This window comes from Salarias fasciatus, chromosome 20, assembly GCF_902148845.1.
Source record: "Salarias fasciatus chromosome 20, fSalaFa1.1, whole genome shotgun sequence".
Taxonomy (NCBI): domain Eukaryota; kingdom Metazoa; phylum Chordata; class Actinopteri; order Blenniiformes; family Blenniidae; genus Salarias; species Salarias fasciatus.
Genome location: NC_043764.1, coordinates 19,398,873 through 19,459,820, shown reverse-complemented (window position 1 = coordinate 19,459,820; position 60,948 = coordinate 19,398,873). Strand labels below are relative to the sequence as shown.

At 42.1% G+C, this 60,948-nt stretch overlaps 6 protein-coding genes across 10 annotated transcripts in view; 3 read left to right on the top strand and 3 right to left on the bottom strand.

Moving 5' to 3' along the window:
- Window positions 1-7,442: 7,442 nt before the first annotated feature.
- LOC115407528 (transcription initiation factor TFIID subunit 4) lies at window positions 7,443-17,828 on the bottom strand. Of its 2 annotated transcripts, none has more exons than XM_030117894.1 (16): window positions 17,573-17,828; window positions 16,743-17,447; window positions 15,372-15,526; window positions 14,558-14,677; window positions 12,966-13,112; window positions 12,731-12,853; window positions 12,500-12,589; window positions 12,103-12,327; window positions 11,854-11,989; window positions 11,095-11,212; window positions 10,345-10,514; window positions 10,125-10,255; window positions 9,918-10,043; window positions 9,623-9,679; window positions 9,404-9,523; window positions 7,443-9,295 (listed from the first exon to the last, which is right to left on the bottom strand). In XM_030117894.1, exons 1-16 carry the CDS (start codon window positions 17,826-17,828, stop codon window positions 9,128-9,130), a joined length of 2,847 nt encoding a protein of 948 aa, XP_029973754.1. In that variant the 3' UTR covers window positions 7,443-9,127. The 2 variants fall into 2 exon arrangements, with proteins under 2 accessions (XP_029973754.1, XP_029973755.1); XM_030117895.1 differs by having other exon boundaries at window positions 9,128-9,295; window positions 16,743-16,838.
- A 647-nt stretch (window positions 17,829-18,475) lies between these two features.
- On the top strand, window positions 18,476-20,612 carry lsm14b (LSM family member 14B). Its single transcript, XM_030119718.1, has 8 exons — window positions 18,476-18,610; window positions 18,737-18,894; window positions 18,968-19,097; window positions 19,202-19,345; window positions 19,501-19,587; window positions 19,668-19,823; window positions 20,241-20,373; window positions 20,465-20,612. Exons 1-8 carry the CDS (start codon window positions 18,490-18,492, stop codon window positions 20,610-20,612), a joined length of 1,077 nt encoding a protein of 358 aa, XP_029975578.1. The 5' UTR covers window positions 18,476-18,489.
- Window positions 20,613-21,613: 1,001 nt separating this feature from the next.
- Window positions 21,614-27,625, top strand: LOC115407540 (calcium-responsive transactivator-like). 3 transcript variants are annotated; one of them, XM_030117908.1, is made up of 11 exons: window positions 21,691-21,759; window positions 22,531-22,607; window positions 22,691-22,775; window positions 22,891-23,023; window positions 23,398-23,661; window positions 24,350-24,514; window positions 25,687-25,788; window positions 26,268-26,360; window positions 26,479-26,598; window positions 26,673-26,800; window positions 27,560-27,625. In XM_030117908.1, the coding sequence occupies exons 1-11, from the start codon at window positions 21,691-21,693 to the stop codon at window positions 27,584-27,586; spliced, it is 1,263 nt and encodes a 420-aa protein (XP_029973768.1). In that variant the 3' UTR covers window positions 27,587-27,625. The 3 variants fall into 3 exon arrangements, with proteins under 3 accessions (XP_029973769.1, XP_029973768.1, XP_029973770.1); XM_030117909.1 differs by lacking the exon at window positions 25,687-25,788 and having other exon boundaries at window positions 21,614-21,759; XM_030117910.1 differs by lacking the exons at window positions 21,691-21,759; window positions 22,531-22,607 and having other exon boundaries at window positions 22,695-22,775; window positions 22,867-23,023; window positions 27,560-27,586.
- A 2,177-nt stretch (window positions 27,626-29,802) lies between these two features.
- On the top strand, window positions 29,803-33,194 carry mtg2 (mitochondrial ribosome-associated GTPase 2). Its single transcript, XM_030117912.1, has 6 exons — window positions 29,803-30,226; window positions 30,998-31,145; window positions 31,735-31,850; window positions 31,939-32,157; window positions 32,253-32,391; window positions 32,636-33,194. Exons 1-6 carry the CDS (start codon window positions 30,008-30,010, stop codon window positions 33,019-33,021), a joined length of 1,227 nt encoding a protein of 408 aa, XP_029973772.1. The 5' UTR covers window positions 29,803-30,007; the 3' UTR covers window positions 33,022-33,194.
- A 5,202-nt stretch (window positions 33,195-38,396) lies between these two features.
- On the bottom strand, window positions 38,397-47,220 carry cdh26.2 (cadherin 26, tandem duplicate 2). The gene is made up of 18 exons (XM_030117897.1): window positions 47,126-47,220; window positions 43,916-44,032; window positions 43,658-43,804; window positions 43,344-43,488; window positions 43,067-43,239; window positions 42,825-42,956; window positions 42,559-42,741; window positions 41,616-41,935; window positions 41,381-41,523; window positions 41,071-41,295; window positions 40,742-40,969; window positions 40,436-40,551; window positions 40,211-40,285; window positions 40,035-40,109; window positions 39,357-39,455; window positions 39,211-39,276; window positions 39,075-39,119; window positions 38,397-38,971 (listed from the first exon to the last, which is right to left on the bottom strand). The coding sequence occupies exons 1-18, from the start codon at window positions 47,192-47,194 to the stop codon at window positions 38,750-38,752; spliced, it is 2,580 nt and encodes an 859-aa protein (XP_029973757.1). The 5' UTR covers window positions 47,195-47,220; the 3' UTR covers window positions 38,397-38,749.
- Window positions 47,221-60,330: 13,110 nt separating this feature from the next.
- Window positions 60,331-60,948, bottom strand: part of cdh26.1 (cadherin 26, tandem duplicate 1) — a 9,544-nt gene continuing 8,926 nt past the window's right edge. For both annotated transcript variants that reach the window (XM_030117899.1, XM_030117900.1), the window contains exon 19: window positions 60,331-60,948. This exon is cut by the window's right edge and continues 851 nt beyond it. The gene's annotated coding sequence lies outside the window, so the exon portion shown is untranslated.

Sequence of the window (60,948 nt, the reverse complement as noted above, 5' to 3'; positions counted from 1 at the left end):
GAAGAGCTTGTAATATAAGCCTCTTATACTGTCTGAAATGGGAATTAACAAGATGCATGGGAAGAGACTGTGATCTATGAACTGGGTGTTTGAATGTTAAATTACAGTTTAAATCTGAAACTTGTTTGATTTTTTTTATAATTTTGTTGCAGGTTTGATATGAGAGAGAACTTGTTATGGTCAGAGATATTGTTCGATTAGTTAATGACCTGTTCTAACGTGTCCAGTCGCAAGTCTTCTAGATTAATGCCAAAACAAACTCTTAGCTGCACTTCAGCTTTCAGTATTTGATGAGTTCAGTGTTTAATTCGACATCTCTTTCGTATCCGAGGCCAGTCGCGGAGAGCTTCCTAAGTTTGTTTGCATTCATTCAGTTTTATGATCCCCTGAAACACCTGCCTGCTGCAGATCTCAGTGTGAATGAACCAAAACAACGCTGCTGGATGATTAAATACGCCAAACTGTTGAGAGAGGAGTTTCCTGACGACACCCCAGTGACTGAGCTTTCCATTATGCACTATTATGTGATAATATCAAAATAATCGTGAGATGCGCAGCTTTAGGCGTGGAACTTTTGATTTCTTTCAAATGGCTTTTTAAAAAGTTATGTCTTCAGAGCTTAGACTAAACTTTTACCATTACTGAAGTCTTAACAATGAAAAATTTCTCTTTTCTTCAAACTCTTCATAATGAATGGGAGTTTCCTCCCGAACAATGCGGTGGTGTTTAAAATCGACCACCTGTTGAAGGTTATTAACCTGTACACTTCTGATCCTTAGGGATAATTTACAGCCAATTTTACAGCGAAAACTTTATAAATGGCTGTTAATATTCAGATTCCCCTGACTGGAGCTCACAAAGCCACAGCATGGGTTCCCTCTCTCAGTCAAGGTGCTGCAGGACGAACCATTGTTCGGGCTGATGTCAGGCGATGATGAGGTTCCCGCGCTTTTATCGTGATTACACTGTGCGGCGTGAATTTCAAACACAGGAAACAGCGTTTTACGGCTTCACTTAAAGACCTCGCCTCTTTTTCGCGGGAGAGCGTTTGAGAAAGTGGAGGCAGCGGAGTGGACAGGCTACCAGCGGAGTGTGTCTGTAATTGATGGACGCTTGGCGTGCGCTGTACGCCTGGCGATTTGTAGAATCTATAAAAAGAGATGTTGAGGTAATTATGTTTGTCATGATATATTGAAAGCAGGAATGGGCAACCTAATCAGAATGGCTGACAGCTGTAGCATGCAGATGCTATCAGGCCTCGTGTCCGGGATGATGAAATGAAAGCAGGTCATTTTAACAGGTAACAGCTGTTCCTGGCTAATTTGTTCAATTATGCGCGGAGAATGTAGGCGGAGGTTGATTCGTTGCCCCGAGGGACCTCCTCTCTCTTCTCCCTTTGCTTCTGGAGCGTGCCGAGTAACGGACGTCCGTATTCAACAGAAAGCAACACACTCGGTGTTTCTGTTCTTTTTCCACTGAGGTCAATTATTAATTGAAAATTCAATCTGAGCCACCAGTTGGGGTTTCGCTGAACATGAGCGGCGTCATATGTGTGAAACCACAGGATGATCAGGTCATGCAGGCGGTGTGTTTACTCAGAACCGGAATGTTACTGTTAGCGACGACGAGAGCTTTCGGTGGGTCCGGATTGATTTAATGCCACGAAGTTTGCCTCGCAGCATGGGCTCACGCTGACCTTCTGAAGAGAAATCTGATTTGGGAGCCCGCTTCCAGCCTCGCTGCCAAGTCACTGTGCGACCGTCAGTCCAGCAGTTCGAAGCCAGTAAAACTGCTTCAACCAGTCAATCGACAAGCAGCCGGTTCCAGCTTAATAACCGGAATAATTAGACAGAAGCAGAATTAAAAACAATCTCCTAAATAGCGTTTGTCAGAATATAATAATGAAAGATGCGAGCGCTGTTAAAAGTTAGATTGCTTTAATTGCTCTTGTACTTCTTCGATCAGCAGTGACCTGTGATTGGCTAGAATCTGCTGTAGGTGTATTTAATGTTTAATGCACAGCAGATATACCACTAATTAGTGCTGATAAATATGGCTGTTGTTTACTTCTCCTCTTTGAATTTAGCTCTGTGTTCCAAGATCTCTGAGAGATATCAGAGCGGCTTAAAAATAAATTTGCTTCCTACAAGCACATTGTGTTCTCTCTCTTGCGCACACACACACACACACACACACACACACACACACACACACACACACACACACAAAGAGAGAGAGAAGGAAAGAACTACATGTTGGAAACGGAGCAAACAGAGAAAGTATTTAAGAACTCAAATGTTTCTGATTCTAATCCCAAACCAAACCTTTCTGATCTGACAGCCAGGGAATGTCAAGACTGACTGGATTTATTCCCCCTGAATTATTAAAAGGAAAATGGAACTGGCATTTCAGATTCGGCGAGATAATATATAATCTTGACATCTATTGGTTTATAGATTTAACATACAAATTCAATCTGGAATGTTCTCAAACTTTTGCCTTTTTTTGAGGCATGTGTGTGTGTGTGTGTGTGTGTGTGTGGGGGGGGGGGGGGGGGGGTGGCAATATTCTCCCTCCTGCTCTGAACAAACACTGTGTTTCTATTTACATTGGACATGTTGGCTTATTGTATAACCTGGGTGCAGCTTGTGGAGGTGAAATAGGTGGGGACCAAAAATAGTATTTTATTAGAAGTGAATGTCAGCAGTGACTGCTGGTCACGGGTGCAGGGGGGGGTGAGGCCGTGTGACCTTCGATGAGAGGGAGTCAAGCTGTGTTCCTGGAGGGCCGCAGCCGCAGCCCTCTAAGAACGCAGTTTGACACCGGTGTGTTACTGAATTAAAAAAAAAAAAAGCATCAAGGCCACAGTGATATCGACCATTTACGAACCAAAATCTGCTGAAACTGAACTCTTTTAGGAAGCACATAAGACACATTCTTGGTGTTTCCAGAGATCCTGATAGTTCCAATTCATGAAAATTGCACAGAAATTCTCAGAATGTGAAGTGTCCCTGATTTAAGCTGGTCGCACACTGTAAATCAAATTAATTCAAATTTGAGTGAAAGTTAGCAGAACTGCCAAATCTGTAGAAACTCGCTGAAGGAAATCTATAAATATTGCATAACTGGGGAAAAAAAAGTGAGAAATGAAAATGTGCCCTAAAAATTGTTGCATTTCAGCACATGATGGGTTTTCATCATTGATCTCTTTGTGATGATGTTTATTCAGGTGCACATGACCATTATTCTGAGATTATCTGACATGCCCTTTATTGTAATGGGGTCTGCTGCAGACCGAAAGCATGCAGGGCACTGAGCCTGTGAGACCAGGATTAGAAACCCCTGCAAGCCGACTTCATTCACTTTAACAATATGAAAACATTTTCAAGGTGCTGACAAAAGCAGAGTTTCAAATCTGCCATTAGCGTGGATTAAAAAACAGCCAGGATCTGGTCTCATTAACTATCACACATCTGTTTTTTTTTTTCTTCTATTTAGCCAGAACACTGTTTTAATGCTTTAAAAGCCAAACCAGTTCACTTCTCCTCTGCAGGTCTCCTTCGGCGCTCGGAGCACAGTTCAAAATACAAAGCGATTGACAGTTGTAAGGCCAAAACCTTCAGTGTGCCTCCTGGAGTCTTCTGACAGGGAAATGTCAGATATATACTATAAAAAAATAAATAAATATTTTTTTTGTAGGAATTCTGGACTGTGGCAGAGTTTCTACTAAACAGGTTAGTGTATTGTTTTTATCTGAACTATCGCTGTGAGGGATGATCCATCTGCTCCAGTCCCCGTGGTTAATGTTACCAACCAACTGTTGGACAGCGGCACGCTGCACTGCTGCTTCCTATCATGCTCTGTAATAAAGCCATTGCTGTCTGACTGTCTGGGGAGAGAATAAAGTCCACAGTAAAATTTGTTCGGGAGGATTTTGTGTGATTGTGTATGATGAGTTTGATTCTGCATGTTGCCCTGTCGACGTGTCCTTGGGTAAAACCCAAGTTGCCTCCTGTGCTGTGCTTGCAAGGCAGCTGTCATTTTCTGTCCATTGTGAGATTAGTAAAGCACATTTATCGTTTAATCACAATATGCCATGAAAGGTGCTTTTCCACCATTGAGTTGCAACTTTAACATTTTAAAATCAGCATATTCGCGGACAGATACGGTGATAAAAATCACAAGACATTGTACTGGAAGATTACCTGCCGTGCACTGCTCAACCCAGTGCGATTTTCTGATGAAAATTACACTCTTCCAATCATTCTTTACCATATGATTGTATGCCGAAGTTCTTAAAGACACCCGGTGTACCGACACAGAGAAACACGTATATAAAGTCACATATAAGTGGCTGCGAATGGTTATTTCCAACAAATCAAAGAGCATAGAGATGAAACTCATACAACCTAGCAGGATTTGAACCACATGCAAGACTATGCAAGTGGTATTGTGGTTCAAAGGAGTCTCACTCACCCTCTTTTTAAAAATGTACGCTACACTTCCAGAATATTTCAAAATATGCGAAATATATTCACTCATCTCCGTAGTTGTCAGTCAAAGACATTATCCTGTGAGCAGCCAGCAGCCTCTCATTATGCAAAATCAAACAAGGCAGTGGAATTGAGTTTGGTGTCCCAGAGTAACATAAGCAAATATAGCCTGACAAGTCATACTGGAGAAGACTTAGAAGTGTGCCTGCGCCTGGATTTGAAGACAACGGTTTGGGCAACTAGAGGCATGAGATACCTTGTCTGCAGCGGGATCAGAGCAAACAACCTTCTGAGCCTCAAATCCACCAAATCTTAAAGAACCCGAGGAAGTGCTTTGGTGTGATCTTCACCGAGATGTCCATCTGTGTGTGTGTGAGTGTGTGTGTGTGTGTATGAGGATTCTCAGATCTTCCATGCAACAGAAATCAGAAAGTCAGAGCATGCATAAACTCATGCAGCACCTGGTCCCCTCTGAAGCGGAAGTCGGGTTTTCTGTTTTAATTGGTTATCTTTTTTTGAATTGTAACATATGGCTGTAAAAAAAAATGGACTCAGGTCAAACAAGCAACAAAGAGAAAAAAAAACTACAGTTTTTTTTACAGGTTTTGCAACAGTCAGGGATGTCAGCTGTAAAGCGGTGCAGCAGTGCCCTCCTGTGGCGCCTCTTCACCAAACACCTCAGGAACCACAACACCTGCTTTCTAACAAGGTGTGACTGATGGGAAACAGGTTTTACACACACAGTCATCTTGCTTTGAAACACTCACATTCACATCTTTGAACAGTTTACAGAAAACATGTTTATCTTTTCTCACTGTGGGAGGAAACCAGAGCGCCACACACACACACACAGGGAGAACATGCAAACTCTGCACAGAAACTCCCCTAAACCCGCCGAGCGTCTGGCTGCGAGGCGAAACTGTCACAGCAGGGCTGTAAATGAGAAACGATATCTGAGTTGGTAACCTTCGTAGGATGAACAGCTTCATCCACTCCATCCCACGATCCATAAATATGACTTTTACGGCCCTGGAGGGACTGAGTCATTTCTAACATGCTAAGATAAAGAGACCGGTGATTAAAGTCCCACTTTGTCATCGGGGCATAAAAATCAAGAGACAGAATAAATTCGTTGTGAGACATTTCTGGCTCTGGCTGTGAACCATAAACGCTCCTCAGCAGTTTCCACTCACCGCACCTCCGTTACTCCACAGATCTGTGTATTTATTTACCCTCAAATCTCTGAAACAGTCCCGTTAGGCCTCGCATTAACGCGTCCCTTCAAATGAGACACTTCTCCGTGTCATTCATGTTTCATGTGAGAGTCGGCCTCACTCATCCAGAGCGGCACCCAAGGTCAATGTGAAATCCAGGCTCTTTTTACTGCGTAGCTGCAGAGGTTACATCATGGTAATGTGCAGCGTGGGGACTGAAAGGGCTATAGCGGTAATTTTTATTTCAAAAAGATACTTTTTTATTCTGCCTCTTGTGAGGCCGGTGTGATGTAACACCACTTTCCTCCTTGAACCTCTGTAGTGGAGAAAGAAGTTAAACTCTGGAAATGTTCGTTAATATATTAAAAGCCCGTCAAAAAGATGAAGGTAGAACTGGATTCAAGACCGGAATGATTGCATTTGATACCAGAGTGTGTCATTTTCGTCAGTTTCAGTCTGAACCTGATCCAAGTGGCACCAGGAGGAATTAAAAACCTTATTTACCACGGACAAAACATCCTTTGAGAGTCTTTCAAGGTTAGAAGGAAATTAATTTTCTGTATTCCGTCTCATCCAGCTGCAACAGGCGTCTAATTATTTGATTTCTGAGGATGTGGCCTCGTCGTGCCGCCTTTACCGTGACGCTGAAAGGCAGAGAAAGACGGGATCTTTGCTTGAGAATGAATAGAACATTAGGTCAAACCCTCCTTAAGAGTGCGTGGGGGCCCTGGTTCAAATCCCGTCTGCGACAGGAAGAACAATGCCTTGCTGTTGTGACCCTAAGCAAATACATAAGAAAGAAGAGAGCAGCTGTATAAGCAACATATATGCATACAGTACTGTGTGTGTGTGTGTGCTAGTAGCAGAGCAAATTCGGTTGATTAGCTTTAACTGCAATCAAAAAGCCATTTTTAGAAATAGCTTTCATCAGAGCAGAGAAGGAGAAAAAAAAGTGAACAGTGGAATTTTTCCAATTTGTTGTGAAATTCAACCCTTTTTTTTTTCGCAACAACTCCTGCGGCTCCAAATATTTGTCCTTCAGAGTGTGGGAATAAAAGTGAGTGACGCTCGCTCTGTAATTTGAGGCCGTTTTGTTAAAGCATTTAGAAATGTCACTGCACTTCCCAAATCAAGCTCCGACGCTTTGAACAGCAGCATTGTGCAGAAAACAGGGAAACTTTCAGAAGCTGCTCGGCAGACAATAGGATGTGTGTTTCTCGCTGACAGTGAGACTAATGCGTCGACTTAAAGTCTGCTCAGAGCTGCGGATGAGGACGGCCGCCCAGTGGGACGCGGGCGCTCGTCAGGCAGCCTCACACAACAGCAGATGGGACCGAAAACATCTAAACACTTGAGAAGTGTGACTCAACCACGAGAGGAAAAAAAAAAATAAAAAAATAAAAAAAAAAAAAAACTTCCTTCCAAGCATAATTTTGCTGCTTCCCCTCGTTCTGAACTTTCGGGTGCATCGTGAAAATATTTGCTTCGAGCGCATCACGGCTCACGGCGCGAAAATATGTGGATGTTTGTGGATGTTACGTAACGAAGGCGAAAACAAAACTGAAAAGCTCAATAAAGAGAATCTCTTCTAATTAAACACCTGATATCAGACACTACAAAATTGTTTCTCCCATCATGGGAATATATAAACATTAAACACACCCTGGGGGAAAAAAAAAAGACACAAAAATAACTTTTTTTACAAGTAGAATACAATCGGCACAAGTATATTTCGTCAATCCTGGTTTTAATAGACTGTTCTCTCCCAGTCCTTTATAAAATAGCATTTCAAAACTTTTCTTAAATTCAGATATTCACATATAAACAAGAGACTGTGCAAAATATACAAGATATTGGCACAAAAAAAAGCACCATACTGTTGTCTCATTTGTCACACAGCTACACACATGTGAAGAATAAGACCAACGATAAATCTATAGAATGCAAACTTATGTACAGTAATAATAAATCTCACTGATAAACTTTTTTTTTTCTTTCAATGACAAAAATAGAGGCCAAATTAGCATTTTGCACTGAAATACAAAAGGTTACAAAGTAGGCATGTTCCGCTTGATTGAGTGGTTTTAGAAAAGCCATCTGTCAAAGTGCGGCCGCCGTCCCTCCGTTCTGCAGGAATGGAAAATGGCCGGACAGAGGAGAAAACGCCGTTCGCTGAAATGGCTGCAATCATTAACATTACTCAGGGTCAAATCCTCCAGACTGTGTTCAGAATTGAGAATGTAGAAAATTACTGTCAAGGTGGGAACGGCTCACAAAGCTCACGGCGGCTTCATTCCCAAACTTTAGTCGAGTCTGATTGAACTTCTCACGACTAAAACTCAAACCGTCACAGTAAAAAGTCATGTGGCATTACACACCAATTATTATCAAAACCAGACTTTTTTTTTTAAGTCGTCTAAATGCCCTTTATGCTTCACTACACGCTGGTGTAGTTGTGGACATGCATTTTCAATTTTTGTGATAAATTTGGCCTCAAAAGCTTATAAACATCACATTTTGGAAAAAAACAAAAACAAATCACTGTTGATTGATTCACCTGAAGTTCAGAACATAATATACGATTCTGAAGCAATTTTAACATAACCTGAAATAAAAAAAAAACATTTTCTTCCTCTTTCAGGGATTCGTGTAATCAAACTTAAATAGCACATGTACGTATAACATACCCAAGAAGTGGCAAATAAATAACTGCTTCTCCTTCATCAGCATCAAAACAGAAAAGAAATATATAAAGCGTAAACAAAAATACACTCATCCTTCAAACCTGATGAGACCGCTGAAGAAAGGATTCTTTTAATCAACACATTCTAATCGATATGGCTTAATCTGTTAAGAAGGCAACGCAGCAGATGACGTCTCGTCGAGATCAGTCTGGAAAATAATCCACAGGTGTATAAACATAAGATAAATTAAATTCTCTCTTAATTGCTTAAATAAACAAGTGTTTCCAAACACTTCGGGGATATTTTCTGCTACAACACAGATGTCACTGCAATGACACTTGATGGTTCTTATTTTTCTCTGCTCCCCAGATGTGAAGCGCAGCGCTCGGTTGAGGACATTCTCCTGTGTGCGGCGTGAGGCGGCGCGCCGGTGAAGCGTGGTTTGGTGCGGCTGGTCTCCGGAGAGCGAGCCGAGCTGAGAGGCGCGCCGATATCAGGGCCGAGTTCCAATGTTTTGCTGCGTAGCTGCGCTGGAAACTCAAAAGGCTTTTCGCCTGAAGAGGCTTTTAAAGGCCGACGTCTCTCCGGAGCCGCGACGCGTTTTCTTCCCACGTGCGGAGGTCTCGTAATTCAGCGGCGGGCGATCAAAGGGAGCGCCGCCAGGAAGGGTCGGAGCTGAGGGTCAGCTCCGCCGGCTTAATGCCACTAAGTGAGACTAGTCATTTCAATGCAGGCGCTATTTGAGGAAGCCTTTATAAAGCAGGTGTGAGTGACTGGTCCCTCGCTCGTTCTCCAGACAGAAGAGCAGGTCCCTGAGGTTGACTCGGGTGATTCGTTGCCGCATAAACTGTCTGGATCCGGCTCCGCCGGAGACTCCAGGCTGAGAGGGACCCGACCCGGAGCCCTTTGGGGAGGGTGACACAAACCCAGAAGAGCCGTTTAGATTTCTTTATTGAATTCTAAATTTAAACTGAGCACCGAGACCTTTGGCGATCGGTTGCTGATTACTCACCTCTGCACTCGCACCCTGGACAGGAGAGTCCATTTTCCTCTTCTTTCTGGGGCCGATGGCTGCCAGGGCGGTCAGGTTGGCTTCCCTCTGCCTGAGCTGAGCCAGCTCCTGCTGCTGCATCTGGAATACAAGCGGCGACACGCGGGTGAGTTTCACAAGTTCATGAAAAGGCCACATTAGGAAATCAATCGCAGAGTCGCTCATTTTAGCACACTTTACCTCTTTGGCCTTTTGCTTCAGTCGGAGCTGTTCGGGGTCTTCCTGCCGCGACCGAGACTGCGGTAATGTAAAGGACATTTAAATATTTCAGGACGGATATGTTCAATTCATTTAATCGGCTGTTTTATTCATCCATCGTTAGCATATTTGTTATCTTATGAGCGTCGGCGGCGGAGGAAATGTATATTAATGACACTGACCCAGGATCACTCCCACCACTTCGCTACGCAATTATGACAGTGTGCAGATCCTCTCCTGTCAGTGACACCACGCGTCCCGGTCTGAATATCGTTACCTTCGCAGCCTTCAAGAGGATCTCCCTCTCCTCTCCTTCCTTCCTCTGCTTTTCCACTTGATCCAGCTGCTCGAAGAACTTGAGCTGGGCGCGCACGTCGCTGACCTGCTCGTACCGCCCGTCCTCCTGACGGCGGCCAGAAGTGACGCGTTAACACCAGAGAGACAGAACGAAGCCAGATCTCAAACTCCTGCCGTCGATCATCACCTTGAAAGTGACGTTCTTCTGCTGAGCCACCAGTGACACCTTTCCCAGCAGGTTCTGCAGCCGCTGCTGCGTGGCGTGGGAGATGTAGTTGACGACGTCTGCGCCCAACTCGCTGACGCCAAACTTCTTACCTGTCAGAGCGGAGAGCGAACACGAGCAGAGAGGGTTTCAGAGAGTGCCGGACGGCGTTCCGCTCGGCGTCGGCTTGTGCGTCTCTCACCGATCTCCAGAGCGATCCGCGTGAGTGACGGGGCCGACAGGAAGGTCTCGTCTTTACACGATCGGGTCACCATGCCAACAAGCTCGGAGCCGGTTGCTAAGATACGGGCGCTCTCCTCCGACAGGTTGACTCCGGCCATGGAGGCCACGTCGTTGATGTCGTCGTCGTCTCTGGACGACATGAAAAAAGATCCAGGCGTAAACATGCAGTTTTGGATGATTTCCATTCCTGAGTGATTGCAAAACGTATGACTTCAAAACATTTATCATACTACAGTGATGAAAAAAATTACAAGAAAACATCAACTAACTGTAAAACAATACATAAAATATGTTTTTTTGTTTTGCTGTGGTTCATAGAAATGTATTAAAAAATAGAAAAGGAACAAAAGTAATCAGAGTAAAACTGTTTTATAAACACTCAATTAAAAAATGTAAACATCTGGTTTGTGACGTTTCCAGAAATCTAAAAAGGGCCACATTCAGCAACAGCTACACTATATGAGAAATGTCAACACTTCCAACTTCAATCCTAACTAACATTTGATATGTAACAAACAGTAAGCTGTAAAGTCTAATGACAGAAACTACCTGGTATAAATATTTTCTCTCATAAACAACATGATGTAGATTAGAAAGGATCTCACTCGATAAATAAGGAATATCTGCTTTTCAATTTCGATCAAAAAACTTTATGGTGATGAACCACAGTACCATAACTGAACAAAATGAATGAAACTGTGTGACGAACCTGAACGATCCTCCTCCAGCTTCATTCAGTTTGTGCTTCTGAGATGCAGCGAGAGAAGCTTGGTTGATCATTTGTACTCCTTTGACCCCTGGAGCCAACATCTGCTTCACCACTGGAACTACACAGAAAGCAAAGACAGGAATTTAAAATGCATTAATTTTATACCCGATAGGACCACAAGATGGCAGCAACGCCACGAGGCTCATGAAAAATGAAGCTCAACTGCAGACTGCCATCTGACTAGCTTTTGGATCTTTTCATGAATGTTCATTGGAAAACGCACTGCTGGTTCTGGTTTACTGTGATCCTACATGGCATCTGGAAGGTGAACATGGAACATTTATCTCAATATTCAGCACATTCAGACTATTCATGAAGAGTAAGGATATTTGTGCTTGGTGGATTATTTTTGCCATATCTGTAAAGGACATGTATTTGTTGGATGAGCAGCAAAGCTGACAATGTGAGTGAAAACAACAGAAACAACAGCTTTACTTTACCGTTATTAACTTTTATTTTAAACTTCTGTTTGTCAAAGTCAGCAGGTGTCGCTTTTTCCAACTTAATTCTGCTTAATGTTGCATTCTGAACTTGCACAACCTCAACTGTAATTTCTACTTGTTCTCATCAGGGCCGGTCAAGAGCAACCAGACGGATACATTTTGTCCACAGTCTGCAGGTACGACACCCAGATCCAGTATTATTCATTCCAGTGAATAGAACACACTGATTAAAGGCAAATATTTGTGGAGCACACACCTGTCTGCAGCTGTTTGACCACCGGCGACTGGCCCACCACGATTCGGCTGTGCGTCGGCCCCCTTATTGTTACCACGGGGGACTGAGCCAGCGTCCCCTGTGGCCTCACAAGGCCGCTCTGTTGCTGGGACACGATCTGAACAATCGAGAGAGTTACACAACTGAAGCACTTACATGTGAAGTTTATCGCTGTATATGTGACATAGAACACGTGTCAATGCAGGAAATGACTTCGAGCAGCAGCTTTACCAGGCTGGGTTTGCTGTGGGGCGTCTGTGTGAGGCTGATGACCGTGGCTTTGGTTGTGGCGGTGCTGGTGGCGGCGGAGACGGTGGTGGAGAGGGGAGGTCGCAGAACAACGGCGGTCAGGGCCGTGGAGGCCGCGGCAGACAGGGTGCTCGACTGAGGCTGCAGGCTGTCCTGGATGAAGGCCTCGGAGTCCGGGGTCATCTGGCGCAGGGCTGGGAGACTTCTCTGCAGCATGAAAGAAAAAAAAAAAACAAACTGTCAAGTAACAGTTAAATCTTTTTTAAAACCTTTGAAAGATCTCAATGAAGAAAGTATTTTTCTGAAGAGGGTCTGCTAAAACCATTTTTACAATATGTACAAGGACTGCATCTGGATGAATAACTGTTGGTTATTTCACCTTTAGAAAAGGTACGAGATATGGCTGTGGTGAAGACTTGAGCTCCTGGTATAACCTGCTGGTGAACTCCTCTGGCTCAATCTTTGCCTCCTGTTGAAATACGGAAAGACAATGGATCAGCCCCCAAAGATTAAACCGAGAGAGTAGACTGAATACTGAAAACGCTAAAAAGATGACAAGAGGGATCACATGTCAATGCATAAATAATAAAAAAAAGAAATAAACAAGTACCAGGAGGCTCTTGACCAGCTCCTTGACATTAGCCTTGGTCTCAGAGGACTGTTTTCCACTCGATGCCAGCTTGATCAGGGTGGAAAGAAAATTTCTGCACTTTTTCACATTCTCCAGCGTTTCCTGTGAACAAACACGTTAAACCAGCACCGACTTAGCTGGGAACCAAACACACGTTTCATTTTCCATGTGGTTACACAGACAAGTGTAAGAAAGAATTCCACTTTTCCCTTACAGCTGAAATGGGTGTGGGAGCGCCAGGGGCGCCGGGGGTCCCCGCCCTCTGCATCACTGCTGTGGCGGCGGCTCCAGGGTGGACTGTGGCGGGAGTTCCTACAGGCCGGCCCGCGGTCGAGGCAGTTCCTCCCAACACGATGGTGTTCTGTGAGTCAGAGAACACAGTAATGAGGTGAGACACAGGAACATGGCACTCAACCAATTTTCTATGAGGAAAAGAAAAAAGTTCGGTTTTAGTGATGTAGTGGTTAACAAGTTAGGCAAGATAAGTACAAATATTTTTTTAATTCTAACCTTTGGCTTTGTACCTTGTGCACTGACTTTGTTCCAGATTCATGGAAACGTCCGACTCTCCCACAGTGTACAGGAATCGTTATCATTAAAGGCTGTTAGTGGAGTACTCCACAATTTAGAGACAGCTTTATGAGCATACGGCGAACCTTTCACAATATTTGCTTCTGAGAAGCTCTTTCTCTAAAATGCTCTTTTTACAGCCAGTCGTGTCACTGACCTTTTATTGTAATTGGCAGCAAAATGCTTCTTTATTTGTTTATCTCATTAGTGCCTCTCACATTTACAGCTTTCCATCGCCCCTGTGCCACTCTGTCCTAAAACGTCTTGCATGAGACATCCGATATGTTCTCCCATTTTCTAGTGTAGATAAATTATAGATCTGTGAATTCTGAAAACGATCACATCCTGTATGAACTTCAAGCATCTTCACAACCTTTCTGGAACTGGAGCTGTACAATGATGATAAACACAGACCTGCCAAAACAGGCATACACTGAGGTTCAGTACACTGCGTTAACTTTCAAGGAAATTTCCATGGCAACCTGAATATTCATATTTTCAAGAACAATTAAACCCAGCAAGGTTTTCAAAATGAGCAAACAAGGCCAGCCAGTGGAAAAACAAAATGAAAAATGTGGTTCCCAACTTCCCTGACACAAAATTAGTTCCTGTCATGTCAATTATTCAATCAGCCATGATTACATGCAAACTGCAACTCAAATGTTTTTTTCTTTTTAAACCTGAGAGCGGTAGATCAGCCCCGTACACCTATATGAGGAACCTGTTATTGTTCTACCCCAACAATTACAGTGAAATGCATTGTTTAAATCTCTTTCTAAGAAACTGCGGCATAACTCTTTCGAGCAAATGTGCGACTGCATTCCCATGAGGAACGGCGATACGACGAAGAAAAATTAATTCTATGTGCCGCAGAGTCAACTCAAACACACGAGCTGAAGCCAAACCTTTGGTGACTAATTTTTGCTTGTGTCCTGGATAATCACATTATCTTCAGAGCACAGTGCTGGCAATTCTAACTGAAGCAAATGCATTTGAAGCAATGCCAGAAAGCGCTGAGTAAAGATTGAGACGGACTGTGAGGTTAGGGAATACAGAAAAATTTAGGGGAAAAATAAGGCTTATATTTAAATTAAAAGAAAAAATATTGAACCAATACCTTGTGCATTTGAAACTTTGAATTTTTTTACTCTACTTTAGCTAAAAATATTTAAATTGCAGCCTCAGCAGCCCCACATTGTTATTCACACACAGCATGGTGGTGTATGGCGTAGTGACCTGCAGAACAGGAGGCCTCTGGAGGGTGGTGGTGGCCGTCACAGTGGTCTGGACCGGAGAAGCTTGTTTGATGATGGTGGTGGGGGTCGCTGGACGAGCCAGCAGCGACGCTCCTGGGGCCTGCAAAGGCAAGAGAGGTGATGCTACACACTATGTATGGAACAGACAATGTGTGAGTTTGAACTACAAACCTAGACAGCTCTGCATTAGGTATGCATTCTTCACCTGTCTTCAAATTTTAAAAAAACAACAACAAATGTTTCTACACTTTTTAACCTCTGCAGAAGCCTAATGCCTCTGATGGGTCAGGTTCCATGCAAAGTCAAAGAAATTCTAAAAAAAAAAAAAACACTAGTAACAAAAATGTGTATCAGTGCATCTTTACAAAATGTGTCATGTGGGATTTCAGTCACTATGAAGAAAAGACAAAAACAAAGTAATAGAAACAGGAAAAACCTGTAAATATCAATTTCTTTTTCTAACCGATTATCTGTGTATCGCTGCATTATGTAATAACTGAGACCAAGTTTTTTCTGTGCAATGGGTTTTCAACTACACCAACTACACCTTACATCTTAATAAGCGACGGCAATTACAATAAAATATTCTTTCAAAGCTTGACATAAATATGATTGCTTCCATTTCAAAGTGTTTACCGAGTTCAGAAATGAACTACAAAAGCAAAAAAGCAATATCTGGAAATATAACATGAAGTGAAACAGTACTGCCTAGCTGATTCTTCAGTGTGTATTCCGACTGAGAAGTGTGTGTCAGTCACATTTTCACAGGATGACTGTGTGACGCAGACCTGTACCTGCAGAGAAGTGATCTGGACAGGTGGGGTGCTGGCGGGGGCGGCGGGTCGCGGAGTCATGGCGCTTTGTGATTGAGACTGAGCTTGCATCTGAGCCAGAGTCTGCTGGTGAATCATCAGCAGCTGTCCGCTCTCACTGCGGACCAGGACCATGCCTGCATGTGGCACACATCCACGGAGTAAACATGTTAAAGAGTTCATTATGCTGCCATCCGAACCGATTCACCTAAAGCATATAATGGAGTTTATCTGAAAGACTACGAATCCTTCAACAGTCAACTCAAGCTACTTTCAGCCACTCAGCTATGATTAATTCAAAAACTGACACATTAGATAAGATTGCATTGTGTGTTCAAAATAATTCTTTTATCTTACCACCAAAACTTCACCAGGTCAGTGTATTTTTAAGTAAAGGAGGATGGTTATATGATGAAGTGTGATGAATAGCTGAGGCTCCAGTTGTTATAACAAGCCGACAACAAAGTTGTACAAGTTAAAGATAGGTCATGAGTCACATTTAAACAGAGAAAACTTCTGAAAATCTGTTTGCTGTGGCTTATTTTTACCTTTGATAGGACTGCTCCACATACAACACAGTGCCCCATTTGTTAGTCTTCAATGATATAACTACGACAGTCTGCAAAAGTTTTACGCTGATGTGTGCCTTTGTGTCTTTGGGTTTTTTTTTTTTTTAATTGAATCAGTATTTGATCAACCTTTGCCTTGAAAACATCATCGGTTCTTCACAGGACACAAACATATCTTTTTAAAAAAAGACTATTTTTAAACAGAGCTGAGCTGCATGTTTCAGTACATCTGAGAAATTTAATGTGCAATGGCACCCAAAAAACAAATTTATCCTTCAAATGTCTTGAAGGTAAAGACATCTGCTTGTAATATCCTGGGCATGTCTAACCCTGTAGAAAAAAATCTTTTAAGACACACACTGCAAACTGGATACACAGTTAATAACAGTTATGGGAGAACAGAGTGTCACAAACGGGCTAAAGCCAGAGAAGCTGATAACAGAGCAATGCTACTTTCATCTACTTCAGCAAAAATAAGTTGTTGTGCAGCTCTGCAGTCAGAACCTTGTCCGCTCCTAATCTGTTGTCACACAATCAATTCACCTCTGTGCTTAAAACAACGACTCTCAATCTACAACAGAAAATAAACTGAAATGGATGCATGAAAAGCTGTGCGCCAATAATGATTTCGCATTAACCACTAACACACTGGGTTGCTTCAGTAACAAACCCTGAGGTCTGAGGTAAACGAAAACATTACAATCTGAATATTTACTGTAATTTATGCAATGACAGTGCTAAACAAACTGAACAAACAAGTTCTAAAACTTCACAAACAAGTTACCTGGAGGCAGCTGGATGTTCTGTATATTCCGTGCGTTTTGCTGAGGTTGGGCTACTCTGGGAGCCAAAACCTGTGCAGCAGCAGGTCTTATTCCCCCTGGAGGAGTGACAGCAGTTGTTGAAGGTACTGAAGTCCTTATAGTCTGCACAACTGTGGGACTCCTCACTGATGTCCCAGTCGTGACAGTCGAAGCCACCACATGTGCTCCAGCCTGTGTTATGTGTTTGGCAGAGTCCAACTTGTTGCCCGCCGTGCTGACAGTGGCGGGAGTCCCAGCGCTCGGAGAAGTGCTATTTTGCATAGGTGGCCTCACAAGCGTGACCGTTGGGACACTTTTTACAGTGGATGTCGAAGAGGTTTGAGCACTCGGAGTAGTCCGGATAATACTGCTGGGAGCTGCAGACACAGCTGCCCCGCTGCCTCTGCTCGCAGGACCGGGTCCGTTGTTAACGAGCGTGACGGCGGGCTGGGAGCCTCCGCTGTCAGCGGGTCCGCCTCCGGGGATGTGACACTTCATAACCACGGTGCTCCCATTCAAAGTTTGAATTCCAGCAACTGGAGGTTTCCCGGCAAGGGGTGTTTCAGTAACAACTCCACTCGCTGTCCCCGGCTTGGTTACACTCGGTTCCGCCGCCGACGTGACCCCATCTGCCCCATCCATGCTTGAACCGTGGGACCCCGAAATGTTACCGAGCCCCCCTGTCCCTACGGCAGTGGAAACACGTGAAAACTGGAGAACGTCGACGAACTATCCGATTTACTGCAGTTTCAGAAAACAACGTGACTACAATTAGCTGTTGTTAGCTAACTGGAGTGCGTAGCTATCTTACCTGCTTGTTGTGAAACTCTCACTTTGCTGCCCTGAACATTGAAACTGCTCCCTAAATCCGAGTTGCCGACGTGATTCGCCGCGGACTGCGGCTCGGTTGTTGCGTTACCGTGTCCCGCTCCTTTAAGCTCCGACTCCAGAGACCCGACCACCTCACTAACTACTTTTTGGTCCACATCTGTGTCGAGGTAAACATCCTCCAACAAATCGGAGCCCGCCGCCATCTTTACCCAGCGACGCTCGTCCGCGAGACGCATGCGCCGATTGGATGTACCTCGTGTGACGTAACCCCGGCGAGCGCTGTGATTGGCTACTCAGAGAAAATAAAGCCTGGGACTAATGGTTTCGAGCCGCAGTACACAGTGTCTGCCCGGTCCGGACGAACCGTGTGAGCAGCGACGATTCGCGCTCAGCTGGACCCGATGAGACCCCAGAATACTGAGCACTACCCTCTGTAACGAAGCACACGTCTCCAGCGTTCACTCCATCCAACCATCTTCTACACGGCTTTGTCCTGGAGCCAATCCCAGTCCACCACCTGCCAATCACAGGGAAGACACACACACACGAACACACCGGAAATCACACGCACTCACAAGAGGTAATTTAGGGTCACTAATTAACCTCACGTGCATATATCACAAACCCAGGGAACACAGAAAACAGAAAGGCGCAGTGTTCCCCACTGCCTTACCAGTTCGGATGGTTTACAGCAGGATAATCTGCTAATATACATACATTAGCTTTTCAGTGAGAATTTCAATTGAGATTATACATGACTTTTCTTCCCGGTTTAGCAGTTAACTGATTGTCAAAAAAATTGCACTTTAATCCGTGGGCGTGTTGTCAGGTCACCTGTCGACGTCTATAAGTTGTTTCCGGTTTCTGCGTGGATTTTGTGCAAAACGCTCTGCAGCTATGGCTTCATCCAAACCTTACATCGGTTGTAAAATAAGATTAATTTCAAAATCCCAAAATCGTTATGAGGGGATTTTGTATACAATTGATGCAAGAAGCTCCATTCTAGTGCTGGCTAAAGGTAAGTGGTTTTTAAATCCCCCTACTGGCTTTTCCAACTTGTTAACAGAGGAATGCAGGTGGTGATCCTGGAAGTAAAAGGTACAGGAAATGATGTTGTTGGATTAAAATATTGTCTTTAAACTAGTCATCTGCTTTGGAACTGAGGGAAGGCCCACTGAAAGACCAACACCACCCCGAGACATCATCTACGAGTTCATCACATTCAGGGGAAGTGACATTCAGGATATTGCACTGTCTGAATCTCCTCAACACGAACTGCTTCAAGATCCTGCTATCATCCAGGTAGAGGACAGCTGTAACCTGAAAGTAGATGAAGCTTGAGGGACGTGAGGAATAATTTTAGGATCTCTTTCAGTCATCAAGCGCTGGTTCCTCAGGCATCGACCCAGGCCTTGAATCACTGGGCCCAATGGGGATGTCTGCATGCAACCAGCTGGCTGCCAGCTCCCTGCTCAATCAACAATATGCTGCAGCTCTCGGCCTCGGTAAATCTATTCAGATTTAAACTGACTGTAAAACCATACCACTGTAATTTTAAGTTGACTCATGTGGTTGCATATATTACTTCATGTGTGGCTTGTCGTTCCAGGATTGCATGTTAGGAGGGGCCCCATGGTGGAGAAGGCTGTTCAAACTCTCCAACTGGAAAGACGTCAGCAGAGGAGATGTTTTACTGGGTCGCAGGAGGAGCAGATTGACAGGAGGAAGCCCCGGAGAAACAGAGGATCCACAGGTATGCACAGCTGCCATGATTAGAGGCAGTGAAATACTACCGCACAAACCATACAGTGAAACATTTTAGAACTTTGCGTTTGCAGAGTTCACAGAATTGTGCTTGTTTAACAGAAATTATGCAGAAGACAAATTGAGTGTTTTTTTTTTTTTAAGTGAGATTAGGCTCAGATGTGACCACTTCTCAGCAAGCAACTCGACAGGAGAATCAGGAAAACAGGCCACCAGCAAGAAGAAGACCGGGTAATTCAGAACCATAGAGGATTTCTCAGAAAGTGACAATTTCATAACTTAACAATAACTGCTTTCAAAAATAATTTTAGGAGCTCGAAGGCGCAGGAACCGTGGTAAAGGCCAGCTGGGGGTGACTAATGTTCCAGTCCCTGTTCTCAAGTTTGACACAGACTTTGATTTCGATTTGGCAAACGCTCAGTTTAAGGAGGTCGAGAAGGAGCTGCAGAACAGGATGATTCTAAAAGGTAGGTTGCCAGCTGAAGTGAATATCACATCTGCTTTTTTTTTTTTTTTTTTTTGTTAGTCTAGACCACTCAATCAGTTTACGTTGTTATTCATGCTTTGACAACAGACTTCTGAATCCTCTTGAATACTTCAAGTGGCTGAACAGCAGCAAGTCTGACTGTGAAATGGTTTAATTGTGCTTTTTAGTGCTGTCATATCTCTCTGAGAATGCCGGATGCTTCCATTTAAACAGGCCTGAGTAAGCAGCTGTCTTCCAGAATACACTTTCCCTGGCTCAGTATGAATGTTTCACTGTGGGATGTAGGAAGATGGAATGAGCACAGCAGCTGTGGATCTGCTATTTAAGACGTGTTCACCTGCCATGGCCATCTAGGTTGAATAACTCTGCTGTAGCTGGATAACGTTTCTGCTTACAGATGGAAACCATGAGGAGCAGTGTGAGAAGGAAGGATTGCAATTAGATGCACAGGATGAGCATTCTGGACCAAAATGGTACTATGACAAAGCAAAGTCTTTCTTTGACAACATTTCATCTAATAGTGCCCTCAGGTAGAGATTTCTCCCCTCTTTTACTCTCAAATGATTATTTCCAGTGAAGTAAAGCCTGAGATTCATGCCTCGTGTCGATCAATGCTTTCAGACTAACCTGGGCAGAGGAGAGGAAGCGCAATTTGGAGACTTTTGGTTTTTCTGGACGGTATCTGAGAAGCCAGAGCTTTAGAAGTGGATACACTCGAGGACGAGGCACAGCTTTGCCAGCTCAACAAATGGGGGCTGGAGAACTGTGAAGATCTGACCTCGATGCCAAGCCACCTGAGCAAACCCTACTTAAAAGATTGCTTCCTTATTTCCTTTTGTGTTGAGACGCAGTTGATCATGTATGTATTTTATTTTCTGTCCCTGTAGTGGTTTTCCTGTTCCCCGTATTGCCTGAGTTTTCTTTTCAGTGTGTTACTTTTAAATATGCATATTTACTTGAACAGGCATTTATAAAATGGGAGTTGTTTGGGTTGTTAACCTTTAAAGAGACACCAAAATTGACACGCTCATATTTTGTTGGGAGCGCTTGAGTGTGACATTTATTAAATGGATGTTGAACATGCAGTGAATTAAGTCCATCTATGTGGCATGCTTTATGGTGATTTACAGAAGCAACAAGTGAGAATGTGAAAGTTTATGTTGTATTATGTCTGAGACACTGACGTGTAAAATGTCTTTTGGTTAGAATGATTTATCAGAAAAGTATTGCAGGGGTGTGAAACTATGCCATTTTTCTTTTTGGTTTTGCCTTTAATTTTGTGGTGATAGAATGGAAGCTTGTAAATGTTGCTGATCCAGACTCTGGGGAAAGTTAAACGATGGGAAGATATAAAGTGCACAGTGTGGCAGAAATAAAAGATTTAAGAATCACACCTTTTTTGTAGACTTTTTTTCTTTCAGACGTTTAAAAGCAACATTATGGATGTATCATAGCTCCTTGCAGCTTTGCACAATGTGGACTGATTGGCTCTGTTGAATCAAAGGATGCCCCGTCTACAGTGAGGGCAGAGCAGCAGGCTACTCACTGTTCGGACGATACCAAAAAAACTGAGGGAGGGGGAGATTCCTCTTTGATGTAGCGTTATGTTCATCTGTCAATATTTAGAAGCAAACCATGAGTAAAATTCCCATAAAAACTTAGTTTTGTTTCTACTTAATCCGATAAATCAAGCTCGTTCTCATTTTTACGTCCTGCTGGCAGTGTTTTCGAATCGCAAAAACCCCCATTTCCCAGTAAATGGAGAAACTATGTAACCAAATAGAGGGCTGCGCTCAAGATAATAAATATTAGAATAAAAGAAGCGCTTTTATATCCCATATGAGAAAATGTCGGTGGCGTTTTCATCTGCGCGCCCCAGGAGTAAAGGAGAGGTGACACAGCAAATGATCCAGAAGGTAAAAACAATCTTGGAGCGTCGCGGCTCGTGCGTTTAAAAACATCCCCGTGTGGATGCGCGCGTGAGTCTGAGAGTGTGTGAGAGACATCTTTCCTCCGGCGCAGAGAAAGTACCCTGTGGTGATTATCAAACAAATGGCAACTGGTATTGGAACGTTACGGTCGGATGAAGGTGCGAACCAAACAAAGCCTTGACCGTGATGGAGGCGCGCGGTGTCTGGATGACACCTCCACGGGATGCGCGCGTCCCCGGGACGCTGTCAGTGCAGCTCATTCCTCATTTATACATCCAGACAATTAGATATGTAGCCTAGATTTTAGTTTGCGAAGATTTTTTTGGAAGGCTCGAGGCATCAGTTTGGGCAGAGGTTAGGCATTACACTTGTCTTCTGGAGGAATTGTTGTATTCACCCTTTCATATCCTGTCTTCCTTGCAACAACAAAAAAAAAGGCATTTCTGATCAGAAAAGGCTGTAAGAAGACGAGCAACGCGTCCTCATTTAACCCCTGACAACAGCTTTTGAATTTTGATTTTGCCATAGCTATCCCATCTTTTAGACAGACCCTTTGAAAAGATATTCTAAATGAAGACAGTGAAACTTAATTTGGTACGATTCTGGGAAACAAAACAGAACAAGTACGTGACCCACAAAAAACAAAAATGTTTATTTTTTTGAGAATTTAGGACAACAGTATCTTGGACTAGTGAATATTTTGCCATGTGCTGTGATTTGACATTCAATGAACATAAGTTGTTCTGTCTCCTAAAGATGCTGGATGAAAATCACCATTTAATACAATGTATAATGGATTACCAAAGTAAAGGCAAGACCGCTGAATGCACACAGTAAGACATCTTTATTTTCTAACTTTCTGATCAGTTCCTTCTCTTTATGACTATTGTTAAGCGTTGTCTCTTGTTTTTGACAGATATCAGCAAATCCTTCACAGAAATCTTGTGTATTTGGCCACAATAGCTGATTCGAATCAGAACATGCAGTCGCTACTTCCTGCTGTAAGTCTTTAAAACAAGTACGGTGTCCGCTTTCCGATCATGGGGAAATAAAAAATTTCAAACGTAAGTATAAAAGCCAAGCCAAAATAAGTCAATATGTCTCTTTAATTTTTAGCCTCCCACCTCTAATATGTCCATGGGTCCAGGAGGGATGGGCCAGAGTGGGGGGCATGTTCCAGGTAACCTCAATGACAACATGGCATCAGGATTGCCCTCGACATCAATGATCCAGAGTCAAATGAGCAATGGTGAGAGTACAAAACAAATGAATATTTTAGAGATAAATTATGTCCCACACAGATGCATCACTCCAGTTTGCCGTCTGTCTGTTCTTTTTGGGTTTTGGCTCTTGTTTGCTGCATGTCTGTCTGTAAATAGAAAACTGTTGTTTCTCCCAGTGCCTGTGATCCCATAGATGATAGAAAGTAAACTGTTTGGCAGCTATTTAGTAACTTTTGGCTTTCCTTTTATTTTTGATTGCCTTTCATTACTTTGCACCTCAATTAATTTGTGAACAGACATGCAAAGTTCCTGTGAAGATGAACTGAATGTGGTACCAAGTTTAACATGATATAGCACAGCTGGTGTGCCGGCTGCTCTGACTGTGCGTATGTGTCGTCAGGCCCCAGCCATGCCCCCATGCAGCAGCAGGCTGGTCAGGTGCAGTCGGCTATGCCCTCCTCGTCTCTCAGCCTGCCAGCAAGCAGCTATGGTAGCTCAGTCTCCGGCTACAGCCACCCTGCTCCCTCCTCCCAGGGAAGCATGGTCCAGGGCCCCGGGCCTGGTTATGGCTCTACCTCCTCTTCCTCCACCACGCCCTCATCCTCTTCTTCCTCCTCCTCCTCCTCCTCCTCCCGCAGCAACCTCAACATGCAGTCCAACCAAGGTGAGCCAGGTGTAGGGTAGCCTCCGACTAAACATGAAATGAACATAGGAAAACCCAGAGGACGCCATCATCATTTATGTAGGATATGATGCAAGATTTGGTATGAAAGAAATGTGAAGTGTTTGGGGAGAAATATATGCAGGGCTGATTTAGTTTTGACTCACTTTGGAATATTTTTACGACACACAAGTTTGATCTTGCTAAAAATGTCAGACTTTCACTTCCCTCCTGTGTAGCGATAAAAATAACCAAACACATTCAGTTCATCAGAGAGGTGTCCTGCCTCCTCCCTCCTCCCTCTTTCTGCAGGTTGTACTTGTCCTACTCTTTAACTGCTAACCCTGAGATGCAGCCCGTCTTCCCTTGGATGTTATTTTTAATAACCCTGTTTTTTTTATTGTCACTGGCTTTGTTTGCAATTAAATTCGAGAGCAGCATCCTGAATTCGTTTTTTTTTTTTTTTTTTTAATGATACCTCTGATTGCTACCAATCCCTTTTTGATTTTCTTTATGTCCAGACTGCCTTGGAGCTCTCTCCGTATTTATTTGTTTTGATTATGCATTGGTACTACTTTGAGATCTGAGTCTGCCGCATACGATGTTGAAATCCAACACGAAGATGAGCTTTTGCTTCCTCAGTATCCTAATCTATGAGATCTCTCGCCCAATAATCGCACCTCCTTCCCAGTCTCCATGATGCATCAGCAGTCTGCCACTCCGCACTACTCATCAGGCCAGGCTGGGGGTCAGCATTATCAGGGACAGCAGGCCATGGGTATGATGGGTCAGGGCAGTCAAGGAAACAGCATGATGTCTCAGAGGCCCATGGGATCGTACCGCTCTTCTCAGCAAGGTAGGTGGTATAACCTTTTCACGTTGGTTTGATCGCTATCAGTGAGATTGGGATAGGTGCATGCATGGATTTTTACTGGTGGAAAAGATCAGGAGGTTTTCAGATGTTTGGAGAGCGTCTCTGGAAACCAGCTTCCTGTTTTCACCAAAGCGCAGCAAATAATGTGAGATTATACAAACTGTGTAGCATGCAGAGTAATATTGAACATCTGGAAGTTTATGTCTGCTCATGAATTCCTGCAGCGCTCAAAAGACGAGATGCATATCAAACGTGTCACGTTCTGTTTCTGCCTCTGTAAATCACTGAACTTGTTATGTCAGTGTGTGCCTAATAATAGCTCTACGCTGTCCCGTCACGTCCTCCTGAAGAGTGTAGACCAGGCACGTAGGGACTTGGAAATATAAAAAAAACATGAGGTAATAATTTCAGGGCAGCAGGCCATGGTTGTAAGTCCTTATTCACCCTATTATCCTCGCACGGCTGGGTTTGTTTCCATTGAGAATCGTGTTATGGAATCGTCGTGCTCCAAGTTAAGCTGGGTGATTTGCTTAGCCGCATTTCCCTTATGGGTTTGTTGCTAGGAGTCTTTTATTAACTGTGGAGAGTTGATAAAAAGCGGCAGTAGAAACCATGTTTTCAAGGACTTGCTTTGCTTTTATTGCACAAGCAAGGGTGATCATGCGCTACAAGGTACGGTTCAGTTCTACAAGGAAGCACTGGGGAGCAGTTGAAGATGAGACTGTGCTCCTTGTTTCATCTTATGGAGAGCTTTTCGTTCTGCTTTTTGTCTGAAATGGAATCTGGAGTTTCTGCACACCAGCACCAAGCAGAGATCAGATTCTCCCTGATAGCTGTCTGTCTGTTGTTATAAATTACTCAAATAACAGCTTGATGTCATTTTTCATGGAATTATACTTCCCTCAGTCTGATTCGTGTTTCTAAAATTGGTCTTGGCCATGCAAATTGTCCTACATATTAATATTTTCAACCCATATACTAAAATATTTGCTAGTTGTCAAAATTATTTCAACATGAAAGAGTAAATTTGTCATATTAAGTTTCTCCTTTCAAATCAATGTAGAGTAGTCCTCTAAAGCCTCTTCAGGATCCAACCAGCACCGGATTGGTCCAAACCAGCTGTTTAACCAACCGTGGTGTCGCCTGTCTTGCAGGATCTGCACAGCAGTACATGGGACAAGACGAGTTCTACGGAGAGCAGTATGGACACACTCAGAGCTCCAGCGAGCCCATTAACCAGCAGTATTACCCAGATGGTAATCATGCACATTCAGAAACTTCATACACACAGCTCTCAAAACACACAACCCCCCCGCCCCGCCCACTCCAGGTCATGCCACAATAGTGCCCCCCCCCCCTCCTACAGGCAAGAGCCATATTTTGCTGCTGCAATCACTTCTCTTTTTGTAAGACAAGAGAAGAAAGAGACTTGGAAAAGTCTGATATTACATGTTCGATGCCAGTGTGTCTGTGTCCATACTGTCCCCTTTGGTGTGCCGAAATTTCAGATTTCTTAAAGGGCTGTCGCAGCGTGTTGATGAGAGGAAATGTAAACTTCCTCCAGGGTTTTCTTTTGTGTTGTTTTGTCTATAATTCATAAAAAGTGTATACTTTGTGTTCTTGTCATTGCATATATTTTTAAAGTTTGGACTCTGATCTGTGAATAATAATGTGTGTTACTGTGTTTTGCTGCAGAAGAGGAGTTTTTGCATGTGTTGAATCATGTTCTTCACAGGTCATGGGGACTATTCTTATCAACAGTCCTCTTATGGCGAGCAAGGCTATGACAGGTCATTTGATGAGACTTCACAGCATTACTATGAAGGAGGTACTCTTTTTTAAATCAGTATTTATTTGTGAGTTTATCACACAAACAATAACGTTTCATAATTAAATTAATTATATTATTTTAGTGGCTCACATGTGTTTCACTTGCACGGCTGCAGGTAATTCTCAGTACAGCCAACAACAGTCTCAGTATCAGCAGAGCTCCGGCCAGCAGCAGCCCTTCAGCCAGCAGCAGTATTCCTCCCAACAAGCCTACAGTGGGCAGCCGCAGGGATACGGTGAGAACAGCCCATGGTTTCTACGTTTTGATTAAAAAATAAACACAAACTTAGTAGTACTCTTTTGTCAACAGGTCCTGGACAGGGAGGATCGTCTCAGTATCAACAGTATCAACAGGGTCAAAGCCAACAGTATGGATCGTACCGCTCTTCCCAGGGAGGCCCTGGGGCGCAAACTCAGAGGCCATACGCCTACGAACAGGTATCTGAGTAATTCCCATTAAATTGAAAAAAAAAAAAACCAAAAAAACAACAAAATAAAGTAAACATTGATGTTATACATCATTTTATTAGGAAGACATACTTTTTATCTTGGTTTTGATATTTTTTTGTTGACAAAGCAAGTTCTTAATTGAAATGAATGATGGTCATTTACCTTTTAAGAAGAACGATGAATTGATACAGAGAATCAATTAGAAGTTATTTTGTACCAAAAAAATGTATTGAGCTGATTGTTGTAGGAATAATGCAGAACATAGATCCATTTAACTATTATGTAATGCTCCGTCAGTTTTGTGGATTTAAAAATTCTGTTTTAACATTTTTGCCATAAAATCCTGCAAGAATTCATTTTAGAGACATTTTCAAAATCCATTTCCTGGAACTGCTACATGCAGTTTGTGCTCTCTTGATTTGTTTTAAAATTGCCACCAACCAAACCTCCATCCTCCTGTTGTTTCTTTTTTTTTTTTTTTGGTTTAGTTTTTGCAAAGTAACAAAAAATTTCAGTTACATAAATTGAAAAAAATATTGAACGTTTGGTAGTTTTCAGTATTTTTTTAAATGATTTATGAAAGTATTTAGGAAAAATCCTTATAAGTAAAAAGCATAATGGTCAAAAAAGAAAACCTGATATGATTTTAATATTTGTTTGGAAAATAAAAACTAAAAAACTGGACAACTTAAACTCAATGTATGAAATCTCAGTCAGTTTTTCAGTTTATGTTGTTTTGCATTTCAGGGTCAGTATGGAAACTATCAGCAATAAGCCACCACACTGTTTTGCGAAGGAAACGAAGTGTCGGACTGGAGATTAGAAGTTCTGGCTGCATCAGATTTATCATCCTTCCATCAATCATCCTTGAAACTGATGGTGAATGATTCAGTCATTTGTTTTGCTCTGTACAGGATTGTAGCTGATAAACAGTACCTACCAATCATCTATGAAAACTCGGGTTGCTTTTAGACACATTATCAACAGATTAAATAGGCTACAAAAGAAGCTGTGGAGGTTTTAGATTAGCCTAGGTCACCTGAAAATATCTTTGTTTTTCTCTCTTGCTGTAGAAATTTATTTTTATTCTTTCTCCTACTTTTAGAGTTTATTTTGCTTTACAAGCTTTTTGATATTCACTGTGCTTTATTTTTTTGCACAGAGCAGGACCTTGCTTTGTGAGACTGCTATAAAAACAAATTAGCCTTGAAGCAAATGTACCCTGATATTTGCTTAATACACTCTATAGGTCCAGCTCTTGCTGTAATCCCTGGCGGTAACACTGTTATGTCCCATGATAGGGGTTATTAATTTTATGAAGGTGAAAATGTGGGGTGTTAAACCTTGCTGGATCAGCAGGTTTGTCTGTGTTAGTCAAACTGTGGTGTGTTGCTGTGTGGTCTAACATTATGTGTTCTCACTCTCAACATATGTCTTACTGCAGTCATAGACATAAAACGTAGCTGACTGGTCGAGAGTTAAACTGTATGTCATTGTTCATGGTAATCCTCCATTGTTTAAGTGTTTTGGACACTATATTTCCAGTGATATCACTCTGCACAGACAGAAATAGAGGCTATTGTTCAGAGTTTAAAGAAGTTCGACTCTTCGATGCCGTTCAGAAATGGTTTCTTTTATGTAAACATGCATTTGCCACTTTGTCTGCACTTTATTTTCCAGTGACACTGTCTGTACTGTCTGATATTTTGTACTGTTTGGTGATTCAGGCTGTTTTAAAACTAACAATACTCGAGGAAAAAAAAAGCCAAAGTAACACAGGAAGACAACAATAGCATGTCCTGCATCTCCACTTCAATATGTGCAATACATTCATGTTGGTGAACGCATACTTTATGCCAATATTCAGAGCTTCTCAACTTTAACTGCTAATATGATGGTTGTTTTATTTAAGGTTTTTCGACATTATTATAGGTCCCAGCTGACATGTAACATTTATGTGTTTATGTGACTTGTGGACAGATGATGAGAATGTATGTCAGTATGTCAACAGAAACATGAAGCATTCTGTTAAATAATTTCACATATCAAGCATTAGGAGGATAATTTTAAATAAGAGTATATGCACTTGTATCTATCTATCCATCTATCCAGATAAAACCTTCTGTCATTTCATAAGTCACTTTCTTTTCTTTCAGGCAGGTCAGTAATAAAGATGATGAGTATGAAGGGCGAAGGTAGCAGTAACCTATTGTAACACAATGTACCTCAGAAGGGTAAAATAACAAAATATTCACAGCCATTTTGCAGGGTTGATTCAGAATAGGATATTCATGGCTGTCAAACAGCTAAATAACTCAACACTGACAATCACAGGAGGCTTCTTTAAACTATAATGATCAGTGTCTCATTTACTGTGAACTGATGGCAACTGATTTGTGTGTGTGTGCGTGCATGCGTGCGTGTGTGCAATACTGTTCGCAGATTTGTTAAAGAATGAGAGTCAAGTTAAATGTGCATTATCCAAATATGAATGTTATCTATGTGAAACTGCATTGCCTGATTTTTTTCTGCTGTCTTTTGTTACGATTTGTTATATATATAGAACAAAATAAAATAAACAGATGCCACCTTTGGTGTGTCTTCATTTTGTCAAGACATTTTCCTAAATCGCATATTATCCTGTTATTTTCTCAAAACTGATGATGAGCTTGAAAGGTTATTAAAACTCAGAGCCAACATAGGAGCACAAATCAAGGGAAAATACATATCTCTGTAACTTTGGAACTTGGTAATGGGAGATGGGCGTTGGTTCGGGTTCCACAGCAGACAGGTCGCTCCTTAGCAAGACCTTTGACCCCCATCAGCTCTCCGACTCAATGCAGAAAAAGGAATTTTTCCAAGGAGATAAAAAAGGACTTGAGCTTTGTTACTTTCCTGTCCTTGTCCAGTAGGTGGCAGTAAAGGACCACATGGCAGCTGGGTTGAAATGTCCCTCCGCATTTTCCGTAGTCACACTGTACAGAGTGTAAACATGTCAGCGTGCAGTGGACCGGCGTCGTGCTATTTAAAATGCTAAAACTAACATACTATGTGTCTTTCGTGGATTAAAAATGATCAGTTTATGAGTTTAGTGTCACCCGCTGTCCAGGGGAGTTGAGTTTTGTCGCTGCTGGTCTCGACCAGCCGGGGTGACATTGAGCTGCCGCTGCCTGCTGGTTTCTGGCACTAAGCGGGATGTTTGCGGTGTTTAGAGTCTTTTCCCGGCGGGCTGACCTGCTGCCGAGGTGGGTTTTAGCAGACGAACTGCGGGGCTTGGGTCTCGGCTGGTCCTCGGTGTCGGCTCTGCGGGGAGGAGGAGGAGACGTGCGGGTCCGAGGGGTCAGCAGCTCCGCAGCGCTGTGCGCCAAAAACAGAGGAAACCCCAAGAAGACGGAGATGTCCGAGAAGAAGCTGGTAGGAGGTTTAATCCAGCCTGATATGACTCTGTTCAAGAAAGAATAAATGTCAGGATAAATCCTAAACCCCCAAACTGTAACCTAAATCATGGAGCATTCATTTGTCATTTTGTAATGTATTATTTTGTAGTTATCAAAATATCGTCTCCTTTTTTGTAGCTTTTTGTTATTTGTTAATTCCATCTATTATCATTATATCTACCCATTTAAAAGAAGTTATCAGAATAATCAGTTACTGAATACTGCAACTGTTGGTTGCTTAATGAAAAATATTAATAAGTAAGTGTAATAAAGAGCAGAGTAACAACGGCTAAAACAATTGCAGACTATATATTATTAAGATCAGTAAGGTCGTGCTGGAGGAGTTTGACTTGTCCTTATGGATCTCTGCAGCTGCTGCCGTGTCTTGTGATTTAAAAAACATTAAGAAATCTGGAATTGTAATGTGGATCAAGCTCTGTGAGGAGAACTCATCCACCCCAACTTTAAAAATATATATTTACTATAATTTATTGAGTATTTCAAAGGATTACCTGTTTTTATTTCTGTTCACTTCTTCAGTTTCTGATTTAATAAATGAACAAAACATATCTTTGTGTCCTAAACATAAACATTTAACAGTATATCAGAGTTAAATGTTTACATGTATATTACCTCCCTTCATAGGCAAGTCATCAACAGTAGGTCTATTCTGAAACTGTCATTCACTCCCATTGCTGCCTCAAACACTGGTTTATCACTGACGTGACTCTGTCTCTGTTGTCCACAGACCCGTCACTTTGTGGACCACCGGCGTGTGAAGCTGGTGGCCGGCTCGGGTGGAAAAGGGGCCTGCAGCTTTCACAGTGAGCCCAGGAAGGAGTGGGGCGGTCCAGACGGAGGGAATGGAGGTGACGGAGGGAGTGTCATTATCAAGGGTGAGAGGAGGATGGTCAACAGTTTTCATGAATTACTTGAACCCCTGATTTTGTTTTTTTGTTGTTGTTTTTAGGAGTGTTTTCCCAACTAAAATGAACCAATCTTGAGTATTTACTGTAATGTGAAAGTTTATCAGCAGCAGATCCCTTCGATTGGTTTCTGCTCTTTTTTGTGTAACAATGTACACAACACAGTTAATCGGGCAAAACTAAATATTTAAAAAACTTTAAACATAAATATCTTTAAGCCTCTGTTTCTGCCAAGAGGTTAACCACAATAAAAACATTAAGATGTTTCATCAACGTCTCACTTCTGTTATACAAAGATGCATAAATCGATAGTAGTGTCAGAAAGAAAAACAGCACCATCACACTGGATGTTCTCATTGTGGAAAGATTATTTTAACCATTAAAAAGCATCATGTAGTTGGGTGAAGACTAACGGGATGCACTTGTATAACAATATTAGAAGACAAAACTAAACGTAGGTGAAGCGTTTAGGGAATACAACTGAACTACAATGAAACTCGGTGCTGCTTTCTCGGCTGTGATATTGAAGACACTTGAAGATTTGTTTTTGTCTTTCCAGCGGACCGGTTGGTCAAGTCGTTGGCTCAAGTGGTTCCTGTTTATAAGGGAGAAGACGGGCAGTCGGGGAGCAGCAAGAACTGTTACGGACGCAACGGCAACCCAACCTACATTAGAGTGAGTCAGTGATTATCACCTGACTAACTGATGATACTTTCCTGACATGTTCCTTCCACTGATGTCTTTTTTTGAATCATTCATGAAGGTGCCATTAGGAACTGTGGTGAAGGAGCAGGGTAAAACCATCGTGGACCTGGAAAAACATGGCCAGGAGTACGTGGCGGCGTTCGGAGGAGCCGGCGGGAAAGGAAATCGATTCTTCCTGTCAAATGAGAACCGTGCCCCGATGACAGCAACGCCGGGTGGAGCAGGAGAGGAGCGCGTCCTTCAGCTGGAGCTACGCACCATGGCTCACGCCGGCCTGGTGAGAGAAGACACCCGATTTCTAAACAGGACGCTGGCCCGGGACCTGTCGTCCTTTGCGTTGTGGTGGAGTGTTGATTGTCTTTATCCCGCCAGGTGGGGTTTCCAAATGCTGGCAAGTCCTCACTTTTGAGGATCATCTCCAAAGCCAGGCCTGCTGTGGCGGCTTATCCTTTTACCACACTCAACCCACATGTAGGAATCGTCACGTACAGGGATCACGAGCAAGTCGCAGGTAGTCGATTGAACAAGATGACCAAAGTGGTCTGAATATAAGACACTTTTTTAAAAAATTATTATTATCATTATTATTATTATTATTATTATTATTATTATTATTATTATTATTATTATTATTATTATTATTTTGGTTGCTGTCTTGCATTCAGGGTGTAATATTCCACTTCATTTTGAATTGTTTGTGCTGTTGGTACGCTGTCATGTCATGTATGTTTTGCTTTCATCTGTTCTCACTGCAGTTGCTGACATACCAGGCATCATCCGAGGCGCTCATCTCAACCGAGGCCTGGGGATCTCCTTCCTGCGCCACATCGAGCGGTGCCGTTTCCTCCTCTTTGTGTTGGACCTGTCCGCTCCAGAGCCCTGGACCCAGCTCCAGGACCTGCGCTTTGAGCTGGACCAGTATGAGCCCGGTCTGTCTGAGCGGCCCCAGGCTATTGTAGCCAACAAAATGGACCTACCCGAAGCTCAAGAAAAGCTTGAATTCTTGAGGAGCCAGGTCACCCAGAGGGTCATACCTGTGTCAGCTCTCACAGGACAGAACACAGAGGAGCTGATCCTTCACCTCAGAGAGCTGTATGACGGATACCTCCATGGAGAATCCACCAAAGCCGTCAGGTGGTAGAGGTCCGATCACTCACACATCTGTATTCTTTATATTTATAACCAAATTTGTTGTTTTAATAAATATTTCAATTAAAAATATATATTTTTTGTCTTTTCTGGTGACGTATTCCTTAATACTGAGAAATCTCGTAGGATTTTCTTCAAACATTTATTGTCGCCTAAAACAAATAGTCCAGACTGATGAAGGAAATACGTGGTTTGCACTGTTTATGTCTCATACTGACAGCAGATGAATAAACAATATAGTGTAAAGTGATAAAATGTCATTGTTGTGTTTTATGAAATAATTCTGATGTACATTTTATTTGGGATTCTTCATTGGCAGGATTACAAAACCAAGTAGCAGAGAGCAGTTTTCCAAAATAACATTTAGAGACGACAGCAAAGCTTTTACTATCATCCCTCTATCACAGATAGAACAGATGTCTGTGTCTCTCATTTGTAGACCCTGACTAAAATACAGATTTCTGTTGTCAATGTTTTCTTCATATTTGTAGAAGAGTGATTGAAGAATTGATTGAAAAGATTGAAGAGTGAGAGATTTGTAGAAAAGTACATCTGTGGGCTTGTCGGGGAGTGCAGTGTCACGTTTCCTCAGTTGTGGTAGATACTTCATTTGCTCATAAAAGTCCAGCTAAAAGAATACAACTTAAAACCCACTTTAAAGTGAATTTTTGGCCTAAAGTGTTATCATTTTAATTACAAAGTGTGCTTCTTCCATCTCTCACGGTAGGCCAAGAAATAAATACAGGATGAAATTTGATTTAATATCTTTAGGCAACATGAGGAGAAAAACTGTGGAAATTAAGGCCGAAAATTTGCCTCAAATACATGATTTTGGACTGCAAAAGAAAACTCACAAGGAGAAGCAAATCTGGCAGAGAGAGGCCTTCAGGCCCAGTTGGACCCAGTAAAACTATGTGCATGCTATGAGTCACTCAAAAGGTTAAAATAACATGGGAAAGTTCGTTCTTGTCTTAATACGCATATGCAGTTACAGGTAAAACTCAATCATTTCTTCTTTTTAATTATGATTATAGCCTTCAGACTAAAAAAAACATAGAAGAAAGGTGTGTTGAACTTTTGAAAGAAAGAAAGTCTTTGAAAAATGTCCTTACACACTATCATTATCATTATACTGTCTAAATACCTCGGCAACTGTTGAACTGCCAGTTTTCAAGAGGGCTCTGATTGACAGTCTCTGCAAGGTCAGCAAGTGTTTGAGGATCATTGCAGTGCAGAGTGCTGCATAAAAGCAGAGTCACAGAGAGTGACTGTAGACAGAAAATGTGCACAAGCAACATTGATGACCACAGCCTTGTGAATATTGCCAAACAAAGCCAGTTCAAAAGCATCTGGATTCTTCTTGAGAAGGGGGTCAAAGAGGGGCAAACGCTGCCTTCAGGTAACCAGACTTCCATTCTTATGCCAGGGTTCATATATTTTGCCAAAGGAAGATTTTGCAACTGACTGAGCAAAAGATTTTAAGTCTTCCTGAGATCGCGCTTGTAATTATTAGGGATGAAACCCTCAATTATTTAAGTTTATTTATGATAAATCTGATATATAGGTATGTTTTGGGTAAAATTAAATTTATATCAGCACAAATACAAATGACTTGTAAAATGTTTATCATTTCTAGCTGCAGAATCGGATCTGAACAGCAGGGGGCGGATGAACATCAACCCATACCGAGTCTCATCTTTCTACGTGTTTCTGAAAATAAGAAAGAACAAAATCCACTTCTCTGCTCATAAAATACACATACTTCATATAATTTACTATTACTGTGTACTGTGCACGTTTAGTTATTTCCGGCTTGTTTTTGTGAGACCAGCGGCTGTGAAAATGGATCCTTGAGGGAATGATAACTGGCGACATTGAAAATCCTCAACAAAGGCTCTCAGGTAATAATTCCACTGCAAATGCGAATACTAACTTCTCATGGTACAAAATATCCTCCTTTGGTGAATTCAACTGTGATAATTCTTTTGTTATGTTTGTTTGCATCGTTGAAATTAGCCTGCTGGACAGCTTGACCTGTGTGGGAATCATGTGGACCGACAGAGAAACATTCGTCGAAACTTCCAGGTCAGTTGCTGCAGTGTGGTTTTTTGTTAAAAAAAAAAAAATGTTAATGACAATCACACACACACACACACACACACACACACACACACACACACACACACACACACACACACACACACACACGCACAGTCTCGTATTTCTATCCTCGTGGGGACCGTCCATTGACTCCCATTCATGTCTAGCCCCTAACCCTGACCCTTACCCTAACCCTAACCCACACTAAAACAAAGCCTAACCCTAAAGAAATGTTTTTGCACTTTTACTTTTTTCAGTAACAACAACATGGTCAAGAAAACACTGTTTCTCCTACTTAGGACCGGAAAAAGGTCCCCACAAGGCACGTCGTTCCACGTTTTGCTATCCTTGTGGGGACATTTGGCCCCAACAAGGATAGAAATACGAGAACACACACACACACACACACACACACACACACACACACACACACACACACACACACACACACACACACACACACACACACACACAAACATTATTCGAGTTTTTTTTTTTTTTAAGGAATTTACAGCAAGGCACAATTTTTCTGCTTCATGTTTTTGTTCCTTTGTCATGGAAAAGCACTTGATACTGCTAATGTGCACGAGCTCTGAATGATAATATGAACAATTGTGCTGCCAGGTTTATTCACAGTACCCATAAAACCTTTCTTATCAAGCTGTGTTACGAATGACATTTCAAAGTGTAAAGAAAATTGCACTGAATTATATATATTTTTAGCAACTCTCACAAATCTCGTGAAAAATATTTCTCTTTCAGACACATTATGTCTGAGGTTGGTCATATCTACATGTTTTCCCCTAAGGATTAACACACTTTTTTGATTAAAAAAGTAACTTATGAGCTTAAATACAATTAGAAATATGCCCACTTTAGGTATTTCAGTGTGTACACTGTAAGGAATTAGCAAAACTACTCACAGAGGTTCTACAAGTACACACAAATGATGGATTCATGACTGTTCAGGAAATGCATGATGCCTGGACTATGTTAAAAACAAATAACCACACATTCTGAATGGTGATCCTGGTCCTGGTAGTAAGGTCTTTGTCAGGGTTCCTGATTAATGACATTATCATTAAATGTGTGCATATAGCAGGCGGACCCTGAAGCATGAGGGCTGCAGCCCACCTCTGGACTAAAGATGTCCATAAACAGAGCCCTTTGTTGTTGTTTTTTTGTTTGTTTTTTTTTTTTCAAAGAGGAGTGTAGTCCAGGCTGGAGGATGCTGCCTGTGAGAATTAATTAAACTTTACTGCAGTTCCATTAAACTCTGTTTTATATGCATTAAAACTGTCACTGCTGTGTAAGCATTCGCTATCATTTAATTAATTTTTTTGCTTTTCCCCAACTCCACCTCAGCCTGCAGGCATGTCAAGGTGGAACTCCATTGTTACTTTTCCTCAGTTAGTCATCATAAACGCCCACCTGTGTCAAAAAAAAACAGTCTTTGATCCTTCAGTCCAGTCACACACAGTTTCACTTATCACTCGTCGTGGTTGGGAATTAATTGCGATCTCATGTTATCTCTTTCACTTTGATGCTGTTTGTCAGTGAACCTGTTTTTGAGGCGAGGCAGGGAAGATCTTTTCCAGTACTCACAGTGACGCCCAGCAGGAGCTTCCAGTGAAGGTCCGTGGTTGTGTCACATTGGTTCCTCTTGGCTGGCTGCAGTGTGTGGTGTAAACACTCCACACTCAGGTATGAAGGGTGCAGCCATTTATATTAGGGTTTTTTTTTTTCTCCGTAAGTTGCACTGCAGTGATGCGTGGTGGTGTTGCACGCTCATGTCTCGGCGTACGTTGTTGTGCGGACTGTGGAGTTTGCACGATCTCCTTGTGCTTGCGTGAGTTTTCTCCCTGTTTGATCTGGACTCATCCCTCAGCTCACCCACAGAGATGATGAAGTATTTAAATATTTATTGCACTCATGTATATGTTTTTGTTGTCTCTACTTCAATTTGTCTGAACAATTCAATTCTTAAATTTGACTGACTACTTGTAGGATCCATGTTGACGATTAAGACTTTCAGTGACGTGATCCAGAAACAATTAAAGGAATTAATAGTGTTTGAAATAAATCCAGCCATTCTTTTTTTTTTTATTAAGTTTTTATTCAAAAAAATAATTCTGTTTCTTACAAAAGCAAACTGTGATACAAGTTGATTTCCAATATGTGTATTTCCTGGTTTACCCACGCTGACAAAAATAGAATTACAATAACAATAGTTATTGTGTGCGTGTGTGTGTGTGTGTGTGTGTGTGTGTGTGTGTGTGTGTGTGTGCGTGTGTGTGTGGTTGCTGCACATATTCGTATCAACGAAGCTACTACCACCACAAAAACGTTTTCTTCAAAAGCCACCTTGTATGAATAAAGTTGAATATTAATTTTTATTACCGGTAATCCCTACTTTACCTTTACTTAACCTTTTAAAAGTTGGCACTTTTTCTCTCCCAAATTATTTTTAACACGCATATTTGTACGTCTATTTAAGTCAAAAGCGTCAAACTAATTTAAACCAAAAAGCTAATTGGACCTGCAGGTAACTAATGTGCATTAATGTTCAGCATATGATCCCTAAAACAAACTAACAAACAAACAAACAAACACAAATAAAGACAAAAACATGCACACAGGTCTACTATCAGCCTGCCTGTGGTTCTGTTGTTGCACTATGTAACAAAAAACTGGTTGGACAAGCTGCAGGTGGTTCAGTGTTGGAAATGCCACAGAATTATGACGCATGTGTAATTATCATACTTCAGTGGGAGTGTTGTGTTTCCACAAGGCGCACCTGGCATTTTTTTGGCATTTTCCCAGAAAATGTACATGGTGTGTGTCACATCTCTATTAAATAATGGAGGGAGCAAAATGCATTTTGTGTAATCTAAGAACAGCAAAACCCCAAAACTGTGCATGACAAAAATGAAATTAATGCTTATAAAATCCCTGAAAGACGTCACCAAACCCTGATCCTGTATGTGCTCATGCTTGTAATGCGTACGGCTGTGTAAACTCAATCATTCAAACACTGTTGTCACATGAACTATTCAGGAAAGAAAGAGTCACTGTTTATGAAGCAGTATTGGTCCATTGTGACAAATTAACATTTTCTTATTGGGTGAACTTGTTACTTGTTACATGTAAAACTGAGTTTTGAGTAAAACTATCATCAGCTTTTTATGTTCATGTCATATTCAGCTTAACTTTTGTTTTCACCCTCATTACTCTATCTTTAAGGTAGTGATTATCATATAGTTTTCAGTTAAGTTAAACTATATTACTCAAAATCTCTTTCACCTGCTTTTTCTCTATTTGATGAAACACAGGATCAGTGAAACTCATTTACTTTATCACAATGTTATCAATCTCAGTTCTTTTTTTTTTTTAAATGTCACTCATGATGAATAAAACCTGTTAAGAGAAATCCGATAACAAGACATTGACCTTGTAATGTCATTTACTTAAACTCTTGAATAAGCTGTCTCACCATTATTATAGATGCAAGGTCTGGACAAGATCAGTCCTGTCAATAAGGAGTCTCATTAGGATGGTTTTATACTGTAAGTGGATGTTAATTTTGTCATTGATCTTCTTGTTTAAATTTGATTTGTGGTTCAATCAGAAGCTTGTGTGCTGTATACAGTATTGCCAGTAGGCATGCAGATGGAGGCCAGTTGTTTGAACTTGTAATCCAGCTCTAAGTTGGGGTCAAAGTTAACCTCTGCGATGGAGATGGCGTCGAGCTCGAAGTTGTGCTGTGAATCGCCCTCCTCAGCGTACACGTGAGGTCGATACTCGTCCTGTTTGCAGCTTTGAGTTTCAAGCTTGTGCAGCTCCTACAGCGTACAGGAGAGTAGAAAAAGCAGAGGGGAATAAATGTGTATGAAAAAACAACGTTATCTTAACTTTATATGGACGAGTACAATCATTTATCAAGACCTTTTTCAGCATGGTTTCCTGAAAATGTAGGCGGTTTGGCCAGTTCTGTAAAACAGTAAACAAAATTCGACAAACAGTTTGTAAGAATCTTTCATAACTGAGATGTAGAGACGTGCTCATAGAATAGATACAGTACCGTAGTGTTAGATGATGCCCTCCTCTGAAGTCTCATTCCAGCGTTTGACGATGCACCCATCGACTGCTAAATGAAACATTTCACATGATGCTCAGTGATAATGACAGTGCTGTCAAAGTATTTAAACCAACAGTTATTTTCAGTACCATGCGCATTAAGCCATGGGAGCTGGCTCTGTCTCTTCGGAGTTGTGAGTATTGAGTGGAATCTTCAACGCAGGTTTCGCCATAGTCAAAGCTGTTCATCTGGGGAGGAAACAAAAGCTTATCAAGAATAAGTTTGCTTTTAAAAAACATTAGAGAAAAAAAAGCATGACAGTTTGATTATTTTTGGAAAAAGTGAAAAGCCTAAAAGAATCTAAATGTTGTCGCTGTTACTTTCCAATCCAGATGTGACTTATTATATATACATAATAGATACTGAACTTTTGGGCAAATAAGCCTGAAGAGGTAACTACAGATCATACTGAAATCTCTTTTCAGTTGTTTTTTTTGTAGCTTTAGGATGGTTTACATTGAATGAACTCAGTGAATTGGGTGCTAATCTTTATTGTAATCTTTATTGTAATGTTATGACATACATGTTATGACATCACAACTGTTAAATGCTTATATATTTCAAGTATAAGTGTTACAGAAGGAAAAACAGGCTTTTTTTAATACACAAAATCATGAAATATCTGTGAGCAAAGATCAACTCATTATTGGTTTTGGTAGTTCCATGAGCAGCATTTCGCGTGCAAAAAGCTGAACTATACCCAGAGGCTGTTTTTTTTTTCAACCTTTGAATGAATCCAGTTTGTAAAAACATAATCAGGAGCTTACCCATTGCATAGTTTTTTGTTGGTTTAGTAAAGACTCTGTTTGAGATACAGGTGACTGCAAGCCATTCACGTACATCTGAAAAAAGAAACATGTTGACAACTCGGTAAAAAAATGTAGTCCTATAAAGTGCCGCGCGTCCTGTTTGGGGATGTGAAAGAACATTTCACAGCACTTACAGGATTAGCTGCTGTTGTCCTAACTTGAGATGTTGCTTGGATTCGGGTAAATTTCGGATCACTGTCGAAAACCACCTTTAACATAGGTACATTTTGAAAAAATTATTGAAGTTGCATTAATATGCCTTTGTAGTTGTTAAATAACATTACTTTTCACTTCTGTGCATTCAAACATTGAAATTCCTAAATAAATATAACAAAAACCAAAAAAAAAAACAACCATACCTCACAGTCGGTTCCTTGTGTCTCCGTGTTACTGATCATCAGATTTCCATAACTTTCATCTGCAAGTGGGATTTTATCTGGCTTGCATGAAAACAGAAGAGCTAAGAGAAGCAAACCTAGAGTTTAAAAAAGAGACAGAAACAAAGTTAATTGTGTCTTTAGATTACTGATGTTTTACCTGCAAAAAGTATGAATTTTAACAAAATCCAAAACTATCACAGGTAAACTTCATGAGAGAATGTTAATTGTTTAATGGGATAAAAAAAGTTAGAGAGAGCAGAGCATCGTCAGCATATTGTGCCATACCTGCAATTAGCAGCAGGCTCAGTAGAATAATCGCTACTGTCGCTCCTCCTGTGGAAGAAACTGCAGATTTTCTGATGCGACAGTTTGGCTTGGTTGGGTCTGAACACTTGCACACAGTGACTGACAGGCTGTGGACGGCCGTCTTCCCCTGCAGGTCAGCCACCGCTAGCTCCAGGTCATAGTGTCCAGAATGAACAGCTTTCTCTTTCACCAGGTTGACTGAAGACGCTACACCATATTTAAAACATTGTCAGGGAAAATGTTTCTGCTCTTTTGAAAATAGGGAGTTGGTGAGTTTGTCGTCTTGTTTAATGAGAACCGTAAATTACCATGAGCTCCGTCGAGACTCCACTTGTCCTTAACATCTCCAAGGAGCTTGAAATTGAAAGGTCCAGCATTTGGCTCCTGGTCCAGGTCCGAAGCTTCAATGCGGGCCATTGAGTGTTCATCAGACTGACACAAGTCTATTATGTTTGAAACCAGGACTGGAGTGTTGTCATTTACGTCACTGATCAGGATGCTCAGCGTCGCCGTGGCTGTCTTTGGAGGTTTCCCTTGTGGACAGAAAAGAGAGACGTGCTCTTTTAGGGATGAGTTCCAAATATTTGCGATGATTTACGAATGCAGTAGGGGTCATACCATCATCAGCGGCATGTATTGTGGCTACATAGAGACTGTTATTAACAAAAGATGACTCTCGATCCAAAATCTTGGTTGTGGTTACTTTTCCAGTCTTAGCGTCCACTGACACCCAACCAGCCGGATCTTTCCCTTTTTTGTATCTGAAAAAAAATGTCTTGAGTTAGACATCCAACTCTGTACTTCGGCTGCATGTTGCGATATTCTCAGCAGTCATTGTAACGCAATGGCTTACACAATTCTGTCAGCATTTTTGACGTCAGGGTCTTTAGCTGAAAATGTCTTCAGATACGTTCCCACTTCAGTGTCCTCCATCACCCTGGCGCTTTGGTGAGACATGTCAAAGATTGGAGCCTCATTGACATTCTCCACAATCACTGTCACTTGCTGCCTGCTGGGAGTTGGCGCCGGTGCTTTCCCAGCTGAGTCACCGGCGAAGGCCACTTTCCAAAGACCCATGGTGCTCCTCTCCAGCACCTTGCACGCGTAATAGGGAGCCTCATTTTTCGCAGTGATGGTGATATTCTTTACGGGAGTCTTCTCATAGTCCAGACTCTGTAGAAAAAGTAAAATGCATAAAATATTGTTGAAATTTGTGTGTGTGTGTGTGTGTGTCTAGACCAGTGGTGTCCAAACTCGGTCCTCGAGGGCCGGGTGTCCTCCATGTGATGTTTGTTATTGAACCTTTTTTTGTTTGTTTGTTTTTTACAAGCTCGATGAGATGAGATCAGCTTTAGATTCAGGTGTGATGAAGCAAGGACACATCTGAAATATGCAGGAAGGCGGCCCTCGTGGACTGGAGTTTGACATCTTGGCCAAAATCGGCAAAAGACTACATTTTTTCACACACTGATCTGGTTTGCTTTTTGCTCGTCCTGCTATGAGACCAGAAGACGTGTTGTGAATGTGCCCTGGACAGATGTGGTGATATGTAGTCTGTAATTTCCATACCAAAGCTGTTTGCTGGGCCAAATGCAAGAAGACAATGCATGCTTTGTTATTGACATGGTTTGCCTGCCAAAAATTCACCTAAAGAAAACAGTGTATGCATCTGGCTTCTAAAGCATGTTTTCTTGTGTTCAGTCTATTTAAAGGTCTTCATGTTCATGCTTTGAGTGAGACTTCAATCATTCCCAGCGCTTACGGAATATCAGGACGATGTAGTGATCATAAAATACCTTGTTCAAATACAGGATTCCTTCGTTAGTCTTTTTGTCAGTAGTGATTCTGAAGTTATTATCTGTGTCTTCTTTGATGTGAAATTCAGCCCACCATGACGGTGAGTCTTTGACGTCTTCGTCTGTAACCGGCACACGTAAAAGAAGAATATTTTCCTGGTCTTCTTTCACTCTGACTACAGCCTGGAGGTGAATGAGAGATTTGTCTTGAATGTAATTCAATAGCTGTCCGTTGCTAGAATGCGCTTGTTCAAATGACTGCTTACCTTCTGTTGCGTGATCACTGGAAGGTGGTTATTTTCATCTTCGATGTTGAGAACAATGGTGCAGGAGCTGGAGAGCTGTTGTGGTTCTCCATGGTCTTTTGCTGCTACTATGATGGTGTATTTGTCTGCTTGCTAAAAAAGTTAAAAAAAAAAAAATCTTGACCAATTAGGTAACATTAAACATACAGTAGATGTACTTCTTTATGGTTGTAATTACACCATCAAACCATTAATTCTCTCACCTCATGGTCTAAACATCCTTTAAATGAGATTTTTCCAACCTCATCAAGAAACTGAGTTAAGTAGAACTCCACATCTCGTGGCTGAGGAATCACTGAGACAATTTGAAGGTCAAATTTTTTGAATTTTTCCGACAGGTCTCTGTCCGTTGCTTTAACAGCAATCAATTCACTACCTGCCAGTATCAGAAGGAAACACTCTTGTTATTTATTATTTTAGTAATTAGACTGGAATTGTCATTTTTTAAATTAACATCAAAAAGGGCATATTGGCAATTACCTTGTAGCGTTGATTCCTTGACACTGATTTCGTAATTCTCCCGGTCAAATGTCGGAGCGCAGTCATTTGAATCCACAATGTTTATTATAATGCTGAGCTGTGTGTGTACGCTTCTGTCTGTCTTATGAATTGCCTGAAAAGTCAACTGTGAAGGCAAAGACAAGCTTCATGAAATTCATGAAGTCAGGAAAGCAATACCCCCCCCCCACACACGCACGCACACACACACACACACGCACACACACACGCACATGCACTATCCTGAAACAATACAGTCTTTTTGTGAAAATCATTTCTTTTCATTTACACCTAACCTGAAAAGCTTGGTATTGTTCGTGGTCCACTGGGCTGAGCAACCACAGCTCTCCAGTTTCTTCTGTCATTCTTAACACACCACGAGGCTCCTTATCCACACCTTGGCCATGTATCTGGAAAAGGACTATGTCCTCCTCAATTTTAACCTGTAGTGAATGTATGTTGCAACAACAGCAAATGTTGGAATGTGACTGCATCTCATTAATCTCATTTGTGCTGTTCCTACTGAATGCTTGTCACCCGTGATAATTACTCACATGACCCAGTGAATGGGGGAAATTTCCATTGTAGCTTTCATCAATGGTAAAAGAGTCGATGATCCATCTTTTTTGCCGTTGCAAAATTTTTGAAGATGACCTGTGGACCCCCATGCACTGCAAGACAATGCATTGAAAACGATGTCCATTTATGTGGCAAACAATGTAGTTAACATACCAACCCATCAGAACCAATAGTCATTCCAACGTTGTTGTGCTAACCACAGTCATAGCTATGTTAACATTTGTGTAGCAACAGAGCAGACCAACTCGCCTACACATTATAATTATGATAAAAGCAATGGAGGGTTATATGCTGCTACAGTTGGCATTGTAATGTCACACAACTCTCTGTAACTTTATTCATTATAACGATGGGTCAAGAATAGAGTTGCCAACCGTTCCTTGAAAAACGGAATCGTTCCGTATTTGGATGTAAAAGTGTGCGTTCCGTATGGAGCTGAAAAGGAACGCACTTTGTTCCGTATTTTTGTGAGAGTCAAAACGTGAGCAATGGAACATGCGCTTTTTTTGAAAACTTACGGTAAATTGTTCACCGGCTCTCTGACGTTCTGTGACCAATGAGCTGACAGAGATGGCTCGACAACGCAGACTCACTCTTATCTCATTGGTCAAAAAAAGACTGTTCCTCGTAGGCTACGGCAGCTCATTGGCCAATAGTCAGTTTGGTCACAGAGCGCATGGGAAGAAGGAAATCAAAACAGTAACGCAGCGCAGCATGGCTTCCAGAGACATGTCAGTTTGTGCCGTTTCCATATCAGATATATCATGTTTAGTTCATTGATTTGTGTCTGCTGCTGCAGACTGTGGAGTGTTTTCAGTTTAGAAACGGAACCTTGTTGGTTTTTTGTTCAGAAATTTTTTCAGCTTTGATTTTGCACTTTTTTAGTTGAAAATAAAAAAAAGAACATGTTAAAATCCAGAAGAGACAGCAGCTGTTTGATGTTATTTTGCACATTTAGCAATAAAAATAGAATAGAATAGAAGAGAATAGAATAGAATAGAAGACTTTATCAATCTCACAGTGGAGAAATTTGCAGGTGTATCGGCTCATAGAACCCACAGCAGGATGCAAAAGTAATGAATGGTGCAATAATTAACAAATGATAGTGCAAATCATACTAGGATTGATAATAGAAGCAAAAGACAATAAAGATTTAACTGTATGTACAACCTGAACCTTAAAATTATAACAGGATATATATATATATATATATATATATATATATATATATATATATATATATATATATATTATATATACAATATATACAATACAATATGCAATATATGATGCAATATATAATTATACAGTATGATATAATATGTACAATATGTTTTAGCGGAGTGAATGGATACAGCAGAGTGAATGGATGATAAAGTGTCGCTGAATTTCTTAAGGGGGGGGGGGGTGCAGAATGTTATAATGTCCAGGATTATTGCTCATATTCTACACAGTAGAACTGTACAGCCTGACAGCGGTGGGGATGAGAGGCCTGTGGTAGCTCCTTCCTGCTCTGAGGGTCTCAGTCTCCTCTGAAGGAGCTGCTGAGCTGCTCTGCCGTCCGGTGCAGTGGCTGAGAGCTGCTGTCCATCATGATGATGATACTGGAATGATAACTGTCTCACTGTAGGCCTCAAATACAAACTGATCAAGCTGATCATGAGTTATTATCTTGCTACTGTAGGTGTAATGCAGTAGCCTAATGTGTTTTTATAGTCTGTAATAGGTATAACTGTGGCAAAATGCTGTTATATATGCGTTTTTCACCCCCCAAAAACCCAGTTTTTTTCAGCTGCCCGCGAGAGGTGTTCCTTATTTCAATCTCTGGGAGTTGGCAACCCTAGTCAAGAATGCAACACCCACATTTTGGGATAGCTGTTCCATCACGTAGCATGTTTGTCCAGACTTTAATTACAAAATAAAGCAGATTATTCCAAAATGTGATGTTGTTACATAATGGGGTAAGACTTAGACTATATATGTATATATATATATATATATATATATATATATATATATATATATATATATATATATATATATATATAATATACATATATACATATATATATATCAGAAGGGAAGTAACACATTGCGCCCCATGCATCTATTATGTATGCCGTATGCCGATAACTGCGCATGTCGCTAGTCAATCTGAAGCTTTCCGTCAACATTTTCACCCCTGAAAATACTTTATAAATATGAGTGAGAAATGAGCGAAGATGAGGAGGAGGATGAGGATGAAAAAAAAGACGTGTGCACGGTTATTGATTTTTCCAGAAGGTTAGGATCTGTTGTCGGTGTACTCATTTACACGTGTAGATGTTGACACCCCTACTTCAAACATTAAAATAGGAAGCGAGGTTATTGTTGTGGAAATTTTGCATTGTAGCGCTAACAGTTTTTGAGAACAAAGAACTTATATAACAAAGGGTCTTTTAAAGTTGTTTTCGAGGCCCAGAGGTGCGGGTCCCTGCAGAGAGCTGAGCAAGCGTGCAGGAGCGCACCCGGATGAGGAAGAACACAGCAGCATTTATTCACACACACAGTGACAGGGAACGGGAGAGAGCGAACGAGAGGCAAACATAGACAGAGAGACAAGAGTTTGTGCACACAGGATACAATATCAATATGGCCACAACATGAATCTAACAACAATTTGAACCTGTGTTTAATCAAAGCAGTATATCATGAGGCTAGCTGAAATTACACAAAGGACGATTTCGATATTTAATTTAAATGTTAACGCAAATAAAATTATGATAGAAAAAAAAAATTCGAAAAACAAAACATTATGACATTTAATTTTTCCTTAACAGCTATAACATGCAAATATGATTCTTTTGACCCTTTTTTTTTCTTCCATAAATGGATGCACTGGCTGTATAGTAAGGTTCACTATACAGACTCCTTTGGGTCGTCCCCCCAGTCAACAAACCACAGGATGGTCACCAGTGGCCAGGCGGCCAGGACCGCCACTGGAGTTAGTTGAGAAACACTTCTTTTTTTCTTTTCATTCATTCATTTAATCTACTGACTCCTCATACATTGGAATACAAGTTAAAACAATGAATTAATGTTAAACCATGAAGGAAACAAGAACAAGAACAAGAATTCAGAAATATTCGAAGTAAAAACTATGTTGTCAGTAGTGTAGGAAAACTTTAACATAAATAAATTCTTACCAGTGTGACGAGAAGACTTAGATGTAATATCTCCATATCCAGATGTTGTTTGAGAAGCCAGTCTCTCATACAGTGAACTAACGCTTGTATCCTGTAAGTTCACCTGCATGCCAGCGCAAGCTTTATACAGCACAATACCTGAGAGTGGGAGGAGTATAACAACCTCCTTTATGATAAATCATCTCCCATGGGTCTTGTGGGTTTATACGAACGTCTGTAAGTTTTAATTTCAATATTATGATCATAAAACACTACTGTTTTATGATTCATACAATGTCACCATTTAGCATAGCGAGAAAATTCTTAGAAGTGGTGCAAACTTCAAACTACTCCAAGGTCCTAGAATATCAGTTTATGGTTTAAATGCCTTTTTGAACTCATATTGGTTTTAATTTAAGAGCCATTTTTTATCTGCCAAACTCTAAAGCATCAAGCCTACAGAGAGAGCTTCTCGAACACTTGAGACAAATGGCAGAGTGCTCAAAACAAACGTCTACCAATGCCTAATTAACAAAAATGGCCATCAAACTTCATTTAGATTGTAAAACTCCTCTCCACAATCTATATGAACTTGAATGAAGTTCAGCAGTTACCTTACTTGACAGGTTGAATTCAGGGGAAATCAGAGAGAGGAACAGTGAAGACAAGAGAGAGAACAGGCTGCAAGCACACACAGAAATATTTTGAAACAGAACGTAGCATAACAGTTACAGGAGAGAGACAACAAACTGTCTGAAATGACCTTCTATGAACTGACTCTTTACTAAAATGTAAAAATGTTGCAAATAATTAAAAGAATTAAAAGTGCTGCATTGTGGGGAAAGAACATGAATCTTTTCTGTGTAAGTCTGTATGGAAGAAGTGTCATGGATTGTTTTTCCTGTTCTCTGGCTGCTTACACCCACATGCATTTGGAAGCTGATGGAAATTTCTGGTAATCATTGTTGATTCAGCTGAAAAGGAAGTTCCGATCAAATTGAAGATAATGGAGTTCCAAGGAACTGTTGAATACATGTTTACATGGGGAGGGGAGGGGAGGAGGAGGAGGAGGAGGAGGAGGAGCATATGCCATGATCAGCTTTTAGCGGAAACCCAGGAGCTGCAGGCAGGCATCATTTATTAAAGGGGCTGTATCATGCAAAATTCACTTTTTTTATGTTTTAACCTTGTTATATAGTTATGTACTCACCGAAAACACCCCCAAAGCGTTTTTTTTTCCTTTGTGCCCGCGTGTTTAAGCTTTCCTAGTGTTTGTGCTGCTCAGAGAGGCAGCCCCTCCCGCACCCGTGAAAACGCTCTGTTTTCCCACGTTCACATCACACTGTGAAGACGGCTCCCTTGAACCCCCCCTCCCGCAGGCCCTCGGCAATCAGCGTTGCTGCTTTTTGTAACTCCGATTTCGAGGATAAACTTTGACCATCGTCTGAAAGCAACAGTCAAGCAAGAGCAAGAGTCTGAAGGGTCTGCGCTTGGTGAGTTTCTCACAGGAAAAGACGTTTTTGCGTGTAGAGAAGCTAGAGCTAAAGAGCTAAAGCTAGCTAGCGTGTTTGTTTTGAAGCACTGATTGGTTGAAGTTCGCTGTCTGTCAAAGTCCACAGGGGGAGAGGCGGGATTTTCAGTGAAACGGAGCGTTTTCTCTTCCGGGTTTCAGAATTAGCCCCAGAAAATCTTTTATTTCACACAAAATGACTTTTCCTTAGCGCCAAAAATAAACTATTACCATGTTAATGCCATTTCTAGGGTTTGGACTAGCTAAAAAAGCATGAAACAGCCTCTTTAAATTCTTGTCACCGATTGTGAAGCCACATGATCTTCTACTTTTTCATTTCATCTGATGTTATGATTGATTGATTGAAACCTTTATTGTCCCCTCTGGGGAAAATCAGTTGTCAAACAGCTCCTGACATTTAAAAAGAGGAAGACAAACAGAAAAACAGAGTTGACAGTGCAATAAATATAAACACACGGCTGGTCCAATAAATATGCAGTGCAAACTAGTAATTTGCTAAGATGCATCAAGTGCAGCTAAAAGTCCCAAGTCAGTTAGCCCATCGACTCCAGCTCTGGGTCTCCCCGTGCCTGCAGGGCCTGGTTGTAGAGTCGGAGTACAGCTGGAATAAACGACTGTCCAAATCTCTTTGTGCTCTGATGGGGGAGAATAAATCTGTCGCTGAATTTGCTCCTCATCCCCGTCAGCTCGATGTACAGTGGATGGGAGGGATTGGCCAACATGGCCGCCAGTTTTTTCCCCATCCTCTGTTCAGCCACCACCTCTAGGCTGTCCAACCCGGTCCCCACCACAGAGCTGGCCTTCTTCACCAGCTTGTTCAGCCTGGTAGCGTCCCTGGCACAGATGTTGCCTCCCCAGCAGGCCACGGCGAAGAACAGGACACTGGAAACCACTGACTGATAAAACATTCTCAGTAGCCTTTCACAAACCTTAAACGACCTCAGCCTTCTCAGGAAAAACATCCTGCTCTGCCCTTTCCTGATAAGAGCCTCGGTGTTGTCAGTCCAGTCCAGTTTGTTGTTAATGTGTACGCCCAGGTACCTGTAGGAGTCCACTCTTTCAACTTCCACTCCCTTGATAGTGATGGGGGCTGAGGTCCCTCTCTTCCTCCTGAAATCCACCACCAGCTCCTTGGTTTTGCTGGTGTTGAGCAAAAGGTGGTTGGTGTTGCACCACTGCACAAAGCTCTCCACCAGGGCCTTGTACTCCTCTTCCCTGTCATCTGTGATGTAGCCCACAATAGAGGAGTCGTCAGAGAACTTCTACAGATGGCACTGGTGTGAACTGAACTGGAAGTCGGAGGTGTAGAGAGTGAAGAGAAATGGTGCCAGGACAGTTCCTTGGGGGGCGCCAGTGTTACACACAACCACCTCAGACTGACAGCCCTGCAGTCTAACGTACTGTTGTCTGTCTGTCAGGTAGTTGTGGATCCAGGCTGTCAGGGAGTCTTCTACACACATCACTGCCAGTTTGTCTGCCAGCAGTGATGGCTTCATGGTATTAAATGCGCTGGAGAAGTCGAAGAACATGATCCTCACCATGCTCCGTGGCTTCTCCAGGTGCGTGTAGGCCCTGTGGAGCATGTAGATGATGGCATCCTCCACCCCCACACTCTCCTGATATGCAAACTGCCGGGGGTCCAGGTAGTCCTTCACCTGGGGCTTAAGATGTTGCAGCACCAGCCTCTCTAGGATCTTCATGACCTGACATGTTAGGGCGACAGGTCTATAGTCGTTTGGAGTGCTGGGCTGTCCATTCTTTGGCACTGGGACAATGCATGAGGTCTTCCAGAGCTGTGGAACCTTCCTCAGTCTTAGAGATAGACTGAAGAGATGCTGGAATCTGCCCGCTAGCTCTCCAGCACACACCTTCAGTACCCTGGGGTTGATGTTATCTGGTCCTCTGGCCTTGTGTATGTCCACTCTGGAGAACTGCTTCCTCACCTGCTCAGATGTTATTGAGCTGTGGGCGTCTCTAGGTGTGGAGCATGCTCCCTGGTTCCACCCGGTGGTGGTGGGGGGCTCCTGCTGCTGGGGTGTGAGGGGGTCAGGAGAAGTGGGGGCTACAGCTGCTTCGGGTGGGGTGCATTGGAGAGGGGAGGAGAGGGAGGGGGAGGGGGACATTGGGGGGTGACAAGGGACAGGTTGGTCAAACCTGTTAAAAAAGCAGTTCAGATCATCTGCCTGCTCTCAGGTCCCCTCCACCACAGTATGTGGCTGCTTGAGACCCGTGATCTTCCACACCTCCTTAGAGCTGTGGGCCACCAGCCCTCCCTCCAGTTTCCTCCTGTAGGTGTCTTTGGCTGCCCTCAGCTCCTTCTTCACCTCCTTCTGAGCGGCCTTGGCTCCCTCAGCGTCCCCAGCGTCCCCTGCTTTAAACAGCCTCCTCTTTCTTGTCAGGAGGGCCTTGATGTTGCCATTTATCCACGGCTTGTTGTTAGGAAAGCACCGCACCTTTTTAATGGGGACGATGCTCTCCTCGCAGAACTTGATGTAGTGCGTGACACAGTCTACAAGACCATCTATGTCGTCCCTGTGGACTCTCTGGAACATCCCCCAGTCAGTGGTCTCAAAACATGCCCTCAGCTGCTCCTCCACATCCTCTGGCCATTGCTGGACAGTCCTGGTGGTGACAGGCAGCCTCCTTATTATAGGGATGTATGCTGGTTCCCTCCAGACCATGTTGTGGTCTGATGCCCCTAGTGGCGGGAGAGCTGTGGATGTGTAAGCTCCCTTCACATTGACATAGAATTTGTCTAATATTTTTATGCTAAACTTCTACCATACGTCTGATTTCAAAAGGTGTGAAGAATTCCTGGTTGATGGACTTCTGTGATCGATGGTTCGGAAAGTTCAAAGGGTTCTTTTTGACAATCTTCACATTTTTGCAGTGTTTCTAGCCCTTCTCATCACTTGTGGTTGTTGGTGTATTCCCCTGCTCAGGTCTTTGATTACCAAAATGATTGCATCTGTGACTGATAAGCATGCACCCCCTCCCTGCCAAAAGGTGGTCGAGGAAACTGATTCACATTTTTCCACTCTGGCCCACACTGCTGATGCCTCCTATCACATTCTGTTCCGTGTTGACAACGCCCCGTACCCCCCAGTGCAGGATGGTGAGGTAGATACCGCTCCGCTGTAAAAACGTGTGAGTGTAGTGATCCCAGTTTAACTGGGATCAAGAGAGGGAAATTGTTGTATATTTCTATGGCTAAACTGTGATTTTATTACTTTGCATTGTGACTGCTTGTGTGCCCGGTGACTGCGTCGGTGAAAGGTCACCATAGCTAAACCTTTGATCTCTTTGTGATAATGTAAGAACCACAGCCCTGAGGGACAACAGGTCTGAACCAGCCAAGATAAGGAGCTGATGCCCGGGCAGAAACCCACAGGAGGCAGTTCATCGTTTATTCAGGCCGCATTCTGTGGGTGTAACTATGTGTCAGTCTATTGTACCGGTCGCATATGGCCTGCTGAGATGAGCTGGATTGTTGTAAAAGTCCCCAAGCTAGGATGTTGTAATCACAGGACCGCAGATCTTAAGCATAATTGCTGACTCCTGAAGAAGAGGAGTCTCATGTGTCATCCTTAATTATGCGAAAACGGAGGATGAAGTTGTCTCTCCACCAACAACCGGGGCCATTCAGCCTAGGGTTCAGACTGAGATCTGTTCTCGCAGGGCTGATGGACTGAGAGCCTCGTATTTTGATTTTATTGCTAGTATGAGGCCTTCTTCGCTGTCTGATCATCTTCAATCAAATAAAAGAATCTGTGCTGAGACTTAGAGGTTTCAAGCATCCTTTTTTCATTTCAAACCCAGTCTCAACAAAACACACGACTCAAATTGCTACAATATAAATGGATAACAAGGGTCTATATGACCCCGGAAAAACTAAGTCGTATATCAAACAATATTCCAGATGTTTGCACGAAATGCCAAGTTGATAAAAGAACTCTTATTTACTGTTTATGGGAATGCCCAAATATACAGAAGTTTTGGAATGATATTATAAACTGTTTGTCTGAAATATTTAAGGTTAAAATACCTTTATGTGCCAAACTCTGTATTCTGGGAATATATCCTGTCGGTTTCCCACAAGACAGGAATCAGACAAAACTACTGGACTTTGGACTGTTACACGCCAGGAGAGCGATTGCTCTGAACTGGAGGAGTATGGATGCACCTTCTACAAAGATATGGATAAAGGAACTGTCAGAGTGCCTTGGGCTGGAAAGACTAACATACATTGCGAAAGGTTAAATTAAGGAATTTACACAACTGTGGGAGCATTATATGAACCTAATAACATAATAGTTAACCTAATAACATCAAGAAAATAGGGTAATATGGTACCTTTTAATCATGCTTTTGCTTTCTTTTTATTGTTCTGATGTACATCCCTATTTACAATTTAGAGGCAAGAATATAAGTATCTATGGGGATGTATGTATAGTAAGTATGGACGCATATCATTATATTTATTCAATATTTTTTCTTTTATTATTACTTTGTCTTATCTTTACTATGGTATATGAATGGTGTTGGAGACCCTGTGTGTGTGTGTGTGTGTGTGTGTGTGTGTGTGTGTGTGTGTGTGTGTGTGTGTGTGTGTGTGTGTGTGTGTGTGTGTGTGTGTGTGTGTGTGTGTGTGTGAAAGTGTGGTATTGTGCTCCAGGGCATGCCTGCGCGCGCACCTTGAACTACGGAAGCCGCGGCAGACCAAGCAACACGCTTGTGCCCTTTCAGCAGGACACCGAATTCAAAGCTTTAAAACAGTAGCCAATCACTTTTGTGATTGTCCACAGCTCGGTCACTCACAGCAGAATATAAACAGTGGAACTTCTTCTACGCTTGCTATTTAGAAAAGTAGTCGCTGAATGCGCGCAAGCGTGTTGCTTGGTCTGCTGCGGCTTCTGTAGTTCAGGGTGCGCGCGCAGACATACACTGGAGCAGTATGAAAGCGCACTGTTTAGGCTCTTAAAATATACTAAATTACCTCATTAAGAATTAATTATGGACGTTACGCGCTCAGGACACTTGGATTACAGCGGACGAGCAGTATGAAGGAAAATGGGCACGTTTTTGTGGACTTTATGGACCGTTTTTTCTGTCGGGCTCTGTCGGTCCCTGTTTGTTGACAACGAAAGTCCCCAAACATCTCCAACTGCATTTGAAACATCAAAAAACTGCTCCAGAGTGTTTCTCAGCATGAGGGTGAGTAGAAAATGAGGCCAAATCGTTTTTTGGGTGGAGTATTCCTTTAAGATTTCTGAGACTTTGTAGAGTCCTGGTGTTCCTCAGGGATTACTGTAAATCAGTTACCCCTTGCCCTTGACTGGAGCACGTAAGAGGGAACTCATAGACTGGCCACCTATCTTTTATTTGTTTTTGAATCATTCAATGGTCTCGCCCCGTCTTAGCTCTCTCAGCTGCTTTCACCACTACACGGTGCCTCAGGTCAGCTGATCAGCTGCTCCTGGAGGTACCGATGTCCAGACGGAAGCTCAGAGGGGACAGAGCTTTTTATGTCACTGCCACAAAGTAGTGGAATGAGCTGCCAATGCTGTCAGACAGGCCCTGTCACTGTCTAATTTTTACTCTTTGACTTTAACCCAGTTTGAGACTCTGCTGTTTTATTGTCACCATTTCATTGTTTTGTTTAACTGTATTTTTGTTTTATTGCTTGCACACTAGCTTTTAGGTTTTCTTGTCTATTCACAGTATGTCTAGCACTTTGTTGCAAAGGTGCTGTTGCTTTATGAATAAAGTTGAGTTGAGAAGGGGTCCTTTTGACGGGATTGGTGAAAGCCTATAGCCAATGATCTTAAAGACGTCTGTAGTTCTCTGAATCACTGTGCTTCTGTGCACACTGCAAGCACAACCCAGCTGGTTGTCTATAAAAAGGACACATTTATCTTCACTTACCAGGAAATCCTCAAGGTGAATATTGTCCATAATCCATGTGTAAAAACCCAGTCCAAAGTATATCCGGCTTTGTGTGCAGGCCCAGAAACATGTTGAATAAAATTAAATGACTCAGTTCACTCTTCTTCTCTTGGCCTTTAAACCCCTAGAGGGGCATAGGCCATCCACAACATTCCGCCAGCGTCCACGGTCCTGGGCGATTCGCTCCAACTTCCTCCAGGTGTAGCCGGTCTGCTTGGTGTCTGCCTCCAGGTCTCTTCTCCAGGTGTTCTTTGGTCGGCCTCTCTTTCTCTTCCCCTGAGGATTCCAGGTCAAGGCCTGTCGTGTAATGTTTGTTGATGGTTTCCTCAGGGTATGCCCTATCCATTGCCATCTTCTCCTCCTGATCTCTTCTTCTGCTGGCACTTGGTTCTTTCCCAGAGATCTGCATTACTGATGGTATTTGGCCAGTGGATCTTTAGAATTCTCTGCTCAGTTCAGAATTCAAGAGAAAGAGGCAGGAGGAGGAGGAGGCGGAGGACAAGCCATCACCGATACTAATGCTAAACCAACTGATAACGCTGTTGAATGAGCCTCATCGTTTGGCAATTTTTATATCTCAAATGACCTAAATATTAGATTGCAATGCGCCGCTGTCTACGCTGCAATTTCAAATAAAGAACGTATAAAATTAACACACAACAGGAAATCAGATTTTCTATTTTCCATGCATAATTTCAAAAAGAAATTCTTTCTTTGTGTTCATTTCATTCCTAATTAAGACACTCTGATGAGAATTGCTTTACTTTATGGGCTTAAAACTATCCTGACGTGCAAAAAACTGAATTTTAAACATGCAATTCAAAATGTGAATAATCGGGACTAACTTAGGAAATTCTGCCATTATTCATGATTAAAAAATTATCTTTTGACAGCCTTAAAGCTCGTGTCCGGAGTTTTGAAAGAGAGAGGGTTTTTTTTAATCCAATGTCTCGAGGTTCCGCCCTCCCTCTGCTTTCACGAGCGACCAAGCCACGCCCCTTTAATTGTGCACGCGAATTATCTGTCGGGTGAAAATGAGAGCCTCCGAGTCCTACAGCATCCTACACGTTTAGCTGTTTACGGTGGATGTTCAGCAGACAGTGGATATATCCGAGGTAAGCGGGCCGGTTGCTGCGGAGCTAACTCACCTCTGCCTGGGCGAGCTGCCGTGCTCTCTGGCTGCGTGCACACTTTGATTGACAACACGAGAATGCGGAAGCTCGAAATCTATTGGCTGAAGCTGACCGGCACTTTTTCGGATAACATGGGGGTCTATGAGATGAAGGCAGGGCTCATAAATAAATTTTTATATTGCTTTATGCTAATATTATATTGTAGTATCGAACCAGACTGACACATTTAAGCTCTGTTGAAAAATGATACATACGTTGGAAATGAACGGAAACTCCGGACACGAGCTTTAATAAAACCTTTTCCAACTAGGTTGAAAGATTGATTGAAAACTCACTAAAATCTGACAGGAAGGGGCCAGAGTAGTCTCAGTGAGTTGAAAAGAGGGAAATGTCTCAGTTCTGATTAACCAGCTGTCAAAATGATGTTTTAGACTAAAGTCCTCCAGACAGCCTCAGTGTGTTTATGGAGCTACAGTCTGAGGTTCAGAGTTTATTTATAAATATTCAGAAAATGTCTGCCGGGTTTCAGTGATGGATTAAAAAGTCCAAGCTTTCTCTCATGAATAGGTGCTGAAGATGAAAAGGTTTGTTGTTAATGGAGCTCATATTTAGCCAACCCAGAGGTCCACGGGGCTCCCAAAGATATTAAATACTTTTCATAGACTGCCAAGAGGAAGTCGACATTCAGTTTCCTTTGAACCAGAGTCGTCTTTTATCATTCTTCATTTCGGACAGCTGATAAGTCACTCACGAAGAACCCACCTAAATTTATTAGCATGAAGAATCTGTCAGATATGTGTGTTGAGCCAGCGGGGAGGGAGTGACTGGATGGACTGCAGCCAGTGTCAGGCCCCATGGTGGATGACTCTTTGCATCAGAGGCCTGCAGTGTCAACAGCGTTGACGCCCTTCACCTGTTGGCATAATGAAATCGCTTCTAGAGAGCGGCAACTCCCTGTGTGGGAGATCAAAGATCTGCTTGTTCGTTGGAAGTTCTGTTGGGTGAAAACCTTTTGAGAGTGTTGCTTCTAATGCATTAAGGCACCAGATACAACTAAAAGATTACAGGTATCTTTAGAGACCCAATATATTAATACATTTAAAAAAAATGTCTTCTTTTGCTGAATTTCTTAAATTTTCAAATCAAACTTTGTTTTTCTCTGATTAATTTAGACCTCATTGATAATCTCTTTATACACCGTATTTTCTGCATTATAAGGCTCACTGAATTTAATAGGCGCACAGTCAATGAATGGCTTTTATTAAAAAAAATTCATATATGGGGCGCAGCGCATTTTAAGGCGCATAGGATGTATAGAATAGTATGAGCGAGATACATATTGGCGATCTAGGTGGTTACATTCTCGGATGAAAAGTGTGAGTAAAGCGACATATCAAAGCCAGTTTGACAGAGGATCGCTCCTCTTCACGGATATGCAGCTCAGAGCGCGGCCACGACTGGTCTATCTCGCTTGGTCACCGGGGTTCAGCCAGCTGCGGTCTCCTGAGTGAAGTCCTCCACCGACAGCTCAGCCGCAGCCGGCGTCCCGGCGGGTGGGCTGCCGGGTGGGGATGGCCGCTCCCGGCGTTCCGGTGGCTGGACGCAGGGTGGAGGCGGCTGCTCCCGGCGTCCCAGTGGGTGGGCTGCCGGGCGGGGGCGGCCGCTCCCGGCGTCCCGGTGGCTGGACGTTGGGCGGGGGTGGCTGCTCTCGGCGTGGCAGCGTGCAGGCTGCCGCCCGGCGTCCAGCTGCTCCCCACGTCGGCCGACTGTGCAGCCGCGCCGTGCTCCGTGGTTGGGAGACTGGAGGACAGTTGTGTGATTGTGGTGACTGACAGGTTGGAGGTGGAGAATGTGCCTGAAGCTTCATGTTTGTTGTTCTGTTTGCACTGGCCAGCTTAGCAGCTTAGCAAGCAGGGGTTGTTTGCTCATGTGATCAGGGTGATTACCGTAATTCCCGCAAAAAAGGCACATCGGATTGTAAGGCGCTCTGTAGGGTTTTGAGAAAATTACAGGCTTTTTTTGTGCCCCTTATAGTGCAGAAAATACGGTACTAGCATGTCTTGTTTAGATCAGAATGAGGTGTGTCATTGTGTGTTTTCTACTCCCTGCTGGATACTGAAACAGATGCAAATTTGGTTTTTCTGCATCATGAAAGTAAAATAGAATAAAACCATACTTTATTTATCTTCTGTGGGAAATGATTTGTCAGCATTTGACCCATCTCATCCACGATTAACCGGATCTGTACATGCTTGGAGCGGTGGGCTGCCATGATGTGGCACTTGGAGAGCAGTGGGGATGGGCAACTACGGCAAGAAACCCGAGGAAAATTTGCACTTTCATCTTGGGATGACGAGAAAGAAGTTGGAGATGATGCATCAGGCAGTATAGTTTGATCAGTTTGCCTGCTGCTGTCCAGATTTCAGACCTTTGGGTGATGAGTCGTTTGTTGCATGATTAGCTTCTTACTGATGCAAACTGTTGGCAGTAGGATTCAAACCTGCAAAACAAGAGCCCAATTGTACTTCTTTGTATCAGAAGTTCATGCAGTGTGCAAAGAACAATTTTCCACTTTTGGGCTGGATCCAGGTGGAGAGTTGAAAGGTTGTATGAAACCAATCTGAAAGAAAACACACGTGTGTGTGTGTGTGTGTGTGTGTGTGTGTGTGTGTGTGTGTGTGTGTGTGTGTGTGTGCGTGCTGTGTTTGTTTTGGATAATAAGCATGGCTGTCAAACAAGTTCAGGCTTTATGATTTACATATGTCACATTTTCTGCCACACCTTAACTACACGTGACATCGAGCCAATTTCACATATTCAGAAAGAGAAAAACAAGCAGTGTCTTCTGTTCACAGACTCACAAACAAATGTTCCTCAGCTCAGTTTGAACCGTAGTCCTTAGATTAGGCTTTTTTGGGGGGGAGTAGCATAAATTGCAATCCCAGTTCTCACACATTTCAAAGTTCAGGTGATACTTTTGGATTGTGTTCACATATTGCCGCTTCTACTTGAATTTTACTTATATTGTGATTTATTTTGGAGCACTTGTTGTTTTCTAAGGCAGAGGTTGAAGCTCCCAGACACTTTAAAAGGTGTTGGACCTGAATGCCTCTGTGATTTACCAGTGGAACATGAAACGTCCAGACCCCTGAGTTCATCAGAAAGAGGTTTACTCAGTGTTCCCAGAGTCTGATAAAACAAGGTGAAGCAGTTTTAGTTTCTCTGCTCCTCACCTGTAGAACAAACTTCCAGAAAGCCGGAGGACTGCTGACACACTCGCTTCTTTCACATCCGGCCTTCAGGCTTTCCATCAAACAACAGCTCTCATTTATTTTATTACCTCTATTTTCATAGATAATACTTTTTCTTACCACCCTTTTTCTGCCCTTTTTTTAATGTATTTACTTAAAGCTCTGTGAATTTCCTTCTGTCAGAATATATAAATTTGCCCAAACATCAAATATTGACAGTTTGGTTTATTTTTTTCAGTCAAAAAAAAATACTCTGAGTTGTTTAATAATATTATGTTCTATTGAATCCTTGAAGTCCTTTTTTTTGTTTTTAGTTGTTCTTCGTTTTGTTGAATGTCATTTCTCCTCTTATTGATTCCTGAGGATCTCTTCATAAAACCTAATGGATGGAGTTGGCGTTATGATACACACACATATTCAAACTGAAAACTGCAAGGTTGGCAAGCTCATCTTAAAAATGGAGCCATCTACTTCATCTACCAACTTAATCAGACTGTGGTTATGCTCAAAGGTCAATTTTTATTTTAGATACTGTGACTAATTTTGACCACAACGACCAAAAACGGTGTGAAGTTACAGTTTTTGAGGCATGGAGACTGAATTTACCATACTGGACTCTGTATTTGGTTTAAAAATTCAATTTAGCTGAAATGAAACTGTGTCAAGGAGCTGACATTTAAGATTGCAATTTTAATTGTCAGTTCACATTTTGTTACTTCATCCCTTTATAAAGTGATCAAGTTCACCACAAACACATATCTGTTCAAATACATTTGCAACTGCAATGACTGCAATTTATTTGATTGATAAAATTTTACATTAAGACAAAATTTGCAAAGTGTTCAAATAAAAAAAAAAAACAATATGTAGTGGTATAAAAAGTACATTGCTGAGTCCGTATCACTGCATTCCCAGATCATCCACAAAAAGACACAAACAGTATTTTGTCAGATTAATGTTATGGTCGCTGCTGGTGAACGATTTCTTTCACCTGTTGATTTTTATTGACTTTGATGACCAGCAGGAAAAACCTGTCAGACAGATATTAAATCTTAAACGTTCCCCTCTATAAAACATCCTGGTTTCTACAAGTCAGCTTGATCATATTTCATAAAAATACTGTCCTGACTTAACCCCCAGAGATTAAGTCAATCTGCTGTGAAGTTCCAACAATCAGTGTTTTATCAGCAGTAGAATGAAGCGTTAAAAAAACTAAACACACCCACTGAAGGTAAAGAGAGTTCAATTGAAATCCATCGGAGTGTGACGGGGTGTCCAGAGCATGAACTGCATCTCCAAGTCAGCAAAAGCGTAGTCATAGTGCCAATGTGCATTTGGGCTTAAAACACATATTTTAGTCCAAATTGTCACAGAAAAGCTAACAAAAAAAAAAAGAAAAGAAAGAAAGAAAGACAATCCAGCTTGTGTAGGTTGTTACCTCTCCATTAATCTTGTCAGATGAGTCCAAAAGTTGAGTCAGTTCCTCTGGGCCAATTCCAATGAAGTCATTTTCATCAATCAATCAGTTGAATAAAAACATTCCCAACTGTATCAAACAATGTTGTTGTTGATAACTGCAGCAAGTCTGGTTGCATAACACTGAAACCACTAATTAGTTTTCTGTTATTGTTAGTTTTGGTGGTTGTGTGTGCCGTTCACACGGGATCTGTGAAGAATTGCATTCGCAGCGCTGCGAAATGGAAACGGTCTAAAGCTGCATTGTGCTCTTCTTACACAAACACGTATTTCTTTTCTACCCACGCCTGAAAGATTGATCTTTGACCTGTAGGAAGAGGCAGATCGCAGAGACCCGCTCTGGTATATTTCCCTGATACAACATTCCCATAAAATAATATGTCATACTTCATACAAAAAGTAATTAATAATAAAGAAAACTACATTCCTCTTTTTTTTTTTTTTGTTTTTGCAGTTCTGTAATTAAGAAATGCTCATGATAGAAACTAATATTGACTATGTTTTTTA

Excerpts from the sequence above, each read along its gene's own strand:
- LOC115407528 (XM_030117894.1), bottom strand. The coding sequence starts at position 17,828 with ATGCGTCTCGCGGACGAGCGTCGCTGGGTAAAGATGGCGGCGGGCTCC. Across the intron at positions 13,113-14,557 it reads AGAGGCCTCCTGTTCTGCAG|AACACCATCGTGTTGGGAGG; the intron begins GTCACTACGCCA and ends TCTGACTCACAG. Across the intron at positions 11,990-12,102 it reads CCCACAGCAAACCCAGCCTG|ATCGTGTCCCAGCAACAGAG; the intron begins GTAAAGCTGCTG and ends TCGATTGTTCAG.
- lsm14b (XM_030119718.1), top strand. The coding sequence starts at position 18,490 with ATGGCTTCATCCAAACCTTACATCGGTTGTAAAATAAGATTAATTTCA. Across the intron at positions 18,611-18,736 it reads CATTCTAGTGCTGGCTAAAG|TCATCTGCTTTGGAACTGAG; the intron begins GTAAGTGGTTTT and ends TCTTTAAACTAG. Across the intron at positions 19,824-20,240 it reads GAACAGGATGATTCTAAAAG|ATGGAAACCATGAGGAGCAG; the intron begins GTAGGTTGCCAG and ends TTCTGCTTACAG.
- LOC115407540 (XM_030117908.1), top strand. The coding sequence starts at position 21,691 with ATGTCGGTGGCGTTTTCATCTGCGCGCCCCAGGAGTAAAGGAGAGGTG. Across the intron at positions 21,760-22,530 it reads CACAGCAAATGATCCAGAAG|ATGCTGGATGAAAATCACCA; the intron begins GTAAAAACAATC and ends TGTCTCCTAAAG. Across the intron at positions 25,789-26,267 it reads CCAGCAGTATTACCCAGATG|GTCATGGGGACTATTCTTAT; the intron begins GTAATCATGCAC and ends TGTTCTTCACAG.
- mtg2 (XM_030117912.1), top strand. The coding sequence starts at position 30,008 with ATGTTTGCGGTGTTTAGAGTCTTTTCCCGGCGGGCTGACCTGCTGCCG. Across the intron at positions 30,227-30,997 it reads AGATGTCCGAGAAGAAGCTG|ACCCGTCACTTTGTGGACCA; the intron begins GTAGGAGGTTTA and ends TGTTGTCCACAG. Across the intron at positions 31,146-31,734 it reads AGGGAGTGTCATTATCAAGG|CGGACCGGTTGGTCAAGTCG; the intron begins GTGAGAGGAGGA and ends TTGTCTTTCCAG.
- cdh26.2 (XM_030117897.1), bottom strand. The coding sequence starts at position 47,194 with ATGAGAGACTGGCTTCTCAAACAACATCTGGATATGGAGATATTACAT. Across the intron at positions 41,936-42,558 it reads GAATCCTGTATTTGAACAAG|AGTCTGGACTATGAGAAGAC; the intron begins GTATTTTATGAT and ends CTTTTTCTACAG. Across the intron at positions 39,120-39,210 it reads GGGCATCATCTAACACTACG|AACTGGCCAAACCGCCTACA; the intron begins GTACTGTATCTA and ends ACTGTTTTACAG.